Source organism: Neovison vison, chromosome 8 (assembly GCF_020171115.1).
Source record: "Neovison vison isolate M4711 chromosome 8, ASM_NN_V1, whole genome shotgun sequence".
Classification (NCBI taxonomy): Eukaryota; Metazoa; Chordata; class Mammalia; order Carnivora; family Mustelidae; genus Neogale; species Neogale vison.
Window position 1 is genome coordinate 128,722,988 of NC_058098.1, and position 69,945 is coordinate 128,792,932.

The 69,945-nt window shown below is 55.6% G+C and overlaps 1 protein-coding gene across 1 annotated transcript; it reads left to right on the forward strand.

The window, feature by feature from the left end:
* Positions 1-10,835: 10,835 nt before the first annotated feature.
* Positions 10,836-40,513, forward strand: HS1BP3 (HCLS1 binding protein 3). Its single transcript, XM_044262012.1, has 7 exons — positions 10,836-10,906; positions 15,458-15,623; positions 19,040-19,247; positions 21,298-21,517; positions 32,759-32,919; positions 33,712-33,826; positions 38,293-40,513. Exons 1-7 carry the CDS (start codon positions 10,875-10,877, stop codon positions 38,561-38,563), a joined length of 1,173 nt encoding a protein of 390 aa, XP_044117947.1. The 5' UTR covers positions 10,836-10,874; the 3' UTR covers positions 38,564-40,513.
* The last annotated feature ends 29,432 nt before the right edge of the window (positions 40,514-69,945 follow it).

Consider the following 69,945-nt stretch of genomic DNA (forward strand, 5'->3'; position numbering starts at 1 on the left):
CTAGACAAAACGTTGTCTATTCAACACCTTGGGTAGGTGGCAGAGCCTGGAGTCTCTGTTTTTGCCCTATCCTTGGCTGCTCTCAGGAGGCATGCATGTGAAGGGCTTGGTCTCTAAAACCCTCCCCAACCCCGCGGGCCAGGCAGAGTGCCCTGCCTTGCCTCTCTAGCTCTCTGGGAAATTCTCAGCAGAGAATGAACTCTCTGGTCTGGTCCAGGTGAAGACCACGGCAGTATCACCCTGGGGACTCCTTTCTGCCCCTGCTGCCAGCTAGGATCTCACAACATCCGCCGTGGAACACAGCCTGTCATCCCTGACTTCAGGGCCTGCCCACGGTCCCAGAAGCCGCAGAGCTCAGAACAGAACACGGGTTCCCAGGAGCGTCTGCTTCAGCTGCTCGGTTCACAAGATGTGACCTGGTGGCCTCGTGGGTTAGGCCCACACACCTGGTGCCTGACGAGATCCTTGTCTCTGGATGCGCTGGGACCCAGGACTGCCCTCTCACAGGAGAGAGAAATGTGGGGCCAGGAGTTCCTAGTCCTCCAGCCCTGACTCTCCGTCCCTATGAGGCTGAGGCCCCTGGGGAGCAGGCAGCCCTGGGTGGGCAGGCTGGCCCAGGCTGTGCTTGGCGTCTCCTCCCAGGGGATGCGGGGAGCCTTTGGGAGGTGGGCTGGGCAGAGGGAGCTCGCACTCCCTGCCTGGAGACCGGAAGTCGTGTTCTTCCTGATGCTTCGGAAGGGAGTTTCCTCCATCCTCTGTGTTGTCCCAAAAGTCACTGGGAAGCCAGGGATGAGGCCCTGAGGCCAGTGCGGAAGTTGCAAGAAGGCTGCCGAAACCTGGGGACACTTCTCACTTCCCCTCTTCACAGTCTCTCTACTGAGAGACTGGCTGCAAGGGGAGAAGAGGGGTAAAAGCAGCCCGCCCGGTGCGGGGGTGGGTGTTCACTGACTGGGGTGGGCAGGGAGGGTCCCCACCTTCTCACTTCCAGGACCTTCCCGTGGAGAGCAGAGCTGTCTGCTTTCCCAGAGCACCGGGGCTCGGGTTCAGGTCACAGAATCCCAGAACCCAAAGGAGCATTTTGAGTTATTTGGGCCAACGTTCCACACCATACCTGAATCATGACAGTTTGCCCCCAGGCTGAGCTTGTGTACCTGCTGAGACGGAAAGTCCGCCAGGGCGCGCAGCCTTCTGAGAGCTCTTGAGTGTGAGCCAGTGCTCCACACTGCAGCTGGGACGGCCTCAGCCGCTCGCAAAGGCACCTTTACTGACGGGAGGTCACATGACATCTGCAGCACCAGGCCGGGCGTGCTGTGTTGACGCCCCGGAGGAAGTTACGTTTGACCCTTGAGCGAGGCAAGGGTTGGCACCCCCCCCCACGGCCCCCCGAACCCTGTACATTCAAAAATCTGAATATAGTTTCTGACTCCCTCACAACTGAACTACTAATAGCATACTACCGACCAGGAGCCTTGCTGATAACATGAACGGTCGATTTTGTTATCACACCTTTGGTATATTACACGTCTCATGTACTGTGTTCTCAGAGTAAGCTAGAAAAAAGCAAATGTTACTGAGAAAATCTTAAGGGAGAGAAAACACATTTATAGTACTGTCCTGTGTTTATAGAGATAAAAATCCATGTCAAAGTGGACCCATGCAGTTCAAACCCTTGTGGCTCAAGGGTCCACGGCTGTCCTGGATTCTGCCAGCTAGAACACCTCGTGGAGACCATCAAGTGCCAGGAATTACCCGGGCCCCAGTGGCAGCCCTCTCAGCCTCGAACAAGTGTCTCCTGCCACAGCAGACACCAGGCCTCCCTGTCTGATGACAGAAGCATGGGAGGTCCCCCAAAGACGGCCTGTTCCATGGCTTCCGCTGTCCACAAAGAGGCCAAGTCTCTGGGAAGGGAAGCCGTCGGTGCTCGGTTCTGTGTCCTTGAACCATCCCTGATGGCGGGTCCCTTCTGTGATCCTGTGCCTTTGCAGCTCAGCTGGTGTGCCTCAGGCACCCTGTAGATGAGGCTGATGAGTGCTCAGCCTCCACCCTGCCCACGGCAGCCAAGCAGTGTTCTGGAAGAGTTCTGGGTCCCTCCAGCCAAGCCTATTCTGCAAGATGAAACAGATGCCCCCTGGCCATGACTGGTTGATGTTCCAAACTTAGCACCTAACCTCTGGCTGCCTGCTCCTCAGCTCCTCCTGGCAAATGCACAGTGAGGGTGATGATCAAATGGCCACCGTGGATCCAGCTGCAAGAGGCGGAGAGCATGTGAGGGTGTGGCGCCGTGCCAGGGACCCAGCCAGGAGCCTTCCTCGGTCTGGACCCACCGTGGCCTCTGGCCTTTGCAGCTCAGAGCTGGAGAGAGGGTTCGTGGTGAGGAGGCAGGGCCCGGGGTGAGCCTGGGTTTCCGCCCCTGAGGACAGTCTCCCTGGGAGGGTGTGAAGGGAAGATGGTGTCCATGGCCCACGGAGGGAGCCACCTATCATTGCATCTGGGCTTCTGGTCTCCGCAGCAGTCCCCTCCTCCAGGAAGACCCGGGCTGGGGCTGCCTGAGCTGCAGGTGTGGGAAGACTCCAGCAGGGCCCTGGCTCCGCCCGCTGCCTGATGCCCCCGCCTGGGCTTCCTCAGGCTCCCAGGAATTTTCCATGCTCAACCCAGGGCTGCCTCTCCCCAGGTTACCGGGCAACAGCTCTGGCATCCACACCAGGTCGGCTGCAGCCTGGCCCTGGGACCACCTGCTCGATCTGCCCCCTGGGCCCCAAGCTACTGAGTGGGGGAGGGGAGGCGACAGAGAAGAAAGGGGTCGGTGGCTTCTTTCCTGGAAGTTCCTAGGGAGACCTCTCAGAGCCCTTCCTTCCCCTTGGGACAAATAGTGAAGGGCTGGTGGACACTGCCATCTGCTGGTCACTGGTTATAACAGCATCACTGTGTAGCTGAACACCCTCCCGCTCAGACTTAAAAAGACCAGGACCAACCGGACAGTCTGGGGAAAGATTTGGGAGCCCTCGCATCGGGTTTAACCAGGTGAGTGGTTCTGCACCTGCAGTTAAACCAGGTTACCTGGAGCTGTAAGGTGTCCTGGGAAATGAGGGGACAAGCACTGTGGGCCTCCACTGAGGTCAGGAAAGAAAGTACGTATGGGGTCATGATAAAGACCTGGCTTCCAAACCACCTTTGCAATGCACTAGCTTTATGACCTTGGTTAAGTTACTGAGCCTGTAGTCCTCCATCTCCTCACCTTTAAACAGAGATGGGGTTCCCTCTTGTCAGGGTGTGCCAAAGTGTGAAGGTCATAAATTTAGTAGGTAAAGTCACTGTCTTTGAGACATTTCCCTTCTGTCAGCTTGTTGTCTTGTGAGTATCAGTAGTCTGAATGTTCTGGAGATTTTCTTGGAGACCTTTGTAGACACAGAAGATTAAAAAATAATAAAACTCCTTTTGGAATAAAAAAACAGGTACTTTTAGAATATTCAATGATTTAGAATGCCCAGTCCTTTAATCTTGGTCAAACAGGAACCTGGAGTTTCTGTTCCAGACATACAATGAATTAAGGACGATACTGTTTTCGTCTGGGAAGATGGGGGCTGGCATGGGTCAGGAGCAGAGGTGGAGGAGCCAGGTGTGTCCCCCAATCTAGGATGTGAGACCTTGCCACTGCCCCCGAGGATGAGGACATTGGGACCAAAAAGTGTCCTGATTCCCACAGCAGAGTGTCCAGGGAGGTTGACCTGGGGACCCAGTGTCATCAGGTTGGGTGGCCTCTCTCAGGTCTTCTGGCCCCACGTGGCAAAGGCATCTGTGAGATCTGTCTGCAAGAGACAGTCTCGGAGGCTGCCATGAAGTGGAGGAAGCTGGCTACAAAATTGGGAACTTGGCCTGAGGCCATGGCCACCCCCATGTGCTCCCCACTTTCCTAGACAGCTGCTCCACCTCAAAGTAACACCTTAATTTAAGGCGACACCCCAGCTGGGTTCTGTCCCAGACTTCCTTCCTGGGTTAGATAAAGAGTTGGAGGACTCTAATTAAATTGCTTATCCTGAATGCTGGGGACACAAATCTGAGAGTTAGGAAAACACTGGGTGTCAGAATCAAAGTCCCAAAAGCCACCAGCAAATCATGGCAAATTAAAAGAACAGGGAGATGCCACCTCTTCTTTATTTCTCTGGTTAGTAAAACCAGAGAAGATAAAACCCGCTATTGGTAAGCAGTGGACAAGTGGACATTCTGCAGATCCTTGGCAGGAATGGAAATTCATAGATTTTTCCAAGAGCAATGTGACAGCATCAACATTTGAAAGAAGGAAATGCTTTGACTCAGCACTCTTGTAGGAATTTGTTATGGGTTATGTTATGGGTTAAGTTATGTTATGGGTTAAGTTATCTTTACTTATATTATAAGTAAAGATAAATATACAAGCATTTTTAAAATTGAGGAAATCGTGAAAACTGGAAATTACCAAAATAGCTTTTAATAGGGTCATAATAAAATAAATTATGACACACCCTCACGCGGACTGCTCTTCTGTTATAAGACCGAGGTAGATTTTGGTGTGTGGCATGGAAAGGTGCCTGCAATATATCATACTGAAGTGCCCAGTGGACAGAGTAGAGGAAGAGGAGGGAGCCTCCATCCACACAAAGTTCAGGCTGTGTGGATCAATGTGTGTCTGCCCAGCTGCCATGTGTCAGTCACTGTCCCATCCACTCTCTGTACCCCAGCCCTCTCCTGCCCTCGGGGGTCTATCTCACTTCTTTTGCCTCCATCTAAAAACAAGGTGCATATTGCTTACATCATAAAACAATAAATCTGCCTTGGAGAGCTTCATTATTACATGTCAGTATAAAGGGATTCCTGCAGGGGCGCCTGGGTGGCTCAGTGGGTTAAAGCCTCTGCCTTAGGCTCAGGTTATGATCCCAGGGTCCTGGGATCAAACCCCGCATTGGGCTCTCTGCTCGGTGGGGAGCCTGCTTCCTCCTCTCTCTGCCTGCCTCTCTGCCTAATCTCTGTCTATCAAATAAATAAATAAAATCTAAAAAAAAGGGGGGGGGGATTCCTGCACAGTACTTGAAGATTAATTGACAGATCAAGACAACAGAATAGGGAGTCCAGATCACAATGTTTGCGAATAATAGTGTTTGTGAGTATTTAGGGTACAACATAGTCACAATTCCGGTAGAAGAAAGGACAAACTGCTCCAAAAAACTTGCCAATGAATCATACTGGATACTTGACTGAGTATTTAGGGGGAAAAAATGACCCTTATCTTCAGACATAAACCAAAATGAATTCTCAGTGAATCAAAGAATTGGTTGTGGAAAATATATTTGGAGAAACTTCATGACTATTCATATAGTGTGGGGTAAGGAATGCTTCTTTAAGTATCATTCCATGGTAAAAACCACCAACAGGAATGTCCAGGATTGGAACTACATAAAAATCTTAAATCTGCAAGTAAAAATTTTCAAAACAACAGAACTGACCCTTGGAAAACGATCCAACTCAACATCACCCGTCACGGGAGACAGTGGCATCACGTACCCTCTGGCTGATCTGTGTTGAACCATGAGAAATCACTAGGAAAATCCCAGTCGAGGAGCAGCCTGCAGGATTGGTGCGGACCCCGTAAAGACGTCAGCATCACCGAAGACAGAAAAGCCTGGGAACTGTAGAATGAAGGAGACGAAATGCACATGACAGTCCAATACAATGCATGACCGTCAGCTCGAGTCTTGACAGGGAGGAGAGGGGAGCTGTTGTGAAGAAAAGCCATTACTGGGACAAGTGGGCAGGCTGGAATATGAGCAAAAGTTAGGTAAGAGTAATGTGTCCGTGTCCCACTTCCCGAGGACGAGCACTGCATCGTGGGTAGTTAGGACAAGGCTCCACACTGTGCATCTAAGAAAGCACTTGCTAAAGGGTTTAGAGCGAAATGTCATGGCATCTGCGAGGAAAACGACAGAGAAACGAGAAGGCACACGGTCCTGTGAACAACTGTGCATCTCCTCAGCGGGGGCACCCTCACTCCCCGCTCCCTCTCTGGGACTGAAGGACTCGCCCACCCACTGAGCAGAGGCTCAGTCCTCCCTGGGACTTGTGGTGACTGAAGAGAGCTAGCTGCCTCACAGTTAGACCCCACCTGGGGTGGCCCACAATGGACAGCTGGTCTGGTCAGTGTGGGGGTATCAACTCCTGCCTCCTCCTCTCAAATCAGGAGGGCCTGGGAGGGTCACTGGATCTCCCTCTCCCGGGCTGGGCTCTGCTGTGACCGTGGCACTCAGCCCCCTCCGTCCAGCCCGGCATCCTCCCCTGGCCATCTGCGGGTTCCCTCTCCAAAACCCAGTGTGAGCCCAGGTGAAGTGCATATGTGGGATATGAACCTGTCCACTTCTCTGTGAGTTTGAAACTTTCTCAAAATAAAAACTTAGGGGAAAAAATAAGTTAAAGACAAATGGGATAATACGTATCAGAAAAGGGTAGGATCTTTCTTTATAAAGCATTCTTACAAATCAGTAAGAAAAAGACAAGCAGTCCAACTTTTAACATGCTCAAAGGAAATAAACAGGATAACTAGAAAAAAAAAATTCTGAGACCAACAAACTGGTGGAAACATGCTTAAGCTCACTAGGAGTCAAATACATGTCCTTCAAATCAGGAACTATCACTTTTCCCTTACCATATTTGAGAGGATTTAAGGAAATGAACCCAGGGCTGGCACAGGTTTGGGGAGGAGCTCTACGCCAAGCCTCCTGGGGAAATGCTTGGTGGCGGTTCTCAAAGCCACTGAAAGTTCTGTTCCCTGTGCCTGCGCTCAAGTTCTCCACACTTCCACGGTCTCATTCCTTTAGCATCCAAACAGGAAGCCTGGCTTTGCCGGGCCCCACGGAGTCGGGGGATGTCCTGCAGGAGCATCACAGAGAAGAACAGAATCAAGGCAGCCACAGAACACTACCATCCCGGCGGGGTCCTCCTCTACAGATGGGGGGCCCACCTGTCTCTCCCAAGCTGGCAAGTTGCCCACAGGCAACTCCTCACAAATATCTATTTTTAATGCAAAAGGATTAAACTCTTGGTCTTCTGCCTTTCTCCCCATCTCCTGAGATCCTCCTTCACTCAACAAAGGACACGGAGACCCCCCAAAGTGTTTTCTGACACATTATCCCTTTTCTCCCAAGCAGCCTCCCGGTGGATCTGGCTCAAACAGCTAGCTAGCATCAAACGATCACCCATCCTTATCCCACCACGCACCCCACCTCTCCACCAAATGTCCGTAGCTTACGGACTGGAAAAGTTAAGTTTCGTATATCAGCACAAAGCATCCTAGGTAAAGATTTAAGACGATGGTTTGGGAGGTAACAGTGAAAAATGCTTACAGGGTGATAAATGAAAAAGCAAGTTACAAAACAGTACATCCCCAAAGATTTTGTATTGTTTAAAGATGTGTGTGTGTGTGTGTGTGTGTGTAGAACAAAATGCCAAGAGAGCAGAAACAACAAGATGTTCACAGTTGTTATGTCTGGTATGAAATGAGCGGTGAATTTTAGGTCATTTTTGCACTATCCGTATTTTCTGTATTTGTTCTGTAATGAGGATGAATTAGAGCTATACGACAGTTCTAGAAGCAGGGGATCTTCTAGAATCACACTTCTGGAGAAGGATGCCTCACTCGCCGCCCTACAGTCATGTCCATCCTGAGGCCCACCCTGCCTCGGGCCTCAGCTTCCTACAAGAATATTGTCCCTCACACCCCGGACCCCATCCTGAAGTACTCTTTCCCTTTGTTCCTTCTGTGAGTCCACTCGCTTCTTCTTCAGGATAAATGTCAACTCTTGGACAGGCACTCAAGGACCCCCAAGGGCAGGTCCCCTGTGGTGCCTGCAGCCTCCTGATCCCACCCCCTCACCCCCCCACACACACCCTCTCCCCCCTCCCACCTCAGCCCCCAGGACACTGCGCTCTCCGGAAGCATGCTGGCTTTGCAATGCTGGCTATGACCCACTTTACATCATCTCTCCCTCCTCCTCCTCCTTAAGCACCCCTAAGCCATACTGAACAGTTTTTAGTTCCAACCTTCTGTAAGGGCTTTACAGCTGTACCAACTAGGAAGCCGTTGCCGAAAACCCCACTTAGAGTGGTCTAAGCACTTGTGTGAGAAGTCTCGACACCTCTCAAGAAAGAATCTAGGGCTTGTACGATAGTTCATGAGCCATCAGGTCCCCGCCTCTTCCATCCCTAATGGGCAGGCACCAAATTCTTGCTTGTGCTTCACAGCCCCAAGATGGCTGCTACCTCTCCAGCATCTCATCTCCTTTCCAAGCAGAAGACAGGGAAAAAATAAAGAGTTTTCTCCTAGCAAGGTAAATCAACTTTAGGAACTTCAGGATATGGGGCCAGAAATTGTCACGTGCGCCCTCCTAACTGCAAAGGAGGCTGGGAGTATGAGTGTTTCACCCTCCCTGCCTCCAGGGCGTGAAAGTTAACAAGGAAGGGGATTGTGAATGGCTTTAGGGTAGCTAATCCACAGTGCTTACCAGACATTTCCTCTCATCCCTGTCATACTGAATCTCCAGCAGTGTGTGAATTAAAGGTTGCCATTACATTCACCTCACCAATAAGAAAACCCAAAGCTCAGAGACGACATTCATGTTTTTCATGACCCAGGTCTGGCCCCACCTCCTCCCAGAAGAATTCCTTGAATGCCCCAGACGCAGACAGAGTTAACTGGATGCCCTTCCCTGTGCATCTGGGGTCTGCATCCCTGTTGACATCTCCAACTACTCCTGAGTAATGTGTGAGCCCCACCAAGGAAAGCTGTGTCTTCTGCATCCTCAAAGCTTGGCCGGGTGGCAAGCCCAGAACCATGGCTGGGAGTGTTTGCTGAGTAACCAGGAAGGTGGTGGCCCTGCTCCACTTGGAATGCCGACACAGCTAGAGTGCTAGAGCATCACTTTGGAGGACAGAGACAAACCAGCAGATCCCCAGGAGAGCCGTCCCAGCAGAAACAAGGGCAACGTGTAGTGCACCGTGTGGCCAGAGTTCAGATTAGACTCCCTGCGGGCTGTGGACTGCACTGCCCCTGGGGCCCAGCGACTTCCCTGGGGTGGAGGGAAACCGATGCCTGGAGCATTCCTCCAGGGCGGTGCAAAGGGAAACTGTAAGATCCTCGGCAATGTGGTTTGCATTACTGCAGCTTCAGCCATGGAAGGGTCTCCCTGAGTCAGGCAGGAAGCAGAAAATATCAGATTTAGATCCCACATTCCGTGCATTGTATACAATTATCCACTGGAGCCACATAGGGGCAAGCAGGACCCACGGAGACAGAAAGTGGGATTGCTCTCAGGGACCAGGTCGCTCTATCATGGGGAGCGGGTCGTGTTCTTGGCAGGGCCCAGGAGCCCCAAAGGCCCCAGCGCTGTGCACTCGGGAGCCCCTGGGGCCAGCGGTGAGTTTCATTTGCCTGCAAGGCCTGGGTGACAGGCAAGCTACCAGCTGCGGCAACAGTGGGGAGTCCCCTTCTCCGCAACCCTGCACCTGTACTTGGTGTATAAGTGCTTCCCTAGATTCTCCCCGGCGGTCTCCACAGGCTCAATGAGGGCTCAGCCCCAAGTGACTTCAGCAGCTTCTGACCCGGGATCCTGACATCAGGGGCTCGGGGTGTGTGCGTGTGTGTGTGTGTGTCATTAGGAAGGAAGGGCACCTGGAGAGACGGGTCTGCACATGGAGAAGGAGGGAGAGTGTTAGCAGTTCTGGGAGAGGGAGAAGATTGTCTCCTTAACCAAACTTTAGGCTCCTCTGATCCCTCATCCGCAGTCAGCCTTGACCTTGACTCCACTCTCCCCCTGCAACCTGCATGGATGGCCCAGTCTTAGCAAGAATCCTCTTAAGCAAGCTGAGAGATGATTGTCCACCCCCACCCCCACCCCCAGGGGAATCTGATCCCCCTCCACATCTGATCAAGTTCTCCATCTCCACCTTCGATGTCTAAGGCCTAGCCTGCCTTCAGCAAGAATCCTCCTAGGTTGGTTGAGCAAGAACCACCACCCCTTGCTGTCTCCTCCAGACCCCTGGCCATCTGTCACCACATGCCCTGGCTGGACCGAGCTAGGCCTGACCCCACTGCTGTGACAGTCCAGAGCCCATTGCAGTGGTCTCCGGAAATCTTCCGTGGGGCTTTAACAAGTGTCTGAACGATATACGGTATCTCTTTATCAGGGGAGAGGAAAGAAACTTTGGGAAGCTTTTGTTGAGAAGGCCCTGTTGGTCTCTTTCAGAAGGGCCGCTGGGAGGCCTCCGGAATCGTCAGCTGCTGTTTCTTCGGACAGCGCCCCGCAAACCGGTCTAACTGATCTTGTTTGCTGGGGTATAGGTTACCTCCTTCGACCCTCCTCTGAGCATCCCCAGGGCCATGACCACTGGCTGCCCTGCTTCCCAACACTCTCCCCAAGGCAGGGAAGCCAAGTAATTGGCCGTCTGACTCTGGACACTCTGCTAGGAGCGAACCAGGCGCTGTTGCTGCCAGGACAACCGGCGCAGACCAGGCCTTGCCGTTCCCAACAAGCCTCCGCTTATCCTTCGGTGCCTCCTGGCCACGGGGTTGGCTCAGGACCCTGGTCCGGGGATGGGGGCGTCGTGGGGGTCAGGGGGCGTGGCCAGGCTGGACCCGGGCCTCCGACAGCGCCCACCCCGCGCAGGGCAGTAGGTCCCAAGCACCAGGAAGGCCGCAAATTCACGGCGGCCGCTGGCCGAGCCCAGTGGCCACCAGGGGGCGGGCGGGGACCGGGGCCGGAGCCGGGGCGGGCGGAGCGCGCGGGGCGGGGACGCGGCGTCGCCGTCGCCCGCGGGTCCCGTGACCGTGCGCCCCGCCCGGAGCCGCCGCGGTCATGCAGTCCCCGGCAGTGCTCGTCACCTCCAGGTGAGCCAGACCCCCGGTTCCCGGCGCCGCGTCTCGGGCCACGTCGACTCCGGGTGCGCGCGAACGAGCCGGATGCGCCCCAGTCCGCGGAGCAGGCGGAGGCGTTCCGCCCCGTGGGCCCGCGGCCCGGCCTGGCCAGCACCCTGGCAGGTCGTCTGGAGTCGCCCCCCCCCCGCCGCCAGGCAGGAGAAGTGGGCGCATTGAGTGTCCCCGTTTTACAGATGGGGAAAACTGAGGCCCTGAAGAGGGTAACGAACTCGCTACGGACCCAGTGGAAAGCCGGGATTGGCTGGTCCCGTAGGCGGGCGGAGAGGGGGTTTCCTCTCCCCTTTGCCGACGTGAGTTCACCTCTTTTTAGCCGGAAAATATAGTTTATGCCTCCTTTCAGCGCTCACTGTGTGCCAGACCCCGTGCACGGCACTGGGGATGGGGGTGAATCCTAAAAGGCCCGGCCCATTAGGGGACCGGAACGAACCCAGGCCTGCGGGGGCCAGAAGCTAAGGGGGAGGGGGCAGTAGGTTCAGGTTGCCATGGGAGCGCAGTGCAAGGGCGGAACCCAGGCTTTCAGGAGCGGGCGAAGGAGGCCAAGTCCCAAGGAAGAGTAGGAGTTAACCGGGTGAGGGGGAAAGAAGCGGTGGCAGCTGCTGCAGGAGGTAGCTCCTGAGAAAATTCTAAGTTACAGCAGATGCCTGGGAGGCAGAAGGTGCCGTGGGGGCCCAGCCTGACCCAGACCTGGAGGACCTGTGCAAGGTGGATCCTGGGAAGGAGGCATGTGCTTTGACTCTCTTATAGAGTGACTCACTTAAGGTATTTCCGCAGACGCCACTCTCCTTCCCCCTACCCAGGATCTTGGTCTAAGATGCCAGTTTCTTGCAGAAATGGATGTATTTGTTTCCCAGCCCAATGGTTCTTTTTCCCCGATGTCATCTGAACTCCCCTGTGACTTCAGGTCTAGAAAAATGTGATTCTGTAAGTGAACCCTGATGCCAGAACCTGCTTCGTGTCCCTTGCATGACCCAGTGAGGTCACAGGCTGTGTCTTCATTGGCACAGGTGTACCTGGGGCTCCCTAAGTCTCCTCTCCCTGAGCCTGTTTCATTCTCTGCAAAAAGAAGTTTTCAGATTGGCAGGTATGAATCGTGCCGGCGCAGACTCCCCTCTTGGCCCATGCAGATGGGGTGCGACTTCCGTGCCCAGTGCTTGGGAAGGGGATGGGTGGCTTCCCTCCCTGCACCCCGCGGGCTAGGCCTGTCACAGTCACGGGTGCCCAGCAGGTGGCGCTCACTCCTTCTCGCTGGCAGGCACCAACAGACCCAAGTCGCTGCCGGCAGGGGCGTCCAGATGCTTGAGACTGGCCACCAGGCAGGCTCCTCCCAGTCGGATCCCAGTTCAGCTTTCCAGCGCAGCCCCCCACTGCTCATCGCCACTGGCATTCACGCCTGCGTTTGTCCAGCAGCTCCTGGCCCGGTGCCTGCTCTGTGCCAAGGACTAGTTCAGGTTCTAGGGTACAGCAGTGAACCTAATGAAGCCCGTCTTGTGGAGCTTTACTGGGGACAGCTGGACAGTAGGTAATTAGGTGGTGTGTCAGAGACGATAAATGGTATGAAGGAAAATTAAACAGGAGGGAAAAAGAGACAGGAGTGAGTGCTGTTTCGTCCAGTAGTGTCGTTCTGACAGAGTGGCAGTTGGGCAGATCCAGACAGGCTCCCGGAGGGAGGGAGCCATGAGGATCTCTTGTACAAGACTGTACCGAGCAGAGAGGACAGCAGAGTCAATGTCCTGGGGCAGGGCACCAGCAAGGAGACCAGCGTGGCGTGGGCCCGGGGGAGGGTTGGGTGAGGCAGTGAAGAGCTGTGGGTTTGGGAGTAGGTGGGTCGGGGGGTAGTGCAGGGGTGGAGGGAGAGAGAAGGGACAGGGAAGACTTGCAGAAGTGTGCCTTGAGTAGGCGATGGCCTCAAGTAGGAGCCAACCAGTGTGTCCCCAGAGGTGGGGGAGGTGGGTGCAGGCCAGTAGTGAGGCAGAAGCTCGGGGATCTCTCTGATCGCTGCTGTTCTCAGTGAAATAAGAAGTAGGGCTGTCAGGGGAGAACAGCGTCGGGGGTCCATCGGGGGTTAGTGGAGTGATGCGGCTTAGACCCCACGCCTTGCTGCTAAGTGGATGGTCCCAGGGGCAGCAGAGTAATGTCAGCATCACCGGGGAGCTGGCTGGAAAGCGGATTCTCAGGTCACATCCCCGAACTGCTGAGTCCAGACCTGTGCATTGACGGCTTCCGCGGGTGCACCTGAGGTTCCAGAAGCTTGGTCTAGGGCTCAGCCGACTGAACTACACCCGTGAGGCAAATCACACCCACCTCTTGCTTTTGTACATAAAGTTGGTGTATCGTCCTGGGGCTGCCATGGCACATGGCCGAGTTAAGTGGTTGTGACAGAGGTCATAGATCCACAAAGCCTGAAAGGTTTATTGTCTGGCCTTTTACGGCAAAAGTTTGCCTGGGGTCCAGAGGTGTGCGAGAGTGAGGAACCGGGCTCAGGGGCATCGGTTACCTGCAGGAGTTGTCAACGTGAGCTGGGGGGTCCCCCTCCCCGGGGCTTCTGATACAGTGGCCTGAACTTCCCAGGTGGCACCAATGTGGTGGGGACCACGGTTGGAGAAGCCCAGTCTAGACCAAGAGAGGGGTGCCAGGCCCAGGCTGCGGCTTGTAGGTTGTGGGTTGTGGCTGTGAACTCCAGGTGGGACCAGGTGGCATGTCTGAGCGTTTGTCCCCGTCCCGGGCAGCTGCTGGGCACCGGTACAAAGGAAGCAGAGAACTGGAGAATTCGGGACTGCGGGGGGGTGAGGGGTAGGCGGGAGAGCCGGGGCCTGCAGCAGTGATTCCTACCCTGGGGCCTCCCAGCCAAGGAGGCGTGACAGGAGCAGGAGGTACAGTGGGAGCAGTGGGATCGTGGGCTGAAGGTCATGGTGTGGTCCAATGCAGGGTACCGAGAGGGAGAGTGTGAGCCCGGCGTTAGGAGGTGCCTGCCGGTGGGAGGTCAGGGGCTTCTGCACACCTGCTTTTCTTGGCTGAGAGGCCCCCTTCTCTGCACTTCCGCCCACCTGAGCTTCGTTGCCTTAATGATCCTCGTTCCTGCCTCCCTCCAGCCTGGAAGAGGCAGCTCGTGGGCTCTGGGGCAGCGGCCTGGGTGTGAACGCTGGCTCCGGCTCTCACCAGCGGAGACCCAAGCAGGTGACTCCCTTGTGCCTTGTTCCCGCTCTGTAAATGGGTCCCAGCAGTTGTGTCCCCTGTAAGGCTGCGAGAGCAGGAATGACCTCAGTGAGGTCCTGAGAGCCCGCAGCAGTGCCGGCCGCTCCCAGGCTCACTTGTCACGGGCTCTGCGCACCCGTGCTCGTCCCAGGAGCACGCGGGCACACCGTGTGCTAAGCCGGGAGCAGCACCGGCTCGCTCCGCGGAAGGCCGAGAATGCTCATTCGGTCCCTGGCCCAAGGAAAGGAGGGCTGATGCGTGAGGTGTGTTTTTCCATCTCACAGACGTACATTTGGTGTCGCCTGGGCATCCCTCAGTCGTCAGTGCTTATGACAACAGCCCTGTGTCCCACGAAAACGCTCGTGTGTGTGCGGAGGTCTGTAGGCTCCCTGCGTGTGTGTGCACCTCACACGCAGGCGGGTGGCACCAACTTGTCCTCCTTGGTGGGGGCAGATGGCATCCCCGTGGTGACCGTGTCGCATGCCTGTGTAGAGGTGGGAGAAATCCACACCGAAGGAGTCCTGGGGGACAGAGTGTCTTTGAAGTCCTGCTCAGCCCATTGCAGGTCTGCACCTCGAGAATGAGGGGTCCTGCCTGGGTGTGTGTGACGTGTGTTTGTACGCGTGGGTCCGCATTACCCTCTTTCAGACGGCGAGCGTGCCGTTGCCGTAACGTCTCATGACCTGTCTGCCCCCCGGACACATCTGTGTCGCGGTGACCGGTTCTCCAGCTGCTGCGCTGTTTTGCTGGGCGCCCTCTCAGAGCCTCACGCCGCAGCCTTCTCAGGGCCTCGCGGGGCCCCACGGCTCCTGAGAACCCTGCACCCAGGGCCCTTTCCATCCTCCCTGCCCTGGGCAGATTCCTTTGTAGCCCTCCTGCCCTCAGGTTTGCTGAAGAAACTGGTCTCTGCCCTGGTTCCCGGCGGCATTTCCGTCTTTCCCTGTGCGCCGAGAGCCCCCAGATGCCATCCCTCCAAATCCTGCAGGTGCCTGAGTGTGCGGAGCTCACCTCCCCGCTGGTGATTTTCCACTAGCCCTGTCTCTTCTGCTCCCACTTGTTTTCCTGCTGGGGACGGCCCTTGATCTGCACGCAGCCCGAAGGCAGCGCCCACACGTGGGGCTTGGGAAGCCAGGCCTTATGAGGGGCCGGTGTGTGGTGGGGCAGGTGGCCCGAAGCAGTGACCATGGAGGACCGCTTGCAGAGTGGCCTCCCGCCAGGCCAGCAGGAGGACCCTGAGGCCCCGTCCGCGTGTCGCTCCAGAAGCCTGCTGACTTAAACCTGAGCTTCCTCTGCCTTCTCTCCCTCCGGCAGGCGAGTTCAGAATGTGCACACGGGCCTCGACCTGACGGTGCCGCAGCACCAGGAGGTGCGGGGCAAAATGCTGTCCGGCCACGTGGAGTACCAGATCCTGGTGGTCACCCGGCTGGCCGCGTTCAAGTCGGCCAAGCACAGGCCCGAGGATGTCGTCCAGTTCTTGGTGAGCGGGGGGTTGGGGAAGGGTTTCCAGGGGGGCAGGGGCCTTGAGCAGCAGCAGGGAGCGGGCGCATCTCTAGCCAGCACTTGCTTGGGCCAGAGAGTGCCAGAAGGTGCCAGGCGGGGAGGGTGCGAGGGTCTCCCAGGCAGAGGGCCCAGCCTAAGCGGAGACTAGCCACAGGGCAGGGGAGGGGGCAGTTTGCGTGCAGTGGAGTATCAGCCTGGAGGATGCGAAGACAGCAGACAGGGTCCCGGTCGCGGTCACGGGCCGTACGGGAGCCCGGCTTGTCCTGCAGCCAGGGAGGAGTTGTAAGTAGGGGAGTGACTCACTGGCCCCTCCGGTGGGGAAGGCTGAGGGATTGGGAGGAACCGGGCAGGGGCAGGGGGCCCAGTGATGAGGCCAGTGGTGCTCCAGGGGAGGGCTGGAGGCAGGCCAGCAGTGAGGGGGCGGCTGCGATGTGTGAAATACCTCCAAGGTAATGTGCATATCCTCTGCACAGCAGAAGTAAGGAGCAGAGGGACGGGTCTCAGGGGGTTGTGTCGGGTTGGTCAGAAGGACACAAGAGGGAGAGTGTGAGCCCGGCGTTAGGAGGTGCCTGCCGGTGGGAGCCAGGGACCGGAGCCAGGGACCGGTCAGGCCCAGGAGGCAGGTTTGGGAAGGGTCAGCTTAGAAGTGATGTTGAAAGTCTGGGAGTGGACGAGGTTGCCCAGAGAATGGACGTGGAGGACGGAGGGAAGGGCTTAGGAGGGAACCCCAGAGACCCAGCAGCCCCGGGATGGTCACGGAGAGGGAGGAGGCTCTGGGGCCGAGGGAGAAGGGGGCCTCCTGGAGTCACAGGAGCTAAGGGAAGAGAGAGCTTTGAAATAAAGGCAAAATGAACGAGAGCCCTGTGGTGTAGACAGGATTAGTAGCTACAGGTTTGCTCATGGTTCGTTCTGAACGTCCTGGCAGCCGAGACAGAAAGGGAAACAGTGAGTGACCTGGCTGTGGTGCTCTAGAAGCAGAGACATCACCTTCTCAGAGTTAAAAATGCATGGCCCAGGTCTGTCTTTGCGGGAATGGAACACATGGAAGCATCCAGAGGACAGTATCTTTCATGCGCTGCTTGGACTTCCGGTGAGAGGCGAGGTCTAAGGTTAGGTGGTGGTGGTGGTTCTGGTTCTGCTTGGCTCTGAGTGGTGGGGGTTTGCGGCTCCTGATGTCTGGTCTGACCCCCCCCCCCCATGGAGCTCAACACACACCCCAGCACCGCTGTTTTCCGGGATGGGAGCTGAAGAGCAAATCTGAGGTCCAGTCTCTGGGCGTAACAGAGAGGCAGCGTGTGGGGAGCGGGGAGCAGTGTCCGCTGCTGTGCCGAGGGCCAGCCTCACGTGGGACGCTGTGCGCGAGGACAGCTTGACCCCTTCGTGCATCACACTAGCGCCTCTTTCCTCTGACCGGTAACACCCACACCCTGTGTAGGGGGCATGTGCAGGCCTGGGTGGTCATTCCGGCCGGTGCCTCTCAGGCAGTCTGAACCCCTGTGAGGGCAGAGGAGAGGGAGAGTGCTTTACGCCTCTCCGCCGCCATGAATTCTGGGGTTGCAACCCAAAGCCTGAAAATCTCTGAAGTTCCATGATTTAGCTGCAAAAAGAAAAAAAGCATTTGCCTTCTATTCCTGAAAAGGATACCCATGCTTTAATGTAAAAATGAGTTTGATTGCTTATCAGAAAGTAAACCAATCCCCAGAGAGGGGCACTGGGTATGCTTGCCGCTGAGCAGATGCCCCGTGTGCTGCTGGCACAGGCCCACAGGCATCCCTCGGGGACTCTGGGGAGCAGCGCTGTCTACCCTGCGCGTGGGCGCACCAGGCAGAGAATCCTCTGCGCTGCCTGCGTCTCTCCGAGCCTCCTCATGCTGTCCGGGTAGCTACTTGAAAAGCCCTGGCTTTGGAACACTGATGCATGTGGGTCCTGGATGGGGACACCCCTGACTTAGAACTTCCTGGCCCCCCGCAGGCTTAGTGCTCTGGAGACTAGCAACTTCCAGGATCAGGGTCCCCGTGAGTCCGTGGGCTCTGCCCGCATGGAGCTGTCCAGCCAGTAGAGGGCGCTCAACCCTTAGGGTCAGAGCTTCCTGGCAGGGGCTCAGTCCCTGCCGGCTACAGTCACCAGTTCTCAGGACCCTGGGGCTGGCTTGGAGCCTGCATCCCTTAGGTGAAAAGGATCCTCTTACCTTTCCTTGAGGGCTGTTCTTAGGAAAGCTCCAGAGCCAGGCTCTTGTGTTGACGGCCGCAGGCTGCAGTCCCCTGTCCCACTCCCCAGTGTGTGGGGGTTGGGGGCGCTGGGGATCTAGATTCTGCCCCTGCCACCTGCCGGCATCTGAATCCCTGATAGGCTGGGGCATCTGGGGAGAGTTCAAGGTGTCCGGGGCTGCGTGCTGTGACACTGCTGTGCCCCGGGGTTCCCAGGTCTTGTCCATCAGCCACACCAGCATTTCCAGCCTTGGCTTAGGAGTAGAAGTGGGAATGTCTCCGTTTGTACACTCCGTGCTCCTCAGAGGAGCTGGGGGGACAGGTCTCGCATACAGGGAGAGCAGAATCCAAGCCAAGCGAGGACGCTGGGCAGCTGGTGGGGTGTGTGCCTGGGTGCCGGGGGCCGGGAGAGCCCACAGTAGGTGACATGGTCTACGGCAATTCCTACCTCCCACCGTCCTTCGGCCGCTCATGCCACAAGAGGCCCGGGCCACATGGGGCAGAGACCATGCTGGGGGGCCTCACACAGAGCAAACTCAGCCAGGGACGGGGTGCTGTCTCAGGGTGACTCGGGGCCGGGGACCCCTTCCGGCCTGCTTCCCTGAGGTTCCATGATGCTGGGGGTCCTAGCCAACAGCAGCCCCGAGAAACAACCTTGCCGTATCTGGTTCTTCTCCCCATGAACACTGAGGACCGTCCCCGCTAGGAGGCTGCTGTTCCTGTACAGGAGAATGACCGAAAAATTATGCTTAAAAGAGGCAGATCACGTTGTTGTAGGAAGACGACCTCACTGCCGCCCAGACCATAAGGTCTCCCACTAACATGCTGCGGGCTCGGAATGGAGGCAGGCAGCCCCCGCGGTCACCTGTGGGCCAGGCCGGGGTCCCTGTGTCACATGTCTCTACCTGGACCTGTGACAGCACGCGGAATCCCCCTTGACTGCATCTCCCCTTTGGCTACAAAAACTTTCATAATTTAGCTTAGCATGGATTAGGGGATGTTGGGAACGGAGCCTAAGGCAGGGGCATGGGGGGAGGGTCAGAGGGAGCGAGGCATGCCCCAGGCACCTGCCTGTCCTCTGGAAGCTGTGCTGGGGATGGGATCTCCCAATAGCCGGGCCCCCAGGCTGTCTGGGTGGGATTAGGGGGGAGAACATTCAGGAAGCACATGGCTCCTTTCATTCCAGGTCTCCAAAAAGTACAGTGAGATCGAGGAGTTCTACCAAAAACTGAGCAACCGCTATCCCACGGCCAGCCTTCCCCCGCCCCCCAGGAAGGTCCTGTTCGTTGGGGAGTCCGACATCCGGGAAAGAAGAGCCGTGTTCAGTGAGATTCTGCACTGTGTCTCAAAGGACGCCGCCTTGGCTGGAAGCCCAGAGCTGCTAGAATTCTTAGGTACCTGAGGCTCTGTCCCAAACCTCTGAGGTCTCTGTTGGCCCAGAACTAGGCCTCACTCCCTTGGCTGGGCCAGAGCAGGGCCACCGCTGCTGGTAGGAGGAGACTGCCGCCCAGGGCTCCCACGGGAGCCGCCAGACGGGGCCCCCACGGGGCCTTCTCTGTAGTCTGACCCCACCGGTGCCCATCCTGGCCGTCCCCAGAGCCTCCCAGCCCATACGTACACATGCCCCACTTTGCCTCCTGCCAGCCAGGCCTGCAGACCTGGTGCCCGGGGACACCTCCCTGGGCTGGTGCCTGCCGGTGATCTTGCTAGGTATGGCAACAGGCCAAGGCTCGGCCCGTACTGGTCCAGTCCTGGGGACCTCAGACCCTCACAGGCTCCACCCCCCTTTCGGTTTCCTCAGCTGTCACATAGGAGGGTGCCAGGTGACATAAGAATTCCACGAGCTCCCGCCTGGGAAGCGCATTCGACGTGCTTGCTCTCTAGGACGGTTGACGTGTACCCCCCACTCATCCAGGACTGCATCCCCGCATCCAGACCTGCACAGAGGCCCCAAGGCAGAAATGAGCACTTGTGTGCCCCTGGGTGGGGAGGGGTCCCCCTCCAGAGGTGCTGGTTCTCCCCCCAACCCCGACTTTCTCCCCTCTTTGGACCATTCCGTTTAACTTTTCTTCCCAATGACTGTGGTCTCCAAGCTTCACAAGGCAGATGGGAGTTTTTCAGAAGACAACAACAACAAATAAGCCAAAAAAATTTTTAAAGGGGTGAGGAATAAAAAAAGCAAAGCTGGTGAATGCACAGAGGCTGGGGTCAGGCGAAGCTGCAGAGCCCCGGCTTCTTCCCTCCTTTTCCAGCTCCCACATGCCCCTGTGGGCCCCGAGTGGTTCGCTGCGAGATCACAGCCTGCTTGCCTCCCAGTGGGCTGTGTTGCCTGTGAATCGGGCGCCCCAGCTGAACCCGCCATTGGAAGAAACTCCGGATCTCCTGGCCCCTCTGTTACAGAGACGTAGGTGGGGTACAGTGGTCTGACTCTCCCAGCCCTTCTGTGCCCATTGCCTTATCTGTAGAGCGGAGGCATGAACAGGATCTCTCCTGCGCTTTTTTACAATAGTTCAATGAGTCCATACCTGCAAAAATGCTTTTTACAGGATGCCTATCACACGGAATTGAAATTTTGAGTGATAGTTCCACATTTGTTCTAATAACAAGCATAACATCGGGCAGCCTATGGTTAGTATTTAGATCTACATAATGCAGTCGCACATACTGCTTTGGTGTATCCCAGGCATGCTGTCAGTTCTCTACCTGAGGGTGGTATTTTTTTTAAAGGAACTGCTTTCAACGGTTTGTTACTCAGTAACTATCTGGATAGAGGTGAACAAGTAATGTAAACCCATGTTTCTCAACCTGTCCTTGGGGAAGGGCTAGATTTGTATTCCTGATCTGTCATGGACAGATACATTCACAAATACAGAATCACATGTCTGGGTGTCGTGACAATGCCAAGCTGCTATGGAAGTTTCCAGATGCTTGCTCTCCCTTTCTGTGCTTACCACATCATGGATTTCCATCTGCGGACCATGCTTTGAGAAGTGCTGATGTTAGCCAGTTTGTAATGAAACTGTTACAGTTTGTTCTGGAATCTTCCATGAGCTCACTGTGCGCCCCATTGGTTCATAGTCCAAGTGCCCAGACCCTTGGAGCAGGTCTTCATTTATGGTTGGATTGCCAGAGCTCCCTGATAAGCCCCAGAAATGCATGCGGGCTGGCTTTCTCTGCCCTTAGCCCGTGGACATAGGGTTGGCTGTTGCCGTGTTGTCACCTTGTTCCAAGGCTCATGCCTATAACCACTCCACTGTAGGCTTCGCTGCAGGCTCTAGGCTTGGAGTCCCGGCTGCCCCCTGTCTACCCAGACCCAGCAGTCTGTCCCAGCATGCTGCAGGAAGCCCCCAGCTCAGGTCCTGGCACAGGAACTTGGGTGTGGGGCAAGGCCGCCTCGTCCCCTGGCACTGGGTGTCAGGTGCCTTCCTCTCTCTCCTTCCACAGGCACCAGATCCCCAGGGGCTGCAGACCTTACCAGCAGAGATGTCTCTGTCCTGGATACACACAACCAGGCCCAGGAAGACGGTGAGGCTTTTGACTTCTTCGAGCAGCAGGACCGAGCAGAGCCTGAGGCTCTGCCCATCCCGGGCCAGAAGGGCGAGGAGGCAGGAAAATCCTCCGAGGAAGAAGAGGAGGAGGCACTGGATCCCCTGGGCATCATGCGGTAGGTCTCCGCATCCGGGGTAGGGCCTCCTTCTGGCCTGCCCCAAGCTCTCTGGGGAGGGCTTCTCTCCCTCCATCCTTGGAGTCTGAGAACGCCTGTCTCCCTGGTCATCACTGCCTGTGGCCTGGTGTGCTCGGGCTGGGCTCAGGTGTTATTTCTCCTCCCTGGCCAGAGGGCAGGGCCTGGGTCCCAGCTCTGTACTGAGTCCCCGCAGGGCTGCCCACCACCCCCCACCCCCGGACAGCTCAGCAGCCCAGGAGCCCTGGGCTCTCCACCTGGCTCATCACTGACAGCCTGGCTCTTGTGGCGTGTAATTGGAGCCCCCTGGGCCCTGTTGCACTGTCCTTAAAGCGGGGGTGTTGACCTGGGCCCTGCCTCCCCACAAGGCAGTTGTAAGGCCCATGAATCCCATGGATGGAGGGGACCCATAGCCTCTAAGGAGCCAGCTGTGTGTGATGGAGAAGGTGGCGCGAGCCCCCCCCGCCCCGCCAGTCAGCTGAGTTCCTTTACGTGCGGGGACACGCACACAGGGGCGCACGCACAGGTGCCCTGGCTGGGGAGGAAGGGGTGAGCCAGGTATGGTCTCAGTGGTCCCTCGGCTGTCATCCACTGCCTACTTTCCTGAGCTCCTGATGCCTTCGAGAATCAGTACGCTGCTCCCGAGCCCCCACTGTGTGGCCGCCCTGTGCTGGGGGCGGGGGTCCGGGTGGGAGAGACGTCTGTTCCTGAGGCCCGTCCAGTGGGCACAGGGCGCGGTGTCTGAGCGGGACCTCCCAAACAAGACCGGCTCGGCCGCCCCAAGCCCTCACCCCCTCTCAGCCCGAACAAGAAACCAGGTGGGAACCTAAGTTTCTGAGCATCTCCCACAGGCCGAGCGTGCTGCCCGCACTCCATGTCCTGCCTGCGAGGAGGTGATGTTCTCCCACGTCACAGGTTAAAGAAAAGGCGCAGAGGCCAAGTGCCGGGTCCGAGGTCAGTCAGCTGGTAAATAATGGTACTGGGATTCCAGTCTAGGTCGCTGCTTGGCCTTGATCCTTGATCCTTGGCTGTTTCCCAGCAGTGTGGCCCTGGCAGTGTACCCCTTGTCTTCAGTTTCTGCGGTGAATCGGGTCATGGTAGCGCCTCTCCACAGGGCCCGGATGGAGGCTGAGTTGACGCCAGCACTGGCGCCTCTCACGGCTGCAGCTTGCCGCCCCACGCCCTCCCCCGAATCGGACTGTAGACCCAGAGGGTGACCGTCCCTCTGTCCTGATGAGAGATCAAAGTTCAGTCACTCTACAAGGGACGCCCGCCCCGCAGGTCCTATTCCAGGAATCAGGGAGGGGCAAGTTCAGTGTGAAGGACAGGAAAGTCGCAGTCCAGAAGGCTCTGCCCACCGCCCACCAGCCTTCCTGTCCTGGGGGAGTCGGCGGGTGTGAGGCTGGGAACGGGCAGGTGGAGGTGTGGCTGCACGGCCCCCCTGTAACCAGCCTAGGGGAGATGAGGAGTCCCACTCTGGAGACCCGGGCCCAGAGCCAGAAGTGCAGGCCTGGGGTCTGGTCCCCCTAGCCCTCCACAGCCACCCTGACCCAGACGGAGGGTCAGCGGCCCTGGGGGAGAGGCAGCGAGGTTACGTGGGGAACAGTCTATAGGAGCCACTTCTTAGTAGCCTCACACGACCTGCAGGCCCTTCTTGGGCTTATTTTGGTCAGGATGAGGCTTTGTTTGAACTCAGGCTCCTGTTGTTCAGAGGAACCACACGTAAAGCCAGACCAGGATTTCAGTGGTTTGTGCCAGCTTCTGGCTGAGGGTCATGCTTAGCAAAGCGGCTCCTTTTTTGGGTAGGAAAATGCTGTTTGGGGTTGGCAAGGGCCGCCTTGAATTTCCTGCTTATTCCAGTAGCAGATAGTCAAGGGACATGTCTGGGACCACCCGCCCCCGGCACTGTCACCAGCTCTGGGGGCCTCATTCTCGAATGCCGCGAGAACGTAGCACCTGCCCAGGGCCCCAGAGGCTTAAGACCTGCTGCTGGTTTTTCCTGTAATGACGGGTGTGACAGTGGTCAGTACTGTCACTCTCATCAGGGAGAATAACACCTAAGGTCTTTTGAGAGCTTATTAAATGCCAGAAAGTGATTTCCAATCCTGTGACTGGACATTTCTCTTCTATTTGTGCTTTTGTTTTTTTAGAGGTCATGGCACACCACATTGCTCTCAGAACCTGTGTGGGTTCGTGCGCTCCAGGAAGTGTGTGCGTGTGCGTGTGTGTGTGTGTGTGTGTCTGTGGAAGCTGAAGTCTTGAAGTGTGGAGACAAACAAGTAGCTCCTCCAAATTCGCGCAGCCCCATTTGGCAGGCCGTGACTCAGTGGCGCCCCCTTGACTGTCCCTTGATTCCAGTCATTCTGCAAAGTGGGGGGAGGGCAGGGTCCTGGGATTACCCTCTTTCACAGACGGGAAAGTCCAGGACAGTTGAGCAGGGACTTGGCTGAGCCTTGGGTGTGGCCTCCCTGCCGCCCCCCACCCACCGTAGCCACAGTCCCAGATGTGCCCCCCTACCCCCACCCTAGCACTCCTGTGGGCCTGGCTTTCCCCAGCTGCCTCATTTCCAGGCGACAGGCATCTGTCCTTCCTGCCGTGGGCCTGGCGGGGCGCTGTTGCTCCACGGCAGGGCTGCTGAGGGGGGCGGTGGTGGGGGGTGCTGGTTGCCAGCACAAAGCCCCGTGCCCAGAAGGCCTGGCTTTTCTTTGTCTCTTAAACCTGGTTTTGATTAGGGGGAAAGAGTTGCTGCACCAGCACCGAGTGCTCCAGGACAGAAAGCGCTCTCCTTGGGCCCGTCCTGGCCATGCTGCTCCTCTGCTCGCGGGGGTTTGAGCATCCTTGTCCAGGCGTGACCCACAGATCTGCACGCCGAGCGCACAAGCCTTGCACGCTGTGCTCTTCTCTCCGTGTCCTGTCACGGTCCCCTCCCCATCCCACAGGGTCGTCGGGTCTCGCTCTCTGTGTTAGAGACTCAGCACATCTGAGAAAGACGGAGTTCTGCCGTAATAGTTCTGCCTTCTGCTGGAAATACCTTACTGGGAACGTCTTGCACTCCAGTGATACACGACTGGTACAGACCATTGAAAACACAGCGAAAGCCTTTTGCCCTGAAGGTCTATGCTTCTGGATGTACGTTTCTCAAACCCAAAATGGGATTGCGTTGTGTGCACCATCCCACAGTTTACTTGTTTTCAGCTTGTATATTGGGTCTTTCCAGATCAGTAAATCGACTTCTACATTCGTAACTGGGCTAGTCCGCCGGGTCGATGGCCTGTAAGCGGCATTGCCAGGCCTGCCTGGGGGCACTGTGGTGTTTTCCGTAAGTTTTTGCCATTACAGGCGGTGAGGAACTTTACCCTGTGGGGAGCTTTTCCCCCCAGATAACTGCCCTAGAGCCAGGTCCTGGGCTCTTCTGCCCAGGGGCCTTGGTTGTGCCCCTCCAGGGAAGCATTCTTTAGGGACCCAGTCCCTCTCTTTTGGGAAGGCCTCTCTGCCTACTCACGAGGCTGCTGCCTCCCACCTCTTCCCCCAGTGCCCAGGGAGTCCCTCCTTTAGCCCCCAGTCCCAGAGAACCCTTAGGGACACCGGCACCTTTAGGGACAGGCTGGTTCCTGCATGGACATGCCTTCCCTCAAGGCTGGGTTCCTGCTCTCTGCTCATAGGAGTGGGGCCAGTGCCCAGTGGTCTGTGCATGGCCTCCAGCAGGGAAGCTGGACCTTTTTTTGGAGCATGAATCATGCGTTTTGTCACAATTGTTTATACAAATGTTTGCATTATCTTCACAAAAGAATCCTACGCATCTTAGTATAAAAATGTCTTACCCGACGTTTGGGTAACATCACTGATCTGGGATGACCCTGGGGTTTTGGAAACCCCGCAGCACACTGCCAGGTACCCCTAGACTTGCTCCCATTGGAGACTGATTTATTTCTGCCCCAGCTTTATTGAGAACTGGTCGACATACGGCATTGTGGGAGTCCGAGGTGTTCCGTGCGATTTAATGCACATACATACGGTGAAGTAGTGACCGCGGTGAGGTCGGCGGCTGCCGCCGTCGATCGCCTCACAGAAGTACAGTTTCTGAGATTCAGAAGCACGGTGTCCCCCAGGTAGGCCGTGCGGGGTGTGCGGGGAGTTGCGTGGGGCGGCTCCTCGCCCACCCTACTCACATGGGTAGCAGGCCCGCTGGGAGCCCTGAACACCCTGCAGCTCGCAAGAAGCCCCTCAGACTGGGGCTTTAAGGAATGCTCTAGGTGATCCACGGGGAAATTCCCGCTTGAGGAGCCCCAGAAGCCAAAGTTGATGAGGGCCTTGGGTATGGCAGAGGGAACTGAGACAGGAGCAGCAGGTCCACTGGCCATGGGGCTTCCAGGAGGGTGGCCCCAGGTAGCCTTGGGGGGCCCCCCTCTGGCTCTCTGGCTTCGCTCCCTCCCACCTGCCACCTGCTAGGGGGCGGTTCTCCCAGTCACAGTGGGGCCGTGCAGTCAGCCCTGGCCTGGCCTGGGACCAAAATCAATGAGGACTACAGGGGGCAGGGTGACAGCTGTCCTACCGATCACGGTCACATCCCCCATTCGGGCAGCCACGCGTGCTCTACTGACCAGATCTCCTCATCCGTGTTAGCGCAGAAAGTCTGGCCTGAATGAATGGTGTGACACTGCCATATACTTTTTTTTTTTTCTTTTTTAAGGTGACATTTTGAAGATTTATTTATCTGTCAGAGAGAGAGAGAGAGTGCGCGTGTGCACAAGCAGAGAGGGAAAGCAGGCTCCTCCCTGAGCCAGGAGCCTGATGTGGGACTCAATCCAGGATGCCGGGATCATGGCCCGAGCCGCAGGCAGACGCTTACCCAACTGAGCCACCCAGGCATTTGCTTTCCACTCTTTTAATTCAGTAGCAAGAACTTCAGTTCAGGAGAAATCTCATACAGAGCCCCAGTGTGTATCAGACAGCCCGAGGGAGAACGGGCCCGGTTGGGACAGGAGTAGGGACTGGACATCTGCCCCTAGGCCTCAGCTCACCTCTCCCGTGGCCCTGCGTGGCTCCGTGGAAGGCCAGGCCCCTTAGAGCACGGTTTAAAGCCACTGGGATAGCTGGGTGTGCGGTCAGCCCGGAGCAGAATTACAGGCCAGCAGGCCCAGGTTGAGATCCCCAAGGCCACGGGGCAGGTCGTTGAACCTCTTCGTGCCTCAGTTTCTCTCTTTATAAACCAAAGACGAAGTGCAGCCCCAGTGGTCGATAAAGTGAGACATAGGATAGGAAACGTCCTTTGTGTAATGTTATCCCTATGTGAGGTCAGCTCTGCTCTGAAGAAGCCGTGGCTGTTTGAACTAGAGACAGCCTGCCCACTTCCTGTCCTGTTACGCAGCTCCCAGCACCCAGTGCAACCTGCCGGACTTGCCGCAGCCTGGGCCCCAGGGACTGAATGGTCACTTGACTCCCTGGGGAAGGACTCTTGGAGGTCATGCCTGCCATTCCCCTGCCTCAAGCTGCCCCCAAGGGACAGCATTAGAATGACAGCCTTTCACCTGAGGGACTGGAGACAAAGCCAGTGTCTTTGTGGTTATTACTCGGAAGCCCGCCCGAGACCACCCAGTCCCGCACCCTGGAGCTCCGGGACGGACTTTGCCTGTTCCCCCCGGGCTGAGAGCCCCCCTATGCCAGGATGCCAGCTTCCCGGCCCTCGCCCATGCGTTCTCCAATTTGGGCGATGGGGGTGATGGGTTTTCACAATCGCAGGGACTGCCGGGCCCCATGGGTCCCGTGAGCATTTGGACTATCGTCGGGGATGTGGGAATAAAACCAAAGTGGCCCAAGTGAGAACAGGCTAAGGCCTTGATTTCGAGCCGGCCGCGGCGAGAGAGGGGTCAGAGCTGCATTTAGCAGAGACTCCAAGGCAGGCTGGGAGTAGGAACAGTTCCTAGTGGGGAGGAGGAGGCTCGGCTGTGCCCGACTGGAGGCTGTTGGCGAGGGAGGCTGCTGCGTGTGTGGCGTCCCGCACGCTCTGAGGTCGGTTCGGGGAGCGTAGTTGGCTGCCGGCTGCCGGATGAGGAGGGAAGCCGGGGTAAAGATTAGGGCAGCTGACAGTTTGTGTTGTGGTTTGATGCCTTGGGCTGGTGGCTGCAGGGCGTGAGACGCGGGTCTGTCTGACGTCTGCTCTGCCCGTTGCCCGTTTGTATATTCAGTCCCTCGGGGATGGATGCGGCCAGAGCTGGGGCCTTGCTTCCCAGCAGTTGCGGGTGGGGGGCGACGGGACCCCTGCAGCCAGACGGGTCTGGTTCGGTGGTGGTGCAGGGCACCATGCTGGCTGAGAGGCCGGGGAAGAAATGTCCGCTCGCACGAGGTGCAAAGGCAGGGGCGTCCTGGGGGGGCTGCTGATCAGTGAGCCCTCGAGTGGGGTTCAGTGGCCTGGGGAGTCCGGCTCTAGCTGTTGAGAAAGATCCTTGAATGTGACCCTGGGCTTCAAAAAATGATGGGTCTTTACCAGGCAGGCCTTGTGTATTGTCAGAGCACAGAATACAGTCGTGGGGCCGGAGCTTGATGTGAACCTAGTTGGTATCGGGCTCCTGCTATGCCCTGTGCCGCCTGCATGCAGGCTCCCGCTTCCAGAGCATTCCTTACTCCCATGTAACGGCTAAGGGAACAGGCCCCGAGAATGAACCGACTGACCCGAGGTCATACGTGGATTCCCTGCATGCCCTCCAGGGCTGCTCCCCAGGAATAGGGAGGCCAGACTCTCCCCCAGGCCTTGTGGGCTCTGGCCCCGACTTCCCCTCAGACTCCCCTCCCCCGTGTGCCTGCTGCCCGGCTCTAGGCCACTGCGCCTACACCGCACGCTTCCTTCCTTGGCATTTGCACAAGCCTCTTTGCCCGGAGCGCTGCTTTCCCGGCTCTGCTCAGCCCCCCTCCAGCGCTTCCCCGAAGCTCCCATCCGGGCGGGCAGGCACGGCTCGGGGGTGACTGCCTGTCCCCCGTGACCCACGCCATGGTGAGGACGGGGTCATCGTGGAGGGCCCGAGGCCTGGCGCTGGTACAGACGACATTGTCCCGGAACACAGGTCACAGAAGTTCATTCACGGTCACTCTGCGAGTTTCCCTCAAAGAAAGAGAAACTGAATTTAAAATCTAAAAGTGAAAAATACTTTATTGGAAAACAGGAACATAGTACGATTAGAAAGGAGAGTGATCTCTGTCTTTGGTTACGCACCACCCCGGCTTGGAGGGTGCATCGTGCTGTCTGTGAGTCTGGGCATCAGAAGGACCCACTGCCTTCCCTTGGGTCCAGGAGGTGCTCCCACAACTCAGTGATGCAGGTCCTGGGCAGCTGGTGGCTCTCGGTGGTCGGCCAGGGGCACAGGTGCACCTGGAAACATGGGCACAGGCCCCCTGGGTGGCCGGAGGGGAGGCTGCTGTCATGTGTCCGTCACTGCCTGAGCAGTGCCCGAGCCCCATGAGTGGGGCTGTGACTCCGACTGTCGGTGCTGTCAGCCTGGGCACCTGCCGCCTCCCCGTGTTCGCTCCTCCCCTGCCTGTGCCACATGGCCCATTCGGGAATCTGTCTGCTGGCAGACACACGAGGCAGGAGAGCTGGTGTCTGTCCGTGCACAAACCCGCCTGCTACAGAGACTTGCTTCCACAGACTTGCACCCGTCCAGGGAGGCCCTCCCCCCACGGCCCCACCTCGTGCCCCCTGTGCCAGAGCCTGCCAAAGTTCAGGTGACCTCCTGCCTTCTCTCAAGGAGGTCTGTCCATCCCACACTTCTCTGTTGCGCCCCCCGCTGCCCCAGCCCTGGAGACAAGAGTCTAGTCCTATTGGCCTCCCTTCGGTGAAGAAAGGAGAGGCACCTACATTGCAGTGGCACAGAGGGTGGGTGGCAGACGGGCATGGCAGGTGGCAGACGGGCACAGCAGTGTCGGGCGGTGCATGCCACAGAGAGCTGGGTGGACACTGTGGGGGCAGGAGCAGAGCAGGGACCGGGGCGGGTGGGGGACAGGGCAGGGCCATAGCCTGTGTATGCAGCCCGAGTCCGTGCTCACACACTGTGGACGAGGGGAGAACAGGGGCTTAGAGACTCACCTCACAGGACATGCGCGACTTCGCCCTGAGGCCTGAAGTCTGGCATCATTCTAGACTCGCCGCTTCTGCTCACTGATCACCTCACCGTCCACATGTTCTAGGAGCTCTTTGCCTTCTGATGTCCCCGACCCCGTTTCCTCATCATACTGCAGTGCTTCCCCAGGCCTCACCCTGATCTTTTCTCCGTGGACCACAAGCCAGGCTGCCCTGGGGACCCAGTTCCTGATCGTGCCTGAGCCGTGCCTCTGGCAGACCCCACGGATGAGGGGCTCACTTCCTCTGCCTGAGTCTGTGTCTGTTTCACTTTGCCTCGTCCAGGAAGCCCCTAAGGCTGGATTGGATCCTCCGCACATTCCAGAACTCTTGCCCTGGTGCGGTCATGATGGGTTTATGGGCCTCTGAGTCAGCTGTGAGCTTCTGGGGCAGTGGCAGGTCTCACAGCTCAGCCCAGGAGGTGCGCGTGGGTGAGTGTGGGTCCCAGAGGGCATCTGGGGTGAACGCCAGTTGCTTAGAGTGGCTGAGGGCGGATGAGGAGACCAGCTGACGTGACCGCCGGCTTCGGAGGAGCGAAGCCTTCCAGGTACCGTCTCTGTCTGGGACTGGTGCTGGGAACCCCGTCCGCACCCCCTCTCCGCTCTTCCTGGGGAGCAGGCGGAAATGAGTCTGGATAAGAGCGTACTGTCCCCTGTGTCCATCTCCCTGTTCACGTGTCCGTTCTTCCCTTTCCCCTCTTTCCTTCCTTCCTTCCGTCTGTCCTTACATCCGTCGGTCCTCCTCTTTGACCCAGTATCTGTGGAGCGTCTTCTCTGAACCAGGCACACGGGTGTGTCCCAGAGACTTGAGTTCGGGGGCCAACCGGAGCCGGACCCTGGGGCTTTGAGCGGTCAGTGCTCCGTTTCCTGCCTGTTCTCTGCCTCCCCTGGGGACGCTCAGGGAGGGCTGGGGAGACGGGGGGTAGCCCGGTCGGGGGTGGGGGGGTGGGGTACGGAGGGTGCCTGACTGACTGGACGCCCCCACGTGCCACAGATTGGCTTTATGTCATTTCAAGACCATGAAAGATCAGAAATGTCTCTGGGGAGAAAAACAAGATCATTCATCCCATTTGGGAGGAAAATTCACATAGCAGGAAAGTCGGGCCGAACTTGTGTCCTCAGAACCAGAAGTAGGTGTAAGACGGGAAGTCCCAGATCTCTCTGTAGACAGACGTCATCATGCTTGTCCTCTCCCTTCCTTTGTTCGCAAGACCACTCCCATCTTTCCGCGGCTCTTCTGATTTCTGGTCTGTGGGAAGCCTCCGGCCCTCACGCTCCAGGGCTCCAGGTGAGGGCTGTCTTTGGGTGATGGAGGCCAGCAGTGGGGCCGAGCCCACAGGCCTCAGGCTGGGCCAGTAGCTGCAGAGATTCCTCGGAGACTCCAGTGCGGCTTCCTGGGCCGGCCCTGGGGTTCTGACTCAGTAGCTCTCGGCTGGAGCCGTCTCCCGTCTGGCCTGCCTCTGGCACCCACGTCCCAGGGGTCAGGAAGGCGGACCGGCTCACCCTGATCCGAGAAACAAAGGGCAGGTGTCTCTGTCAGAGCAGTCCTCCTGGCCCTTCAGGGTATGTGAGGTGGCATGGCTGAAGGTTCTGGAAAGCACTTGCTATGCGGACGGAGAAGGCCCGGCACCTTCACAAACAGGGCTTGGGGGTGGCACCAAAGCAGAGTCGTGTGCCTAGGAGGTCTGTGACCTGTGCCTGTCTGGGTTGTGCCCAGGATGGAGGAAGCAGGGTTGGGGCGCGTGGGATTTCCTGGCACACCCCTGCCCTGAGTCTCTGCTCTCCGTTTCATCCTCAGAATGTGCAGGTTTGAGCCTATTGTCCTCACCCGACCCTGATCTCCCTGCTGCGGGGACAGCACAAGGGGACAAGAGCGCAGGACTGCAAGTGGGCCTCGGCCCTGAGTGCATACGTGTGCTCCGTCCTGGGGGTGTGACCCCGCGGCAGGGGCATTTGCAGCTCCCGCAGCTTCTCCCATCTCAGCTGAGCCTCCAATTCGACCACAGGTCGCAGCCGGACCGTGGGAATAGGCTCCTCTGAGCAGCCTGCCCTCCAGCCCCCTGGGCCGCTGGCGCTCGGTCCATCTGCCGCTGGTTGGTCTGTGCCATCGAGGAAGGGCTGGCTTCTGCCGCAGGTTTCCCACACAGTGTTGCCAGCAGGAGCTCAGACGGTGACCTCTGTCTAGTGGAACTGCCCGCCAGGCAGACAGGCACCCCAGAAATTCTGTTTCCAGTAAACAGCGTCTTTTCACTATTTGCAGGAACCTTATAATGGCTAATTTTGGTATCCACGGCAGGGATTGGATTGCCATGTTAAAATAAATCCAAGTTTGTTTGTTTATTTATCTGCAATGTGGCTTACGTATGCAGAGCTGCAGGGTCCAAGTCCGTAAAGGCTTCTGTGCGCTCTGCATCACCACCCCCCAGGGCAGGAAACGAAGCAGGCCCATGGCCCAGACCTCTCCCTTGTGCCCTCTCCCAGTTTGCCAAAGCAGCATCTGGTCCAAGGGAGGACCTTGGCCACTGGGTGAATGAGACATCAAGGGACCTTGGTGAGGGAGACAGAGCCAGTGGGGGAAGCTCTGAGTAGCGAAGAGGTTTCCTGAAGGAGGTGGGGCTCGCTCAGTGGGACTGAAGTCAGTATTTGTTGGAGTGATAGAGGTTTCCCTTCTCAAGGCTGCTTTCTGCTTGTCCCTGGGTACCACCTGTTCCCAGCCTCAGGCTGCATCCACCCCCCTTTCCAAGTGGCTCTGAAGAGCCTGGCCCTGGGAACCCTGGGGGCACTCGGCCCCTGCAGCCTCCAGAAGGAGAGCCGCTGCTCTGCCCCGTGCCCAGGCAGGCAGGCCCGAGTCCTGGCTGGCCCGTCAGGGCGGGGAGCTGTCCGGCAGTCATCTTGTTCGTGCCGACACTGCCCTGCTCCTCCCATACATCCTGGGGCACAGGGCCCAGCCGCTTCCCGTAGCAGGGTCTTACACCTCAGGGTACTGGAAAGTTCCTTCCTCACCCAAGTTCAAGCTCACCTCGCCTGCATGGCTCTGACCAGGCCATCTGCGCCCGCTGGCCGGGCTCTCGTGAAAACTCTCGTGAAAACTGAGCTGTGTCTGTGATTCCGTAGCTCTAAGAAGTCCAAGAAACGCCCTGAAGTGGCTGTGAAGCCCAAACCCTCACCCCGACTCACCATTTTTGATGAGGAGGTGGACCCTGATGAGGGGCTCTTCAGCTCAAGCTCGAAGCTCTCCCCCCAGTGCCCTGCAGAGGACGTGCCCCTCCAGGACCGTAAGTAGAGCCTCCAGGCCTTCCCTCTACTCTGGGTGTCTGCTGCACGACCCAGCCAGACTCTTACAAGGGTCTTGGACCCACCACACGTGAGCACAGTGGAGATCGTCCCCTTGTCCTGTTTCGACGTGGTCCACGCTCAGCTTACGGAGATTTTCTGCTGGAGAGATTAGTCATGCGCTTTGTGTCCCCATAGCCTGGAACCTTCCAGGACTGTATGTTTGTTCTAATCACCCTGGGGAAGTGGGGTTCCAGTGGCCAGATGTGGGCACTGTCTGGGAGGGAGATGCAACTACCCAGGTGTGCCATGGCTATGATAGATTCTGTGTGACCTGAGTAGACCCCACTGGAGGGTCCTGGGCAGAGTCGGAAAGAGGAGAGCCGAGCGGCCTTGGGACTCCTCTACTTGTCCCGAGATCTGACCTTTCGTCACCCTACCCGGGTCTCATTCAGGATGGACAAACGCTGTTCCCCATTAACCCAGCTCTTGGTGACCACCCACGGAGGGCCAGGCTCTGTGCCGAGCCCGAGAACACATTGATGAGAAAGTCCCGGCCTCACGGCTCTGAGGACATGTCTTGGCAATTTCAGCATCGCCTTTGAGTGCTGTCCCTTGCCCTCTTGCTGTCCCCTTCCGGGCCTCTTCCTCCAGTTCTCTGCTCTGCCTTGTCCCTTGCTCACTGTCTCCTGGCTGGGCCAGGAGGCTGGGCGAGGCTGTCCCCACCTGTGCCCCCAGCTACTGAGGACAGGCCAGGACATCCTTTGACCACTCTGCCCCTACCTTCTCCACAGCCCTGAAGTTGTTCGAAGACCCTGACCTCGGCGGTGCCGTCCCTCTGGGTGACCCCTTGCTGCTGCCTGCTGCCCGTGAGAGTGGAGGGCCTGTGTCCCACACGGAGCTGTTCAGGTACCACCTGTCCCTCGGGCGCTCCTCCGCCAGCCCTCGTGTGGGAGCATCTCACCGGCTTCGGCCACCAAGGGAGGGTGTCCTGGCCCATCAGAGGCAGGAGCCTGTGGGTGGGCGCTGACCAGGAGGCGGCGGCGGGGATTGGGGCAGGAGTGGGGATGGGCCACAAGCCGGGTCGCTCTGCGAGTTCCAGAAAGAACTGGATAGGACTCTTTGCCTTCCCACACTCACGCTTTCATAATTTACGTGGAGAATAATTAGATTATATAATCACAAGAGCAAGTATAACTGGCATAAATACGTTTAGGAACAACCATTAAAATGGGTTCTTGGTAGCACACAGCCCTCCCCAGGGAGAAAACGGCAGGTGTGCTGGACCGCGGCCAGTCCCCGGGAGGGTCCCAGGGGCAGGCTGTAGAGGGGAGGGCGAGGCTGTTGCGCAGAGGTGAGTGGACGGCACGTGTGCACGGGGGCTCCGGCTTCAGGGTGCTGGCCGTGGTCCATGTGCCACACCCTACACACGGCCTGATTCCATCCTCACAGCGGCCCCCACCTAGATGCGAGCTCCCCCAGGACAGAGCGGGTTTGGAACCCAGTCCCCCGGTCTGTGTCCTGTCCTTCCTGCACCTTCCAGGACCCTCGAAGCACTTAGAGGAGGAGAGGCTTGGAGATTTGCCTCCTGCCCTGGGCCAGCCGCTTACGCGTGTGCTGGCTGCGCTCTCGCATGCTTGGTACCGTGTGTCCGCTATGTCACATGGCTGTGCTCCGCGGTTTACAGGAGGCTGAGCTGTGTCTTTCCAGGAACATGGTGCTGAGACGCTGGCCGCTGCGCCCTCGTTAGCGGCCTCGGGCTATTAGCCCTGTTAGTGCCCGAGTCACAGCGAATGTGTCTTGTCTTCACATCTCCCCATGGCTCCTGACATCTGTTTGCCGTCATCTGTGTCCTCGCCCCTGACCGCCCCAGCAGGCTGGGAGAAGCTGGGGTGGCAATACCTTGAGAGGAGAAACTGAGGCACGGGGAAGCAGACTAGTAGAGTCCGTCCCGGGGAGGGCGTCAGGGCCCTGCAGAGTGTGCCCTACTTGGGGAGACTCTGCCGTCTCCAGGACTCGGTGTGTCCCAGGGAGGCCATTCCGCGGGGCCTTTCTTGGCACAGTCTTTCCTGAGTCTGTGATGCCAGCACTTCCCAACCCACGTTCTTCAGGGCTCTGGTGTCCCTTCAAGGGGTTCTGTGGCCGGACGGCTGGGGCAGAAACAGCATGTAGCGTTGCATGTTTCCGTTGGTCTCTGGGACCCTTTCCCTTTGTCACCCCTGTTGGCGTCCCCAGAGCCCTCTGAGAATTACTGGGGAATGGGTGTCCGCGGCCCGGCCTTCACTCGGCCACACGGCTGGTGAGAATGAACTCACGTTCTGAGAGCAGGAGCCGAGGCGTACTCTTTGTGCGGCTCCACAACTGTCCAGGCAGCGGTCGGGGTTCCTGACGATAAAAAGCTTCCTAATTTTCATCCATTCGCTGATGCGGTCACCTAACTGTTCATGGCATTGTGGCCACCAGCGAGCCTGAAGCCCCCCAGAGCGCTCTGCCCCACAGGTGTGGGCGTCTCACAAGCTCAGTGATGCCTTGCTGTGCAGCCAGGCCAGTGGTCGGCCTGTCCCCTGTGAGGACCTGGGGAGGTCGAGTGGGACTGGGGTCTTCAGAGCTCCGCGCTGCCTCTCTCTGGGAGCCGGGCCTTGCGTTCGTGAGACCCAGTTCCAGCCGTGACTCAGGGAGCCTGGATAGAAAGAGAGTTCATGGAAAGGGGTGCCCCTGCCGCCACCTGTACCCCAAGCGTGATGGTCCCACCTGCCACGACAGCAGCTGCTGATGAGTTCCCAACAGGGTTTGCCCCAGCTGCATAAATCCATGCTGCTGGCACAGGCTCTTAGCAGCTGCTGCTTCCTGAAGGCCCCTGCTCGAGGATAATTCAGTCCCCATGAGCTGTCCCGGGGCTCCAGCCCAGGTGGAGGCTGCAGGAGGAGCCCGCACCTGCCCCAGGGCCTCAGGGATAAGCCACTGCCTCCGGGAGCCGGGCCACAGCTGAGGTGAGGTGGCCAGGAGCACTTTGGGGATTGATTGCCTCAAACCCAAGAGAGCTACCTCTCTGAAGGCCTGGCTTGGGCTGGGCCCTCTCGGGCTGGGCTGGAGGGACAGCTCTGCCATCCTCAGAGGCTCTGACTCCTCCCTTTGGGGTCTCTGCCCCACCACAGGGGGGTGACCCCAGAGCTCCTCTGGCAGCTGGTACTTGGCAGGCCGCCCCTCCAGGGGAGGATGGTGCTGGACACGCCACACTCCAACAGATTGCTTCCTAGCCCAGTTGATGTCTGAGCTGGACCCCATTGACATGGGGAGACTGAGGACCAGGGAAGGAACATGACGAAGCGGACTGAGGCCACTGGTGAAGGCACAGCGGGAGGGAAATGGAGCCGTGTCCCAGGAGCCGTGTGCTGTGCTTCCGGGCCCACAGCGGCTCTGCAGGCCTTGCTGGGTGATGCCGATGTTCCCGTCTCGCAGCTGGGGACTCCGGGGTCTTCTGCCTCTAGCCCCTGAGCCCTCTCTCCCCTGTCCCCAGCATGGCAGATGCGGCCTGCTGAGATACCCTTAGACACCTTGGCCCAGGTATGGGCAGCACTGGTCCAGATGTCTCTGCTGGTCGCTGGTTTAGGAAGCATGTAAGGGGCCAGGCATCTTCTTTTAGGAATTCAAAAATTGGCCCTTGGATTTCAAAGGGAGCTTTCTGTGTGACTCTGTGAAAGCCCCCAGGATAGTGTTACCAGACTCCCCACTGTTCCCCAACCCTGGGTCTCCTGCTGTCTCCCAATTCCAGACTAGACTGGCCGGCATGCAGCTTCTCCCAGAGGGCAGGATGGAGGCTGCTGCACCCTTGAGAGTGTGAAGCCGGGAACGCATGCTGTCTGCCTTGTGCCTGAGAGCATGAACGCCCTGATCAGGCCGTTTTCCTCAGCATCTTCTGGAAGCTAGAGCATCCCTGAAATGACCTCATCCAGCTCCTCCTTGATGGGGATACTGAGGCCCAGGGAGGGGAAGGGCCCTGCCAGGGGTCACTTACTTTGCAGTTCTTTCAATCACTGTGTCCCAGATGGGACTGCTGTCTGTCTGTCAAAGGACAGAAGAATGGACAGCAGGTGTCCTGAAGCCTGACCCAGAGAGAATTTCCTGAGGATGCAGGTGTGTGGAGTTTTTCACAGACTCCCAAGAGAAGCTTCTCCCTCCGGGGAGGAGTCTGGATCAGGGGGTCTGGATTAGGTCCTCAGAGGCAACAGGTCCAGCAGGTGCCACCTGAAAGGCCTCAGGGGGCTGAAGAGGGGCCTCCTGAAGAAGAAGAGCAGAAAGAGAGACCCTCAACCCTGGAGAAATTCCAATCTGAAAGGGCTTCGTTGCATTGGTGCCCCAGGAAGGCACACACACCTGAGAGACCCAGGCACCCCCAGGCCAAGTCCTGTTCTTCACAAGCTGGCCGTGAGCTCCAGACAAGGCCCTTTATCTCTTTGTACCTCAGTTTTCATATCTCCTGTCTGTGAAATGAGATTACATCCTGCTCCCAGACAGCGTCTAGTTCCCATTCAGTGAATTAGTGAATGTGGAAATGCCTGGCCTCAGTAGGCCTTCAGCACGGTGTGCCTCGGGTGGCTGGGTGCTGGGATGGATTGAAAGGGTCTTGCATTCTGCATCTGGTTTCCACAAATTGAGTTCCTCCGCCAGGAACCGGCAGCAGAAGCTCTCTCAGGCAAAGAGGGCAGAGGCAGGTTGTGGCCTCTGGGATACCTGGTACCTCGGTTAGGTCCTGTGTGACCGTCCCACTGCCGCGGGCTGGAGTCCCACCCGGCGATGGGCTGTTGGGTTCAGGACCGAGGCCCCAGCCCTCAGTGGGCCCACAGTGGGCACCGTGGATGGGCGGCACCACCCACCATGGTCAGATCCCCTCATCAGGTCTTTCTTGGGCTGAACTTGGTGCAGACGAGGGCTCGGCTCCTAAGTCAGACGCGCCCTGGTCTGGACCCAGGCACCGTCACATGTGGTCGTCTCACAGGTAGCTTGGCCTCCTGAGGCTAGAGTGTCCCACCTGCGGGGTGGAGCTCCGCCGTACCCCCAAGGGGTTTGGGATAGACCAAGGTACCGTGTATGTCCGCAGTGCTTGGTACAGAGCAGGAGCTCTGCGTCTGGCAGCTGTTACTCTTCTTGGGAGGTTGAAGGATAAGTCCCCTAAAGGACCATCATCTAGCGGGGGACCCCCTGAAAAGCAGAGGCCACTGAGGGGCTGCAAGGAAGGCAGAGGCTGTCCCCCAGCTCCTGTGGAAAGGCCGGGTGTGGCAGGGCCCATTGCCCTGCCCAGAGTGGGGTGCCCTTGCCTCGGGCACTTGCTCCCTCTGCAGGAGGTCACATTCAGAGCTTCCCCTCTGGTTCCCTAGAGTTGAAGAGGAGTTGGACCAGATTCTGAACCTGGGGGCTGAACCCAAAGCCAAGCCCCAGCCCAAGCCCAAGCCCAAGCCCAAGCCGCCAGTGGCTGCTAAGCCAGCACTTCCCCGAAAGCCAGCCGTGCCCCACCCAGCGGGCCCGCCGGAGGCTGTAGCGGGGCCGCGGAAGCAGCAGCAGCAGATTCAAGCCATGGACGAAATGGACATCCTCCAGTACATCCGGGACCACGATGCGCCCAGCCAGGCCACCCCCAGCCTCTTCTGACCCTCGCACCCTTGGACTGGCCCTGGGCTGGCAGAGCCTCTCCCCAAAGGGATGTGCACCGAGGGGGGCACTGTGCCTAGCGGGGCCAGGACCTCTGCTGCCAGGGGAGGGGGTAGACGCCCAGGTCATAGGACCCTGTACTACCTTGGCATTTTGTTTTGTTTTGTTTGCCTGTGGGGTCAGAGAACCCTGCAGGGCACAGAAAGAGGGATTCCCCACAGGAACTGGGGTCCGATGGTCTCAGCCACGTGGGTGTGGAGGGGAGAGCATGTGGGGTGCCTTGCTAGCCAGGAGCTCGACCCCTTGGATGAAGCTGAGGCCGCAGGAGCCCCAGGGTGCCTTACTCAGGGCAGGGAAACTTGGTGTCCATCCATGCCTGCTGCAGGGTAGGGAGGGTCAGCCAGCCTGGGAGGAGGAGTGGAGTTCCTGGGCAGTGTGGCTCCTGGGGACCTGCAGACTCCAAGAGGGTCTTCGGGGGACAGATGCAGAGTGGATGCCCAGGAGAGCCTGGCTGGGTGGCGTGTTCCTGAGCAGCCTCTGGTCCCCAGGGGCTAAGCAGGGTGCTTTCCCATGTGTCCAACTCGAGGGAGACATGAGGCCCAGTGCCTGTCTCTTTCGGGTGTGGACGGCCTGACAAGCCCCTGGTCTTCCTCCCTCCTTTCCCAGGGAATGCCTGGCCAGACCATGGCTCTGTGAGCCTCTGGCCATGGCCAGTGTCCACCCTTGCAGCTCTGAGCAGAGTGGTCCTGGCACCCTCCAGAACACTGCCTGGCCCGCAGCTGGGGCGTCCCTCCTACTCGCGGTGGGCCTAGGCATCATACTCTTAGCTGCTGCTTCAAGCACTTTGTCCAGCGGTGGGTGCTGCCAGGCCTCCCCTGGCAGTCCAGATCCCCCAGATCTGGACGTGCTCACCGGCCTCTAGGCAGCGGGGACCGCCTCTCCGGGGAGAAGGAGCCCTGTGCCAGAGCAGGGCCAGTGCCTTAGACTTGCCCCCCGCCCCCACACCCCTGCACACGGGGTGGGCATGGCGCAGTGCTCAGGAAATTCAGTGAACGGTGTTTAATAGAGCAAAGAGTATCTTTTTTTTAAAATATATTCTTCATGTTCCGAACTAGTTTTTATTGAGACGGTTTTTAATGAAATGCAACCCCTGTTGTCCCTTGGCTTCTCCCACTTAATGGAGACCCCAGAAGGGGGTTTGGAGGTGGGACCCCAGAAGCTTTCCTGATCGGGACCACCGGCCAGCCCTGAGGGAGGCTCCAGACCAGGCCGGTTGTTGGCCACCCTCAGTCTCTAGTGCCCTGCTCCTGCCCCGTGTCCAGACCTGTGACCCTGCGGGGCACTCCCTCTGCTCTGTCCTGTGTCTGTTGCACCCCGGCACCTGCGGCAGCTGTCAGGTCTGAGGAGGCTGCCCTCCCCAGCCTGGGCCAGAGGGACAGGAGGGAGGTCGGCAGTCATGAGGTCTGAGGGCTGCATACCTTCTCCTCTGCCTTCCCCGGGCTTCCAGGTCTTCGTCCCCGGCTGCCGGCTGCCGGCTGCAGGGCTCCTCGTGCCTGCCATCCACTTCCCTCTCACTGCCAGGCCTCGGGCCCCCACCCTGCAAGGCCTCAGAAGGAGCGAGTGCTGAGGGGAGGGCTGTCTCTCCACTTTCCCTCCTGTGCCAGCTCCCCACCCGCTGCCCCTACTCAGCAGCTAGGACGCGGGCGGAGGGCAGAGCCGGCAGGTGCCCAGAAGGGGTGGCAGAGGGAACCTACCGTTCTGGGGTGGGGTCACCCACTGCAGGCCGGCCTCCTCCCCGGAGGCCTGGTGCTGCCTAGACACCAGAGTGAAGACCGGCACATCCCCCAATAATGGCGCTCGACTACGGCTGGTTCTCCGTGGGTCTGTGATCTGCTGGTGAATTGATGACGCCCAGTGATCCAATAAAGGTCACATCAGTGACTCACTCCAGCATTTGTTAATGGTGGTTTCTCTGCACCCAGTCTGGCGGGGAGCGCTGGGGAGGGCAGGGGAGCATCTTGTTAGCTGCGGGCTTGGCAGGGGGTGCTGCCCTGGAAGGACCCTGGGGTCCGCCACGGCTCTGCCCAGGCTCCCAGGCTGCTGCTCACAGGGCGAGTTGAGGCCAGAGGGGGGATTCCACTGTGTATGCAAACTGGGGCCGAGGGGCCAGAGGCCCAGGCTCCGCAGGGATCACTGCATCAATAACTGGCCAGCCAGGACCCTTGGAAATAGTCTGGAAAGAGGACCCTTAGCATCTCTTCACGGTGGGGACTGGCCTAGGCTTGGACTGGTCTTCGGCTCTTTAAGCTCCAGCGTCAAGTACATCCTTCCACACTCCTGTCCTGGCCTGCTTCCCCCCCGCTGGAGCTCAGATTCTGAGACACTGCTCTGTGCCTGGGCCCCAGAGGTCCTGGCCAGGTGTTTGTGCGGACAGACAGCCACTGGGGAACTAGACATGGGTCCCCAGGAGCCAGTGAGGCCCCAGGCCAGGGTGGGCTGTGGGCCAGCACCGGCCTCCTCCCCTGCTTGGCTTTGGCTCTCGTAGCCAGCCTTCACTTGGGGTCTTGGCTCCCAAGGACAAGCTCCCAAGGACAAACAGTTGGACTCTTCTGAGAAGGGCCCTGCAGCCAGGAGCCTGCCGCCGAGTGCCTACCACACGAAGAAAACCAAGAGGTGGAATTCAGGGGCAATAGCCTTTGTTTTGAGGCCTCCATGAGCTCTGTGGACGGGACGTACCTCCATGGCGGGGGTCCCCCTCCCCCCTCAGCATGGTTCTCCCAGGAAGCCAGGAACTCCAGTTCTGCTGGGAAGTCCCCATCCTAGCACCGTCTGGCTGGTCTGTGCAATGGGGTTCGCTGGGGAGTGCCTGCTCTTCCGAGCTCTGGCACAACCATGTTCACGTCCGTGCAACGGGCAGGAACATCCCCTCTCCTCCACGAGCTCGCGTCCTCACACTGGATACAGACAAGACAAGCAGACGTCCAGCCACTTTCCAGGGCACTCTGGCCGGCCTCGGTGCCCGCTGTCCACCTCCCCTCCCGGGGCATCGCGTTGGTGCTCTGTGCAGAGATCAAACACCCAGCATCAGGCTTTGGTTTGCCTCCACCCCTGGAATCTCTGGGGAGGCCTAGTGTGGGCAGTTATGCCCAGTCACCCAGATCCCCGACCGTCTGGCTGAGCATATCCTGGGGAGAAAAGAAGCTGTGCGGCTGCCATCCCCTGGATGCTGATGCTGCTGGGGCTCTGATGGCTGCCCAGAGCAGGCCTGGTCAACCCCCAGAGCCTTTTTGAGTGGCTGCCCTTTCAGTGTCAAGTTTCGGAGGGAACAATTCAGTATAAACCCTGATCACTCCAGACCGTTCCCCGGCAGCACCTGAGGCCTCACAGCAGGGATCGCTGACTGAAGGAGCCTTGGAGAAACCGACCACTGGGCTCTGGGCATGGAAGGTTTGGGTCCAGCTGGGCTGTGTGACATCCCCTCCCCCCACAGCCCACAGTGCCGAGTGAAGAGACTTCCCTGGGCTCTTGTGAAGGGGCCAGCAGCACTGTGATGTCCCGTTCGTGCTGGAGGAATTTCCGTGGGGTGGTCAGCAGCGCATCACGGGGGGACCCCGGCCCGGGATGAGCTGAGCGCTGATGGGAAGCGGCCAGCTGTCGGTGGGTGGTCAGAAGGCACTGGTGGACTCAGCTCGGCCTGGCGTCCAGCCTAGGCACTGAGCCCTGATTGCCAGGTGCTGAGCTATGTCCACTGTGGAGAACGGAGCGACTTGGGGAGCATAACCTGGAGGGCCGGTACTGACCCCTCTCCCGGTTGACCTCGGCTCCAGTCCTCCGTGGCTCCGGCCACGGGTGAGAGCTGAGGGATTTCAGCTCTCACAGGGATTTCAACTGCCCACAGCTTCTGGGGCAGGGACTGGGGGCTGAGCGCGCGGCCTGGGTAAGCGGGAATCCCTGTGGACGACTCTCAGAGGCACCGATGCTTCTCTGCCAACGCAGCAGATAGCAGCAGCCTCTAAACGGGCTTTTTAGTGCAGCTGAGTTAGCTCCCCGCGGCCCGGCAGCCCTGCCGGCCGGTCATTCCCTGGATCCGGGGCGAGACAGAGGGAGGCCAGGACCAGAGGGAGGCACAACCCTGGGGCTAGGGGCACCCAGGGAGCGAGAGGTGCCGTGAACATTTCCTGAGTGCCTTTCCCAGGCACGGCAGAGGTCACAGCGATAGAGAAACCCCAGCCGTCAAAGCTGAATCTGCCGTGGGCTGAGCGGAGTCCCCAGGTTCAGTCTCGTTCTTCGGGCTCCTGCCCACACGGCAGACGCAGCTGAAGGAGGCACCTCGTCCCCGGCGGCCTCTCGCCCGTCTTTCCCCCCACCGACACCACCGCACAGCGCTGCGCGGGTCCTGAGCCCAGCCTCCCGTCGGCTGTAACAAAGCAGCACAACTGGGTGACGTTAAACCACAGGAATTTATCGTCTCCCCAATCTGGAGCCCAGAAATCCCGAAATCGAGGTGTCGGCACAGCCACACGCTCTCCGGAGGCTCTGGGGAGAATCCTTCCCTGCGTCTTCTGGCTTCTGGCGGTGGCGGTGACTCCTCGTGTAGCTGCGTCACTCCCGTCTCGTCTCCTGTGGCCATCGCTTCTGTGTCTTCTCTGGGTTCGTGTCCAAATTCTCTTGTAAGAACACCGGTCACTGGGTTAGGAGCCAGCAGGAGCTCATTTTACCTTAATTCCACCTGCAAAGACCTGACCTCCAAGTTCCCATTCACAGGTCCGGGTAGACACGAATGTCGGGAGGAGGCCGTTCCACCCAGTGTAGTCACTAAGGGCCTGGGGCCTGCCCGAAGACAGACTGACTGGATAGCAGAAGTGATGAAGTGGTTCCTGCACTTCGAGCCTCTGCTCCAGGGCCTGGCGAAGACCTTCTCCGAGGGCCCGCTAGGTGCCATCTGGGACTTACCATCAAGCTGCTGCTGAGAGTGGACCCAGCCTTTGTCATCACTTGTGACCAAAGGTTAGTGTGTGACTTGTGGAGCTCCAGGCCCTGACCCACGTGGCCAAGGGGTGGCCTGACACCCTCTGCCCCCGGGCTGTCATGCCTCCTCTTCCCCAGGCAATGGCAGGCCCAGAATGGGTCTCAGTTACTTCCTGTCCTGAGCCATGGGCTTTTAGGAGTCCGCTGAGGCAGGCAGCGTCCCATTCTGTCCTGTCCCGTCCTGTCCCATGCAAGCGATGGCCTCTGTGGCCTCTGTGGGGGCTCCGTGAGTGTGGCAGCAGTGCCTTGTCTGCGTTGGGGAGGGAGCCAGGAGAGAAGTGTCTTCGATGGCCTCCCGCCATGTGCCGGGTCAGCGTTCTCTCGTTGGCAGCTGCCCCCTGAAAGGTCGAAACCTCTTCCTCCGAAGTTGCATCTCTTTATTGAATAGGGAAACTTCAAAACTTCCTTTAAAAATGACTCTTTGACCAAGATGGCCTTCAACGGACGAATGGGTAAGGAAGACGTGGTCCATATACACTATGGAGTATGATGCCTCCATCAGAAAGGATGAATACCCAACTTCTGTAGCAACATGGACGGGACTGGAAGAGATTATGCTGAGTGAAATAAGTCAAGCAGAGAGAGTCAATTATCATATGGTTTCACTTATTTGTGGAGCATAACAAATAGCATGGAGGACAAGGGGAGATGGAGAGGAGAAGGGAGTTGGGGGAAATTGGAAGGGGAGATGAACCGTGAGAGACTATGGACTCTGAGAAACAATCTGAGGGTTTTGGAGGGGCAGGGGGTGTGGGGGGGGGGTACCAGGTGGTGGGTATTAAGGAGGGCACGGATTGCATGGAGCACTGGGTTTGGTGCATAAACAATGAATTCTGTTATGCTGAAAAGAAGTTTTTTTAAAAAAAAAAAATGACTCTTTGGAGCAACCTGTGGTACATCATGGAGGGTCAGCCGCGGTCGGAGCGGTCCTGGCTAATGGTGGGCCATGTCTCCCTTTCTAGAGGGGCACACCGTGCTGGAGGAGGCCTTTCCCGGTGGGGCCGCTGCAGAACCCTGGCTCAGGAGGGGCTCGATGGCTTTCCCAGGCTCCCGGCCGCTTGGGCTGCCCTCCCACCAGCAACCTGTCATCTCACTGGGCATCTGCGGAAGCCGGAAAAGGCTCTGACAGAGCTGGTGGGGAGAACCAGCCTCCAGAGTGGGACAGCCGCTTGGCCCACTCCCCGGGCGCCTGAGGGGGCCTCCCCTGTTGTCTCCAGTGGCTTCTCTTCCTTGATGAGATCTCTCTCGGCTTCTCCACATGTTTGGTTCTGCTTCTCCTTTCAGTTTAATAGCCACTTTGCTGATTTCCCCCCAGCAAGGGCTGTTGGTCCCACAAAGTGATCCTTCTAGACTAGACCGCAGAACAGCTGACTTTTTGTCTCCCTGTTTCTCAGACCATCAGGAGCAGCAGAGAGGCTCTGCTTGACCTGCCAGGGGCCCCAGGGCCTCGCTTTGCTCCCTGATGGTCTGGGATCCTCATCAGGCTCGTCTGGTTTTATGGGTGGCCCTGGGACGGGAACCCGGGTCCCCGTGACCATACAATCCACGGGCATGGGAACAAAAAACGCTTCAGCACCACAGTGAGAGTCTGGCAGTTTTTTCAAAGGTGAACATGAATTTAGCATATGACCCAGCCATTCGGTTTCTACAAACACACCCGAAGAGAGGGAACCGCATGTCCTCACAACGCATTGAACACAAATGTGCACAGCAGCTCGGTTCGCCATGGCCAAGAAGTGGAAACCACCACCAAGCCCACAAGCGGGTGATGGGAAAGAAAACATGGGCTCGCCACGCCGCGCGGTATTACTCAGCAATAAACAAGAGGGAAGTGCTGCCGCCCACGCGACGTGGACCGATCTCAGAAACGTCATGCGGGGTGGAAGTTACCGGACCGGAGAGACCGCGGAGCACAGCGTTCTGTTCCCAGGACGTTTCCACAAGAGGCCGCCCTGCAGAGATGAACGGAGATGGTCCTCCCCTCCGGCTGCGGGTCGGAACGAGCAGGGACTGCAGATGGACGCAGAGGATGTTCTGGGGGCTTTGTTGCGATAACTGCACCATTCTGCAAATCCACTGAATTTCTTCTACTGCACCTTTAAAATGGGTGAATTTTAAATTAAATTATAGTGTTCAATTATACCTCAATGAAGCGGTTTTATAGATTAATGACTGTGAATGAAACAGGCGAGCCGACCCACGGGCAGCAGCGTGCAGCGGCTGAAGGGGTGGGTCAGTCTCTGCTCTCCGGCGGCTGGCTGTGTGGCCCTAGGCCTCTTACCCACCCTCTCTGTGCTTCAGTGTTCTTACCTATAAAATGGGGATGGTAATCTTCAGTAGGGTAGTTATAGGAGAAAGTGAGTTACTGTTTGTACCGTTCCTATGATCAGGACCTGATGCCTGGAAGTACACGCTCCGCAGGCAGGACCGAAGCGCGTCGTGACTCCATTGTTTGCTGCACTGTCAGCAATTCTAGGGTCCGCGTGCTCCTTCTCTTCATCAGGAAGATGAAGCCGATGGGGCCTGCTGTATGAGGGTGGCCGGTGGTGAGAGGCTGTGGCATTCTCTGCCAGCGTCTCGGCTTCTCTGGGCTGCTGTTGGCCCCTCTGCCGCACGGGGCTACGCAGCCTGCTCGGCCACCACACGTGGGGTGGGGGTCATGGGAGGCAGTGTCATCAGAGGGCAGATGCGCCATCTGAGACCCACAAAGGGGCCTGGTGGCTGGGGGCTCTGGGATGTGACCAGCGTCCTAGATCTAGATGGACCATGGAGGGTGACCAGAGGGAGGGCAGATGGAACGTGCTGGAAACAAACCTCTGGAGAAGACGTCATTCTGATGAGCGTTACTAGTAACAGTTGCAACGTCTTGCAGCAGGGAGCTTGTCCCAGCACACCCCGCACCACAAACCAAGTACGGCTTTCCCAGCACCATGGAGACAAGGAAATAAACACGTGGCTTCCCTCTCCTGGCCCTTGACCTTTTGTACGGAGCCACTGGCTAGGAGGGGCTGGGGAAGGAAGGGGGGTGGAGAGAAGTTTCTGGCTGCTTGTGGCCTGCCCAGACTGTGAAGAGGGCCTGGACATGATGCCCCTTCCTCTTTATGCCTCAGGCCTCCTCCAACCTCCTCGTCTCCCAGGACGGGCGCCAGGGTTCCTGCATTCCCCTTTGGAGGAAGCTACACCCACAAAGACATATGCACATGTTCATGGCTCCATCATTCAGAACACACCCAACCGAAGGACGGAACCCACGTCTCCCCGAGCTGGTCAGCAGATAACCAGCAAGGACACCCATAAACAGTGCAATAATGCTCAGCAAAGAAGAGGAAAATGCTAACGGAGATGACGGCATGGGGTCCTCAGAAACGGGCGACGTGAAAAAACCTAGAGCCCCAAACTGCAAACGGGGCGATTCCTCTTATATGAAATTCTAGAAAAGGCAAAATTATTGTGACAGAAAGCAGATCAGTGGTTGCCGGGGGCTGGGGCTGGGTAAGGGCGCCTGAGGAAATTTTCTGAGGTGATGGAAACACTCTAAAATTTGAGCATGGCTATAAACAAAATGCATTAAATTGTACACTTAAAATAGGGGAATTTTACTGTATGTAAATCACACACCCATAAAGCTGCTGGAAAAGGAACCACAGTGCAGAGTAAATGTCCTCTCGGCCCTTCTGTCCCATAGTCCTGCTCCTCGGTATTTACCCAAGTGGATGGGAAACTCAGAGCCACACAAAAACCTGCACACCTATGTTTATAGCAGCTTTATTCACAATTTCCAAAACGTGGGAGTATCCAAGTAACCAAGACGTCCTTCGGTAGGTGAACAGATAAACACACAGTGATCTATCCAGACAATGGAACGTTACTCAGCACAAAAAAGAAATGAATCATCGAGGTATGAGAAGACCTTCCTTCCAAAGAGGAGCCTGGAAAGCCTGCGAAAGCAGCTTTAAAAAAGAGGCTCCACACCCTCTCCTCCCAACAATGGGACCTTCTACAAGAGGCACAGCTATGGCGACGGTAGAAAGATCAGGCTGAGGGAGAGGAGGGATGAACAGAGGGAGCACGAGGGACGTTTAGGGCAGTGAGACTACGCTATGAAACTGTAATGACGGATACGTGTCATTCCACATTCGTGCAAACGCACAGAACATACACCACCAAGAGTGACCCCTGATGTAAAACCCTGGGCTCTGGTGAGATGACGTGTCTATGCAGGTTCATCATTTACAACCAACGTACCTCTCTGCCGGGGGTGATGATAATGGGAGAGGCTGTGTATACGGGCAGAGGGGACATAGGAACTCTCTGTACTTCCTATTTAATTCTGCTGTGAGCCACAAATTGCTCTAAAGTATCAAGTCGATTTTTAAAAAAAGGAACCACGAGTTGAGGCTCATTCACCCCGAAGATGCCCGCTGCTCCGAGAGGTCAGCCCTGCTGCCCGGGGCTGCTCCCCACCTCCAGTGACGCCCCCCCCCCCCACAGCCTCCAGGGATTTCTGGTCCAGCAGATGGGCAAACCTAAGGGAAGGAGCTGGAGCGCCCCCCCTCCCCGCCCCATGAAGTGGAGGACCTGCCCCAGAGTCCCCTGGGGGAAATGAGGGCTCAAAACTCGGCCAGCCTGGAAGCCTCGGGCATTGACTGGCCTTGGTTCCTTGAAAGCTTATCTCTCTTCTGTATGATTTCCATTCCTCCCTGTAGCTGTCCTGGACAAGCAGGTGGAGAGGATTTACGGCAAGACGGCTCAGTGCCTTTCGGAGGTGGGCGAGCTCCCCTGAGCCAATCGTGGAGCAGCATGGCCAGCTTTTCCCTCCTCTGTCTTCTCCTGGAATGAAGCTGAGGGGCTTCAATGCTAGGAAAACGTGCTAGGGGCTCTCCCAAAGGCCTCATCGAGCTCCAGGGGCTTGGACTACATGGGCCTCAAGAGAATGAGCTTTGGGGCACCTGGGAGACTCAGTTGGGCATCTGCCTGCAGCTCAGGTCATGATCCTGGGGTCACTGCTCAGGTTGGGGGGAGTCTGTGTCTCTCTCTGCCCCTCCCCATGCTTGTGCTCTCTCTCCCTCTCAAATAAATATATAATACCATAGAGAGAGAGAGAGAGAGAATGAGCCTTCCTGGGAGGAAACTCAGTGGTCCATCAGGACCCGAGGAGCGGGCTCTGAAGTCTCAGTCCTGCCGGAGGCCTCCACCACCTCTCCCTTTGGGTCAGAAAGCGCGTGGGCCTTTGCTCACTGGGCTCAAGGAAGTCCTGTTGTGTGGTTCTCAAGGGGCAGAGAGCCAAAGACTGCCCACAGGGCGCTGCAGCAGGCAGGGATGCTTTTGTGGGGCTGGGCCGGGCCTCCGAGTCCCCGGAGAGTCGCCTGCTGTGGCATCGGACACAGGTGTTTTGTCCCATGGTCAGCCCCACGTGAACACGCTTCGTGACTACATTTGAGGAGGTTTACGTGGGGTACCTCGTTTCCCCTTAATGGAAGCCCAAGGTGTTATTTATGCTACTAGTGAGAGGCAGCTCCTGCTGACGTTCCTGCCTATTCCTGAAGGACATTTTCTCTTGGCGTCGGTGTTTGGGCTCAGCCTGAGGAAGAGGCCCTTAGACCTGAGGCTTAAGGGTCCCAAGTTCAGAGAGAAGAGAGGAGGGAGCCCAGAGCCTGAATCCAAGAAGTGGATCCCCAGGATCACATGGAGATCAGAACAGACGTGCTGTAAAAATGATGCAGGCCCTGGCCAGTCCCCAGGCCTGCCTTTCCCCCTTCTCACGCTGGGACCCCATCCCCACCGACCACTCACCTCAGAAACGTCCCACTCTCCGGAGGGGCTTATTAGCTCATTGTAATTACTCTGGTTCTTCGACGAACATGCATTTCCTCATGTTTTTCTAGGTCTTTTCAAGTTAATTTTGATCATTTATATTTTTCTAGAAAGTTGTCCAGATGTCAAATACATGTCACACTCTTTTATAACTTTAAACATTGTCTTCATATTGTTGGCTAATGTGCAATCTTCATTTCTAGGGTTTGTTTGGTTTTTTTTATTGTCTCTTTCTTTTTTTTTAAGATTTTATTTATTTATTTGTCAGAGAGAGAGTGAGAGAGAGAGCAGGGGGAGCGGCAGGCAGAGGGAGAAGCAGGCTCCCCACTGAGTAGGGAGTCTGAGGGCGGCTCAATCCCAGGACCCTGGGATCATGACCTGAGCTAAAGGGAGACACTTAACTGACTGAGCCACCCAGGCACCCCTTTATTCTCTTTTTTTAACTGGTTATATTTGTCAGAAATGTATCCAATTCATCTTTTTTAAAAATTGAGTTTTGTTTTTAAGGATCTATTTTACTTCTTTTCCATCTAATTCATTAACTTCCGCTTTAACTTGATCCATTTCTCTTTTCACATTTCTAATTTACTTCCCCTTTTTTGTTGTTACTTTTAAAAATATGTAAGGCTACAGAATTTTCTATGGCACAGTTTGGGTCACCTCCCACAGATTTCATAATTTTCTCATTTTCATTAATTTTTTAGAAGTCTAACTCGGGAGTTTTTATTTCCTATTTAATAGTGAGGAGCTATTTTAAATACTAGTAGTGTTGGCGTGTTGGTGCTATTGCTTCCCAGGTTTTACCACTATTATTATTATTACTTTTATCCTTCTGTGATTCATTTCTAGTCTTACTGCATTATGGTCTGGGAATGGGGATCCATATGATTTCTGCTTTCTATAATTTTAAAATCTTCCTTTACAGTCTAGCACCTAAGTAACTTCTATAAGTGTTAAATGGAAATTTTAAAATATATATTCTGTGGGGTGCCTGGGTGGCTCAGTGGGTTAAAGCCTCTGCCTTCAGCTCAGGTCATGATCCCAGGGTCCTGGGATCGAGCCCCAAGTTGGACTGTCTGCTCAGCAGGGAGCCTGCTTCCCCTCCTCTCTCTCTGCCTGCCTCTCTGCCTACTTGTGATCTCTGTCTGTCAAATAAATTTTAAAAATTAAAAAAAAAATAGAACTATCCTACAACCCAGCAAATGCACTACTAGGTATTTACCCAAAGGATACAAAAATTTGAAGGGGTACGTGTACCTTGATATGTACGGCAGCATTATCAACAACAGCCAAATTGTGGAAAGAGCCCAAATGTCCATGGACTAATAACGGATAAAGATGTGAGATGCGCACACACGCACAATGGAATATTACTCAGCCATCAAAAAGAATGAAATCTTGCCATTTGCAACAATGTGGATGGAGCTAGAGTGTATTATGCTAAGTGAAATAAGTCAATCAGAGAAAGACAGTTATCATATGATCTCACTCATATATGGAATTTAAGAAACAAAACATAGGGAAAGGGGATTAAAAAAAGAGGGGGAGACTCTTATCTATAGACAACAAACAGAGGTTGCTGGAGGGGATGTAGGAAGGGGATGGGCTAGTTGGGTGATGGGTATTAAGGAGAGCACTTGTGATGAGTCCTGGGTGTTGTATGTAAGTGATGAATCACTAAATTCTACTCCTGAAACCGATATTACACCAGATGTTAAGTACCTAGAATTCAAATAAAAAATTTAAAAAATATATACCAGAGTTTAAACAAAAGAGTGGGGTACTAGTACAAGGATAGATATAGATCGATGGAATGGACTGAGTGTCCAGAAATAAATGTGAACATCTAAATGGTCAATTGATTTTTGACAAAGGTGCCAGGAGCATTGAATGCAGAAAGAATAGTCTTTTCGACAAATGGTGCCAGAGAGGATATCTATATGCAAATGAACACACTTGGATCGTACCTCACATCATATACAAAGATTGTCTCAAAATGGATCAAAGACCTAACTTAATATAGAAGCTAAATCTGTAAAATCTTTAGAAAAAAAACATAGGGGTAGATTTTCATGATCTTGGATTTGGCAATGGATTCTTGGATATGCCCCAAAAAACACAAGCAGCAAAAGAAAAAATAAATTTAATGTCATCAAAATCAAAGGAGATTGTGCTTCAAAGGACATCACCAAGGGAACAGAACATCTACTCAGAGAATGGGAGAAAGTACTTGTAAACCATATATGTGATAACAATCTGGTATCCAGAATGCATAATGAGCTCTGATAGCTCAACAATAAAATAAAACATAATTTAAAAGATGCCCAGAGGACTTTGACAAGCATTTCTCCAAAGAAGATACACAAATGGCACACGAAAATATGCTCAACACCAGTAGTCATCAGGAAAATGAGAATCTGAACCACAATGAGATACCATTTCACACTCACTAGAACGGCTTTAATTTAAACAAATTGGAAAAATAACAAGTTTGTGAGGCTATGGAGATATTGGAATCCTCACACGCTGTTGGTGGGAATGTAAAATGGTACAGCTTCCGAGGAAGAAAATTGGTGGTTCCCTCAAAAAGTTCAACAAAAAATTATCAGAAGATCTAGCAATTCCACTCACAGTATATGCCCCCACAGAATTCAAAACAGGTGTTCAAACAAAACTCGCACAGGCATATTCATGGTAGAGGTACTCAGTTGGTAGAGCACGTGACTCTTGATCTCAGTGTTGTGAGTTCGAGCCTCATGTTGGGCGTGGAGCCTACTTAAAAATAAATAAAAATTTAAAAAATTAAAGAGTATTCACAGTAGCCCCATTCATAAAATCGCTCATGGATGGAAACAGCTGAAATGTCCATCAGCTGATGGGGGAATAAACAAAACGTTGTAGATCCACACAGTGAAATATTTTCAGCCAGAGGGCATCAGCCCATGAAGTACTGATGTGTGCTCCAACATGGGAGAACCTTGAGGACATTATGCAGAGCAGAAGAAACCAAACACAGGAGACGGTGTACTATATGAACCATTTATATGAAATGTCCAGAATGGGAAAATCTATAGAGACAGAAAGTGGATCCATGTTTGCCAGGGGCAGAGAGCTGGAGAAATTGGGAGCGCCCATTTCTGTCTGTCTAATGACTATGGGCTCTCATTCTGGGGTGATGAAATGATCAGAAGTAGGTAGTTGTGATGGGTGTACAACATCGCGAATGTACCAACCTACAGGATTTAACACTGTAAAATGGCTAAAATGGTAAATTTTACACTATGTGTGTTTTACCACACACACAAAAGTGTGCCTATTGCGTGCTGGGAAACAAGCCCAGCAAGGAAATTGGGCTTGCTTGCCAGGCCAAGAGGCCATAGAGTCACTAGATGATGGGGAGCGGGGGGGTGTTGGGGAACAGGGGGAGCCATAGAGGATGAAAGATGGAGACAGATGGAGAAAGGGGGCGGCATGTTTCTACAGATGATGTTGGAATCCTGGTGAGAGAGGCCACAGGAGTGCAGGCCTCCCGGGTTTGAGAAGCCGTGTGTGTGTGTTTGCGCATTTCCTGGGAATGATATGGGCTGGGACTTGTCTTTCTTGGCTGCTTCTAAACCAAAGACAAGCTCTCCCCTGGTTTGGCAGGAAACCTGTGAAGCTATTGCCAGACATCTGTTTCATTTTCTTTGGCAACAAAAGACTTCCTAAGAGATAGACTCAAGGCTTAGAATTGGGGACATCCATAACGCTTTCTCCTTCTCTCCCATGGAAGCTGAAACCCCAGCTCCAGCTTGAGTTGAGAGAGGGCCAGACCCGGGCTGGGGTGGGGTGGGGCGGGAATGGAGCACTGGGAGGAGGAAATGAGTGAGGCGGGGAAGGGAGGGGGATGGGGGGGGCAGCCGCACAACCAGGCCAGGCCCAAGCAAACGCTGGACATCCAGCGTCTGGAGCCAAGTCCCTCATGGGGTGTTGGGGTGGGTTGAGCCCTCTCCCTGTGACCTGCTTGACTTCTGAAATGGACGAACTGGGGGACCAGTCCAGGACAAAGAGCATGGGCCTTGGCACCAGAGGGGCCGTGTTTGAATCCCAGCTTGTTTACTCCCAGTGACCTTGGGCAAGTCTCCGTGCTCTCATCTGTAGAAGGAGAAATAATATCCACCTCATTAATGCACTTGAACTGCGAGCAGAGCAGAGCACCCTAGTGGGGGTCCGCAAATGTATCGGAATCCTCCAGAGAACTAGGCAGCGGGGACCACCGTGGCCGGGCCTGCCGACCTCTGTGCCTCTGTCCCCACACCTGGAACAGCAGCGGCCTCACACTGACTTTCCATTATTTTATGACTAGGAACTCCAGACCCAGGCTGTTTCCAGGGATTGTTTAAAAGGAGGGCAACTTATGGGGCACCTGGGTGGCTCAGTCAGTTAAGCATCTGCCTTCGGCTCAGGTTGTGATCTCAGGATCCTGGGATGGCATCAGGCTCCCTGCTCAGCGGGGAGTCTGTGTCTCCTTCTCCCTCTGCCCCTCCCCACCTCAAGCTCACTCTCTCTCAAATAAATAAATAAATCTTTTTTTTTAAAAAAGGTAGGACAGCTTATCTAGGGCCTGAGAGACACACAAGGTGTAGACTGAGAAGCTTTTCATTCCTCAGCTGAGGTTCAAGCGACGAGATGACCATTGACAGAGAGACAGCTGCCCCTCAGACCATCCCAGGGCCAACCTGGGCCAGACTCCCTGGGGAACACGGGTGAAAAAAAAAAGTGGCCCCAGCTACACTTCCAGCACCTTCTCTGGGTTTCTCAGTTTCTGAGTTTCTCAGACCTGTGAAGTCTGAAATACTGTTATTTAAAATATTTACACATTAACAACGCCAATGGCAGTCCATTCCCATAAAGAAAAACTGCAAGGTCCAGTCATTTAGGAAGTTTGGGGGTGGGGGGCTTTGGAGGGCCCTCTAGAGAAGAGCAGGGTCTGTCCCTACTGGCCCTCTGGCCCTCTTAGGCCCAGCACGAGCCCGTGGAGCATCAAATATCCCTGTCTCCGTCTTGGGGAGGTGAAGGGACTCGCGTGAGAAGGGTGCCCAGCGGGGAAGTGGCTGAGCTGGAGCGGAAACCCATGTCCGCTGCCGTGTAGACCAGGGTTGCCAAGAACACTCCGTCTACTGAGTGGGCCAAGCATGGCGACATCCCAGGATTCTTTTAACAAGCTTTGTTGAGACACGATTCACATACTATACAATTCTCCCACTTAAAATGCACGAGTCAGTGGTTCTTACTACATTCACAGAGTCACACAACCACCCTCACAATCAATTTCAGAACATTTTTCACCACCTAAGAAACCCCACACTCTTTGGCTACCATATGCCAATCTCCCCAACCCCCCCTAGCCCTAAGCATTGGATCCATTTTCTGTCTTCTATACATTTGCCCATTCTGGACCATTTCATACCAGTGAAACGATCAGATCTATGGCTTTTTGTTCGCTGCCTCTTCCACCTGGCACGAGGCTCCCCCATGTTCTAGCATGTGTCAGCGTTTCATTCTTCTTATGGCCAAATAATATTCCCTCGTATGGCTAGACCACACTTTGGTTATCCATTGACTAACCGATGGACATTGGGGTTGTTGCTACCTTTTGACTATGACGAGTAACGTTGCTCTGAATGTTCACACACACGTTTTTGTGCAGACACACGTTTTCATTTCTCTTGGATGTATACCTGCAGTAGAATTGCTGAATCGTATGGTAATTATATGTTTAACTTTTTTGAGGAGCTACCAGACTCTTTTCCAGTGCAGCACTTTATGTTCCCAGCAGCCCCGGGTGAAGGCTTGGACTTTTCTACATCTTCCCAACACTTGTTACTATCTGTCTTTTCATGTTAGCCATCCTCGTGAGTGTGAAGTGGTATCTCATGGTGCTTTTAATTTGCATTTCCCGCTAATGATGCTGAGCATCTTTTCATGGGCTTATTAGCCATTCCTGCATCTTCTTTGGAGAAAGGTCAATTCAGATTCTCTCCCCATTTTGTAACTGGATTGTTTGATTGTTTATGATTGAGTTGTAAGAGGTCCTTATGGACTCGAGCTACAAGTCCCCTATCAGATCTATGATTTGCAAATACTGTTTCCCATCCTATGGGCTACCTTTTCACTTATTCGGCAGTGTCCTTTGAAGCACAGGAGTTTTAAATTGTTACAACGTCCAGTGTATTTTGTTTTTCTTTGGTAGTTTATACTTTGGGTGTCAAAGACTTCCCTGTTTGTTTGTTGTTGTTGTTTTTTAACAAAGACTTTTATTTATTTATTTATTTATCAGAGAGAGAGAGAGAGAGAGAGCACAAGCGGGGTAGAGGCAGACAGAGGGAGGAGCAGGCTCCCCGCTGAGCAAGGAGCCTGATGTGGGACTTGATCCCAGGATCCTGGAATCATGACCCGAGTCAAAGGCAGCTGCTTAACCAACTGAGTCACCCAGATGTCCCACTTCCCTGTTCTTTTAAAGCAATATTTAGCATAGAGAAATACACCCATACCAAAATAGCAAAACCTCTTTTTTGTTTTTTTAATCTGAGACTTTTAAAGAATTTTTTTTATTGATACTACACATTGATCCAAACATAATCTGATGCAACTTCTGGAAATTCAAATAAGAAGGATACTATACGTAAAGAATTCTAACCAAAACGAAAGTAGCATCTGACAGAGAACTAGGGGTGAAGTCAGTAATGCAATTAGTTACAAGATTCATGGGCCGATGGAATAAAGATTTATCTACAGCTTAGGGGAAGCCTCCCTTTTCCTGGTGGAGAGGTTAGAAAGAAATTTCTCCTATGGCTTCTTCTAAGGGGAGAAGGTATTTGGACTCATCAGCTAGAAGAGCGTGTACACATAAACTCCCCGAGAACCTATCTATCCACAGCCGAATCCCCTTCCCTTCGTGTTTCCAGACACCACCATCTCATCCTGCCAACCATTTTGCCCCATGTGAAATTGTCCTTGTAGTCACCTTTTTAAAATACCAATAGGAGTACCTCACTTCCCTTCTTGAAATTCTTCAATAGCTCCCACTTGCCCTCAGGATAAAGTCTGAGCTCTTTAACCTGGCTTACGTGAGGCTACGTGATTTGACCCCAGCCTACAGGAGCTGGTAATTTTGAACACATCCCCGACTCTGGATCTTAGCTAACTCAGCCCTCCGTTCTCTTAATTTACTCACACTTTGAACAAGTCCACTATCTGCGTCTTTGTCCGAGATGATAGCAGATTTGAAGCATCAGACTATAAAGAACAGAAAAGAGCTTCTCCGGGAAGCATCCTTGTACTGCCGGTTTCTCTGCAGTGGGACACATTGACAGGTCTAGATATTCCGTAAATTGGGTAATCTGAGACCATTCATTCACGGCCGGTAGAAACACTCGGCTCGTCCAATAGCCTGATGATCAGACTATGACCTAATATGGTAGAATTCGGACGCTTCACAAGGATAAAGCTAATGATATATTCTTTTCAATGCGCTGTTCTCAGGAAGCATATGGATATGCAGTCTTGTTTAGAATGATTTTCTTATATACTGGTGGATGCAAAATTTTAAAAATATATATTCTTGAATTAATATTGCATTATAAATACTAGCATATAAATATTCAAGAAAACTTGACCCTCCAAATCAATGTCCTTCCATGAATTTTACTAATGGAGGTTTGATTACAGAGGGAAAAGATGACCACCCTCTAATTCTCTGTACCAATGTTTAAGAAAATAAGTTTTTAGAAATGCAAAAGAAATCAGTATATGTTCATTATAAGAAAAACACAGATAAACCAAAAGGAAAATATGACACTCTCCAAAGATAATCACTGACACCATTTTAAAATATCTTCTTCTGTATTTGTATTGTGCATTCATATATATGTAAATGATTCATATAGATATAGATACGGATATAGATATATATACAATGTACGTATATATGTGACCCTTTAAAAAAAAGTGTGCTCTCACGGACAGATGTTGTAACATGTTTCTGTGTGCTGTGAGGTGTTCAGTGCAATGATATCATGAATGTCTGTGTGTGCCTGAGTGTGACCGGGCTGTGGTTTGTCTATACTACGCTTTATGTAACTGTCTGTGGGACACTTGGGTATTTCTCGTGTTTTCTCCTCCTCCTCTGATTCTGGGCTCGGGGTGACTTGGAGGCTGATGCTGGAACCATTCTTTAGGCGGACTGGGCTCTCTCTAACTTGAAAACATGGTGCATCTCCTGGTAGGGCCATTCCGACTTGTAATAATGACGCTTTGTGGCTTAATGAGAACAGGGCTCTATTAATTCCTCTTTGTCTGACCTCAGCCAACCTCGCTCTCAGTGAAAGCTGGATTCTTAGGCCCTTGGGACACTATTGAGCTGTTGTCATAGCGATCGGTGCCGGGGGCGGGGTCACTGGGCCAATGTCCCTAACCAGACCATCTCTGTCTTAATGACACACACAGGTCATGCCTGTTCAATCCCAAACCCGGAGAGGGACATGACTAACCCCGATGCTATGCTAGTGTTTGTCCTGACTGCCCTGACGCTGGGGCCCCCTGAAGGCTTTCTGAGGCCTGGCATACTCTCTCCGGGAAGGGCAGCTCGGCTCATCTGGCCCTGGGAGCATCCTCAAGCCTCTGCAGGCTTGCGGCTCAGAGGACGCTGCGGCTAAAGTGAGCCCTCCCCACCTTGAGAAGGCCCGAGGGAAGCCAGACAGACAGGCCATTTGCTGCCTCACACAGCAAAGCTTCTTGTTATCAGATGTCAGGGCTGGAAGGACCTTGGAGGCCATTGGGTACACCTTTCTGTTGTACAGATAGAGAATCTGAGGCACAAGGAGCCAGATCTGATTCCAAACCACCTGACGAGTCAGGGGAAACCATCTGAAACAGTCAGTCCTGACCCCCATCTCGAAAAAGGAACATGTCTGGAGTCAGTTGTAAGACAGTTGATATTTTTACAGTAAGTTCTCTATTTTTTTAAATTATTATTATTACCCAAGTAGTCCAAGAATACATTTTTCTTGGGGGAGGGGGAGAACATTGCAGAGAAGTTTCCAAGTTCCTTTGGCCTCTGTCTCCGATCCCAGTTCCCTCCCCCTGAGACAGATGCCCAGTGTGGAATGTGCCCAAATCTGACTTGACCTGGATGACCAGGACGATAAGGGTAAGGCAGGCTCATGTCCCTGCCTTGGCATGAATCCAGGCAGCTCACTGTGGCTGAGAGCATTGCCCAGGGCAGCAGAGGCACCTCTGTAGCCCCTGTGGTGGCAGGGAGTGCGGGACATGCCAGCACGGCTGTGTCCTCGCTCAGGGCTGTGACAACTCCTCCATCTTCTTGCCCCGCGTCCTGTGTTGGAATCCCAGCAGCCCCTGCTTCTGGCCTGGATCGGATGCCAGGAGCCTGAGCAGAAAAATGGAAACTTTTCCAGCAGAGTTCAGTAATCTCTCCAATAGGCCCCAGGCCCCAGGGGACAGTGCTCACTCGGGCTTCAGGTCCCTGTGCCCCTCTTGCATTTCCACACCCCCTCCCCCCATTCCAGCCGCTCCCCACCCCCACTCTACCTCCCCAGCATCTGTCCCCTCCTTCTCATAGGCCAGGGAGAAGCCCAGCCCACCATTCTGGGAACCCATGGAGAAGGAGGAGGAAGTTTCAGAGAATTGAAAGAGCACAACAATGTATCCGAGTTAGTCAGTCCTAACCTGAGAGAAATGCTGACATTGAAGGCAAGAGACAGGGAGGAAAGAGGCTTTCCAGGCGCCCCCCCCCCCCCGCCCTTGTAATGTTGTAACACAGCAGAGGTTTGCCGCTAGGAAACAACCAGCTCTTTTTCTCTTGAATTTCTCTCAGTCCCAATCTTTGAGAACCTCCTAGAATTTCAGGGCACACTGGCTGGATTTCTAAATGCATCAGAATTTTCAAGATTTGTTTTTTTAATCAGTTAAAATCTTTATTTTTTTCTCAAGCAAAAAATCTTACCCAGAGCTTTAACATGTCTGACACAGAAAAATCAAAGCATTTTCTCCAGGCAAAGTAGTTTGCTTGGCAGAAGCCCTCTTATGTCTGTAGAATCCTAAGGTTTCTTCAGGCCAGTTTTGATCACCTCCCACCAAAATCAGCGTCCTTCTCTTACAGCTGAGAAAACTGAAGCAGAAGGCTCAGGGGCTTGCAGAAGCTCCCCCCACCCCGCCCCCAAAATAAGGCACATCTTACACCTCCCAGGACACCTGGAGATCTGGCCAGGGCTCCAACCCTGGCACAAGAACTTCTTTAGCCTGAAACTGTACATTTAAACAAAATCAGAGCTTGTGAGGACACTTGGCAAGTGTGTCACTGCCGGGGGAGAGGGGAAGGGAGGGGGTCATGCTGCCATGGTTACGCTGGCCCAGGAAGTGACCTTTTGCTCCAGCGTCCTGGAATGGATGCCTCTTTCCTGCTGGGCTGGGGGCGGAGGAGGATGGCCAGAGCTAAGGTGGAGGGCCAAATAAGGCCTCCATCCCTCCCCTCCTGCCCCCAGCTCCAATGCCACACCATAAACATGGAGGGAACCCAGGGCTCCTCCCTCCTCTGGGCCTCCCTCTTCATGTGGAAATTAGCGATGATGCATGTGTGTGGCCATGAGGGGTGGCCCGGAGCTGGACCTCCAAACACAGTCCCAGGGCCCAGATCCAACCCAGAGTCCAGTGAGCCCAGCCCCTCGGATCCGCACGATGGTTCCCAGTCCGGGGAATGCAGGAGGTGAAGAGCCAGCGGACTCCAGAGAAGATAAGACACTTGCGGGGACAAACAGGGAAACGGGCACTTCAAACACAGTAGAAGGACTACTTTGATGTCGTGGGGATGAAGTACAGAGGCAGGAAGAAAGGCCACTTTGTCTCTGCATGGGAGGGGCTGGAGGAGGGAGATGGAGGTACCTTTCTCTGACCATGCTGGGGTCTTGAAGGATGAGAAGGAGTTTTCCAGGAGAAAAAAATGGGAGGGATGGAGAAGGAAAAGGACAGAGATTAGCATTCAGGATGACAAAGCAGATGGTGTCCAAACCTGTGAGGGCCTGGACAGGGACGGGAGAACCTGGTGTGGGCTGCAGAGGCATTGGGCAGACACAGGGAAAGTGATGAATAGATGTACCAGATGTAAACATCTGGGTCACATCCTGTGGGGCAGTAGTTTTCAAAGTACTGGTGGCCCAAAAAGTGTTTCAGGAGGGCCCGCAAAAGTGGGTAGGGAGTAAGCTCTGGGTCCTTCCTTCCTCCATTTTATATTCTGGGGCTTCACACAGGAAAACCTTTGAATTAAGTTCCCAGTGGTAAAAAACAACAACAACAAAAAAGTGAAAAATCCATCCATGAGCCACGCTAGCCCTTGTTGATTCGCGTCAAACTCTGGGTCCTGGCTGCCCTCTCTGCTTGGCCGCTCAGGGGCCTCAGGGCCATGGAAAAGCCTCCTCACCCGGCAGAGCCCGGGAGGGCGGCACCGGCACCGAGGGAGAGGTTGGCTCAGCTTCCCTGCCCAGCAGGGTCCCATGGGGACAGCCCCCTCCGCGGGCTTCCTTGGCTTTGAAGTTGTTGTGCTTGTTGTCTCATTTGCATTTGTGTCACCAAAGAGTCAGCAGGAACCAAAATACAGAACTAGGAAAGAAAACAGCTGTGCTGGGAAAGGCAGCGGCACCAAGCGGGCCGCAGTCCCTCTGGGGGAAGTCAGCGGTCCAGACTCGGGCTGTGGTCGTCGTCATGGCTATGGGCTCCACAGGGCCCCACTCAGACCCTCCCTCCTCCAGGACACCTCCCTGGAGCCATGTGGAATGACTCCCTCTTTCTGGGTCTCCCCGCCTCATTTAGAGCCTGAAGAGCTGTAACGATGCAGCTTGTGGTTCAGCATGATCCGGAGCCTCAGAGCCACCACTAGTCCACAGGGCACCTGTGAGCACAGTAGGAAAAGGCGGTCCCTCCTCTAGGTGGGCACAGCTCTGCGCCACTGGCACAGCTGTACCTGCCCCACCTGAAAAGTCAACAGCTGGTGGGATTCCTGCCTCACAGAGGGGAAACTGAAGCTCTATTCATGTTGGGGCAGCTCCTCCCTAGAGGGCCAAGGCATTGATGCTGATCCCACGGCTCTGGCTGTGGAAAGTCGACCCAGCATTCCCAGGAGCCGTGTGCTGGGCGCCATGTCTGTCCCAAGGAGCCCTCACCTCTGGCAGCTGGGGCGGGGAGCACTTGGCCAGGCCCAGCCAGGGCCACGGCTGTGCTGATCCAAGCCCCAGACCAGAAGCCAGCCTCTGCTGGCAGACGTCACCGCTACACTGGGCAGAGGGCAGCGCCGGCTCTCGGCTCACTGTCCTGTGGCTTCCACCGCAGCCTAGGAAAGGAGCCGTGTCTCCACTGGGTCAGTGAGGATTTCCCGGCCAGCAGCTCCCACAAGCAGCCTCAGAGTCACCAACAGAAATCAGCAAGGACTTCTGGTGGGACAGCAGGCGTCCATAGACCCGGGTAGACAGGGAGCCCGAAGCACCATCTCGTGTCCTCTCACCGAGCCTTCCACACCATCCGTGGCTCTCTCTCCTTCCCTGTCCCTGTGGCTGACATCATAACTGACCACTGTGCTTCTCGTCTCCCTGGACTGAACCTCAGAATCCTTCTCAACTCTGTGCACTAGGCAGCCAGCACAGAGCTCTTAGAGTCAGTACAGAGGAAGAATCCTACTTTGGCTATCCCTCGTGTGTTCGAGTGTGTGGATCGAGAGAGGAGGAAGCAGAAGGCCAGCCACAGCTGCGAGGGGAAAGCCAGCATCCCGTCTACCCCCAGGCCCAAGTCTCTTCTCTTCTGAAGTGGAGACACTGCTGGTTAGGGATTTTGCACCAAATGTAAGGGTTATGTTTTGGGGGAGTCTGCCCACACTTAGTCCTGCTCATCGGTGTTCCTTTAATGCCCACCCTGGAGGCCTTCATCCCAGGCTTTCGTGCATCAGAAGCACCTGCCCCCATCCTCCACTCTCCCCCGTGGCAGTTCTGGGGGTGCCCAGGGGCAGCAAGACCCACCTGTGCTTCCCACACTGGCCCCTGGGCACACGTGGCTGAACGTGACCAGGGAAGGAATGGGCCAGGCGGGAGGAAGAAGGGCCAGGAAAGACCCAGGGCCTGGGGCTGACTTGGCTGTGGGCTCAGGGAGCATCTGCAGAACCAACCATGATCCCTTTTTAGACTTGATAAGAAGGATGCTCACGGGCTGACTTGGGGGCATTCCGAGACCAGGAGTTCAGGCAACTGGGGCTAGCATGTCCACGAAGGCTTCTGGGAACTCAGAACTCAGCCTGACCAGAGACGTGTCCATTCACTCCTTCATGCATTCATGCGCTCACCCAAGGCCGCCCGGCCCCAGGCATCTGGCTGCTGGGACACCGCAGCGAGCAGAACTGGCAGAAACAGCCTGGCCTCCCAGGAGAGGGCAGACAGCACACAAGATACAGGAGGAAAATGCATGTGATAAGCACAGGGGGAAACACACAGCAGGAGACAGAGAGGAAGTGCTTGGGAGAGCGTGGCAAGTTGAGCCGACGTGGCCGGGGAGGCCTCCAAGTCAGAAGACCGACCCCCTGCAGAACGCGCACTCTGACAGCGGGAACGGTGTGCGGTTCTAGGAAAGACCTCGGCCTGCCTCTCCCAGGCAGCAGGACCAGTGCCCACGGAGCCGGAGAGAAACAGCGGGGGGCCTGGGGCAGGAGTGGGGCGCATGAGTGGGCTGTAGTGGGCTGGGGTCTGAGGGCCAGGAGGTAGGAGGAGCAGAGGTTGGATAGTGTAGACCCCCGCCCGTGTAGACCTGCCATGTGTTATGGAATGACCTGTCATGGGTTGAATTGGGGTCCCCCCCCAAAAGATCTGTCTATATTCTGACCCCCAGAACCTGGGACCGTGACTTTATTTGGAAAAGGTGATTTTTGTAGATGTAATTAAGTTAAGGATTGTGAGATGGGCTCATCCAGTGACAAGGGTCCTTGTAAGAGTCACTCAGAGGATGGACACGGAGCAGAGGAGAAAGTCGTGTGAATATGGAGACAGACAAAGGAAGGACAAAGCCCCAGGCCTTCCAGAAGCTAGAAGAGGCCAGGAAGGATCCTGCCTGGAGCCTGCAGATGGTGTCCTTCTGTGCGGGGGTGGGGGGGAGTGGGGGTTGGGGGGGGCTTAGCCCCTGTCAGCCCCTGTCGGATGCCATCACCTCCCCTACCCAGCCTGCTCTGAAAGCTGATACAAGATCCGCAGGCTCCGAAGGGCCAGAGGGCAGCAGGCCACCTGTGTGGCCGGTACAAAAGTCTGACAACAAACTCCCCGACGGGAAGTCCTCGAGCGGCTTCCGACTCCAAGCAGCAGAGGCTTTCGGGCACCCGGTGGCCGTGCTCACCTTACATGCTGTTTGTGGCCCGGCGGTGGGTAGCCTCAAGCAAGACCGGCTCCTGTTTCTGTGGAGCGGGAGAAGGGTGTCCAGGCAGGAAGGGTCGCAGGAGGGCAGCTTCTTGCTCCAGGAAGACGACAGAAGATTTCTCTTCCCTTGGCAGCTCCCCTCGAGGACAGAGCAGGTGGCCTCACGGCGACGCAGGCACAGATGGAGGTGCCCCTCTTCGGCGGCTGGGACGGCCTTTGATTCTGCCCCCGGCGTTGGGAGGACAGCTGTAAACTCTCGGCGCCTGGCTGGCTGCCTCCAGCACCCCGGCGAGACCACCCTGCCCCGTGTCCTGGCCTGGAGCCCGGCTTCCCTCCTGAGGCTCACCGAGGCTTGGAGAGGCCATGCTTGCCAGCACTCCAGGGTGAGTATCATGTAATGCAGGGGAGGGGGGCTGAGGGCCACGATGGGGACCCCGGGTGGCTGTGCGGAAAAATGCCAGCTCTGCTCTTCGTCCTGGGCCAGTAGCTTCAACCTTCCGCGCCTCAGTTTCCTCAAATGCCACCGGGAGACAATACGCTGCACTTCACAGAGTCCGACAAAGATCGCCCAAGTCCGTAGGGGTGAAACACCGAGGCAGTGCCAGGGCTGTCGGCATCCACACCTGCGCTGACTCTGAATCTAGAAATACAGGTGGATCCAGTCAGCCAGCGGGCCCAGCCATCTGGGCTCTATCAGGCGGGGACGGGGTGGGGTGAGGGGCCAATGAGTCCGACACAGCTGGGACCTCGGAGCAGGGAGGCCAAGGAGCGGCTTCTGGGTGGGAGGCAGGCCCCACAACCCCACTGTTGCCCTCAGAGCACCCCAGAGGCCTGTCAACACACCTTCCACCGGCTTCCGTGAAGAGGAAACGGAGGTTGCCACTCACCTGCCCCTGGCGTCCCCCAGACCCTGGAGAGCTGGGAGGAGGCGAAGGCCACGGGCAAGCTGGACGTGAGGAGGACACCGGGAATGAGGACGAGGCTCAAGCCCGGGGCCAGAGGGCACGCACAGAGCCCAGAACCTAAGGTCCAAGCCACTCGGAAGTGCCAGGGCCAGTGGGCTGCCTGGCCTCTGCCTCAGCACCCCCATCCGTCCAGCTAGGGGGGGCGTGGGGAACCCAGCAAGGGCAGCCTGAGGGCTGCTGAGACCTGGATGACTCCATGCATTGGCCTCGCTCGTTCATTTACTCGCTCAGATGTTGGCTGAGTGCCAGCTCCGCAGCAGGCACCAGGGACACAGCAGTAAACGGAGAGCTGCCGGGGCCCACGGGTCCACCTGGAGGTTCTGGGGCTCCAGCACCCGCAGGAGGCTCTGTCCCCTTTCTCTCCACTTCTGAAGCAGGAGACCTTCACCTCCCCGCTCCCCATAACTCCCCTCCCCAGCTGCAAGGGGGATGGATCCTAGAGCTGGCCGGGGTCCCCCGCTGCCTGGTGTTACAGCTTCTCCTGTACGGCCTTTTACTGGGAAGTGAGTGATCTGCGGGGAGGACCCTCACTGAGCACGCCTTCGGTCCCCTCGTGCGCGGACCACACGGCTGGAGGAAAAGCCTTCCTGCTCGGGCAAGTCCGTGCTTCCCCTCCGGGATAGGGGACAGGCCATAAGGCCTTGGTGGTCAGCTCTGTGGCTACGCGATGCTGGGGCCCAAGGACAACACTCCTCACAGAGGTCCTCCTTGGGACTTCTTATGGGACCCTTTTCACTAATGAGACCCAAACATTCAGTTCTGGGCCCCTGGCCTCCAGCAGCTAAGAGGTTAATGAGGGTGTATGTGGGAAAGGGGTGGGTGACAATTCTGTACCAAGCACCTGGGACCCAGTAATGAACTGAGAGTCACTGGGACACACTGGCTTTTGTTTAGTGACCAAAAACCACATAGATGGATAGATACAAAGTCCGAGGTGACCGACTATATGTCGGTGTGTATGAATGTATCCGATCCACAGTGGGCTTAGAGGAAAGCAGTCATTTCCCCTGGCCCTTTGGGGATCAAGGTCGCTCCTCCTGGACCCAGGGATGCGCCTTCCCACCTGCAGCAGCATTTTACCCTACAAGGCCCCCGCCTGGCAGCTGCCCTGCGCTCGGGCTACTGGGGGGATCAGCTCCTGCCCCAGCTCAGTGCTGAGCTGAACTGTAGCATCGAGTAGAAACATCCAGGCCTTGCAGAGCAGAAGTCCAAGGCTGTAGTGGAACATTAACCTGAGGAAGGCAGTCGAGTCAGATGTGAGTTCTCCAGGGCCAAGTTCAGAGAGGTTCACACCCACGCTTCACCTCACGGTCAAGGCAACTCCCCAATTCTGCTTCCTCGCTGCGGTGCCCGGCCAATAGAGTCCCGCTGTAGGCATTTCTACGCTGCTGTACCAGGCAGGGGTGGGGACAGGGGACCAGTTCTGAGCGTTCTGCAGCACTGGGAACATTCTGGCCTGCACGTTAGAGGGACAGATGAGCTCACCAGGTTGGCCAGGGCGAGAAGCCACCCTTTGCTGTTCCCAGGGCTGAGCCCGTAGCAGGCTGTGCTTCTGTCCTGTGGGCAGTCCCACGTGCCAGCGAGGCTGTGCCTGGCTATTGCTCTCTCAAGGCCCCTCCACCCCAGTGAACGCAATCTCCCTGCGGAGACGGCAGCACAGAGCCACTCAGCTACAGAGATGCAGGGACACACCCACTGGCCTTCCGCACCCCTTCCCACCATGGTGTGGAGGACAGTGAACACTCTGAGACCTGTGCAAACGTCTCCTTCACGAAAGCTGGGCCAGGTCCCAGGGCAAGGACTCTAGCTTCTGACTTTCCCAACGACCGAGCCAGGGATGGCAAACAAACTGAGGGACTTGCACTCCTGTATTTCTTTTGCACGGGCCCTGGTTTTTGTTTTTTATTTATTTATTTATTTATTTATTTATTTATTTTTGCTTTTCCCTTTTACTTTTTTAAGGAAAAAAATTTATTGGACATTTATGGATTTTTTTGGCTTCTTTTTTAAAATAAACATTTAATGTATTATTTGTTTCAGGGGTACAAGTCTGTGATTCATCAGTCTCACACACTTCACAGCATTCACCATAGCATATACCCTCCCCAATGTCCATAACCCAGGGATCCTGGTTTTATTTATTTTTTTTAAAAGATTTTATTTATTTATTTTTAAATTTTATTTATTATAAGCAAGGGGAGTGGTAGAGGGAGATACAGACTTCCCGCTGAGCAGGGAGCCCCATGCGGGGCTTAATCCGAGGACCCTGAGATCATGACCCAAGCCTAAGGCTGATGCTTAACAACTGAGCCACCCAGGTGCCCCGGGGCCCCGGGTTTTTAGTGACTGATTAGCACCTCCCCTTTGGAGAACTCAGTCCTGGTTTTCCGGTGACAGGATTGCTGTCCACTGCTTCTGGGCAGCTCACAGGCCTAAAGTCAAGGTGAGACAGGGCCCCCTGGGCTTGACCTCCTCCTTTTCTGGGGAGGAGGGCAGCAGGCCAGGGGATGGTGTTCCCAAGAATGCCAGCTCCGCCGTCTCAGAATCTTAGGACTTAACACCGCTTAGGATTCTCTGTCCTCTGAATCTTAAGGTCCTGGGAGCTTACAGGCCCGGAACTCAATGCTTTGGGATATGGAAGAGAGCTTTGAAGTAAGAGAGCCCACCCTGGCACTTGGAAGTTAAACAGCCTCAGCCAGTGGCTCCTTCACCCTACCTTCCCCCAGCAAGAGCCTTGTCCCTTAGTGGGTTTCCATGGGTAACAGGTGCAGGGTCTGGTCTCCAGATAGTCCGCCGAGTCAGCTGCGGCAGTGCCCGCCCCCACCTCCAGGGGGAGCCAGAGCAGAGCAGCATACAATTGTGCGGAGGCTGGTCCAGCAACCTGAGAGAGGAGCGGTTCTCACCTCCCACTAAGGGATACTGTTCTCCAGACAGAACTTGGGGCAGGGTGGGGGGTCACTGGTGCCATCCGACAACCATCCGACAATGTAGTTGTAAAGACAAGCTTTCCACACATGAAGCAGCCGGGGATCCCATGAAAGACTAAGGATCTGTGTGGTCAGGCAGAAAGCGCTGGAAGGTCCAGAAGAAACCTGCCCGGGGCTTATGGAAAGGGAAGGCTTCCAGGAAGAGGCTGGCTTTGGAGGTGCCCATGGCTATTAAATCCTGGATTCAACCCCTTCCCTCTGATGCCAGCAGGGGTGTACAGATCCCTACACGGTCCACACAGCCTGCTTCGGTCCTCACCACAGGCAGGCCAAGGGGGAGCGAACATCCAGTGTCAGAGATGATCTAACGGAGGCTTCAGAAGCTCAGAGTCTCGCCGGGATCGTGTGGTGACGTAGGGCAGAGACAGAGACCGACTCCGTTCTCCTGACTCCTAGTGCAGTAGCGGCTTCCCACCCAGCAGCTCGACCAACCCGTGAGCACAGCCACGCCTGCGGAGCCGATCTGGGGACTCGTTCCTGATGCTGTCATCCGGACTTGGATTGTGGGTATATTCTTGGTCCACTGGCCCTGACATTGTCATTACTAGTGGCACCTAGACGTCCTGCTCTCCAGGCCCTTTTGCCCTGGACCTTCCCTCAGGCTCCTTCCCCATCCCCAGCCTCCCTCCACCCTCTGGAACACTGAGTGGTCTCGTGACATGCCCACCACCCTTGGAGGGCAGGGGATGGTGCTAGCTTCCATGCCTTAGAGATCGTGCCTGAAGGGAAACATCACGACTTAATGCTGCCTGATCCACGGTCATCATGTGTCGACAGAGCCCTGTCATTCATACATATATGTACGCTTTTTAAAATTGGGAACATACAATTGCTTTGCAGTCTACTTTGCTCAATAATATTTCATAGCTCTTTTTGCTTTGCATGAACATTCTTCAATGTTCCATTCCATTTTAAAGGGCTGTGTAATCATATAGCTACATTGTAAACTCTTTCATTTTTCGTCTATTTTGGAGTATCTGGGCTTCTATTTTTTTGTTACTACACATTCCCTTCATGGATCATCTTTGTCCATAATTTTTTGTTTGAATTTCTAATTATTTCCTCAGAGCAAATTCCAAGACATTTATGTTTTCTAGTTAAATATCCTTGGTACATTCCGCCGAAGTATTTCTAGAAGGGTTGTCCGCGATGTTCATGTGCAATACCAGCAAACCAAATTCTATTACAAAAGGCAAAAAATGTTATCTCAAAATTAGAACTTACATGATGATCAAGGACACAAAAATGCTCCTAATTATTAAGCTATCTTTAATTTTTTGGGTTGATTCTCTGCTTTCTTCGTGAGCTTTTCTAACAGGTTTTTGTTGTTGTTGTTGTTGTTGTTGTTTAAGATTTTATTTATTGGACGGAGAGAGACACAATAAGAGAGGGAACACAAGCAGGAGGAATGGGAGAGAGAGAAGCAGGCTTCCTGCCAAGCAGGGAGCCCAATGCAAGGCTCGAACCCAGGACCCTGGGATCATGACCTGGGATCATCTGATGGCAGGTGTTGAACCGGCTGAGTCACCCCCGTGCCCCTTTTCTAACACAGCTTTGATGGGCTTATTTAAAATCATCCTACACGCCCTCTTTACATTGCCGCTGTGACATTTGTGACATATGTGTTTTACTCGTGTGTTGTTCTCTTTTATTTTTGTTTTCGTTGGTTTTTAACCCCCAGTGTTTTATATTTTTACATTGTCAAAGCCGCTGGCTTTTCCTCTTGTGACATTGTCCATTACTTAGAAAGTCCTTCCTGGGAAATAGTTTTTTAAATGGGTCAAGAGGTAGACTCTTCCTCCCCTTGGTTCTCTATTTTTGGTAAATTTTGAACAAACATCCTTTTCCCAAATCCCCTTTTCCCTGGACCATCTGGCCTGTGCTTGCTTTTATTTCTCCCTCCCCTGGGGCCAGCGGGTGGGAGTGGGAAGAGGCTCTCACAGTGCACTGATCTCCGGGTGTAGAAACTGGAGCCAGGCCTCTGGGCCCCAGAACTGGTTTATTCTCCACCTTCTAAATGTGATGTATCTGCAAGCGAAGGCTCTTGTGTATGGGCCTTAGACCAATTCAAAGGGCTTATTGGCTGTGCTGTTGGGCAAGACAGCCCTGGCTCCTTGATAGCCAAAGTGCCTGGGGACCTCGAGGGTCTTTGG

Excerpts from the sequence above, each read along its gene's own strand:
- HS1BP3 (XM_044262012.1), top strand. The coding sequence starts at position 10,875 with ATGCAGTCCCCGGCAGTGCTCGTCACCTCCAG. Across the intron at positions 19,248-21,297 it reads AGAGCTGCTAGAATTCTTAG|GCACCAGATCCCCAGGGGCT; the intron begins GTACCTGAGGCT and ends CTCCTTCCACAG. Across the intron at positions 21,518-32,758 it reads GATCCCCTGGGCATCATGCG|CTCTAAGAAGTCCAAGAAAC; the intron begins GTAGGTCTCCGC and ends GTGATTCCGTAG.